The 72,089-nt window shown below is 43.7% G+C and overlaps 2 protein-coding genes across 2 annotated transcripts in view; one reads left to right on the top strand and one right to left on the bottom strand.

Moving 5' to 3' along the window:
- yrdc (yrdC N(6)-threonylcarbamoyltransferase domain containing) overlaps window positions 1-9,738 on the top strand; it is an 11,867-nt gene extending 2,129 nt beyond the window's left edge. Inside the window, exons 2-6 of the mRNA XM_055656068.1 lie at window positions 3,728-3,923; window positions 4,522-4,636; window positions 5,306-5,425; window positions 7,625-7,767; window positions 9,609-9,738. Of these exons, the coding sequence (XP_055512043.1) occupies window positions 3,728-3,923; window positions 4,522-4,636; window positions 5,306-5,425; window positions 7,625-7,767; window positions 9,609-9,663 (629 nt within the window). The 3' untranslated portion in view covers window positions 9,664-9,738. The remainder of the gene's footprint in view (window positions 1-3,727; window positions 3,924-4,521; window positions 4,637-5,305; window positions 5,426-7,624; window positions 7,768-9,608) is intronic.
- A 6,567-nt stretch (window positions 9,739-16,305) lies between these two features.
- LOC129709611 (glycoprotein endo-alpha-1,2-mannosidase-like protein) lies at window positions 16,306-51,044 on the bottom strand. The gene is made up of 4 exons (XM_055656067.1): window positions 50,432-51,044; window positions 32,606-32,715; window positions 19,756-19,832; window positions 16,306-16,957 (listed from the first exon to the last, which is right to left on the bottom strand). Exons 1-4 carry the CDS (start codon window positions 50,892-50,894, stop codon window positions 16,321-16,323), a joined length of 1,287 nt encoding a protein of 428 aa, XP_055512042.1. The 5' UTR covers window positions 50,895-51,044; the 3' UTR covers window positions 16,306-16,320.
- Between the last annotated feature and the right edge of the window lie 21,045 nt (window positions 51,045-72,089).

Genomic DNA, 72,089 nt, shown 5'->3' with positions numbered 1-72,089 from the left:
TATACAAGGCATGCTCACTTGGGTTCAATTAATCAAGCCAATTAATGTACAGTGCTACGTCTTTGGCGTGTGGGAGGAAACCGAAGATCTTGGAGGAAACCCATGCATATCAGGGGGAGAACGCCCAAACTCCATACAGACAGCACCCGTAGTTGGGATCGAACCCGGGTCTCTGGCGCTGCATTTTGCTGTAAGGCAGCAACTCTACCGCTGTGCCACAGTGACTGCTGATATGCGACTGCTCAATAAAGATAAGTGAGCCAGTACCTTCAGCAGCCATACAAGCCCAGGTCATAACAGCCCAATCACTGTGTTTCACAGATGATGTGCATGCTATGGATCTTGGGCAGTTCCTCATCTCCGCCATACTTTGCTCTTGCCATCACTCTGATATGTTAATCTTCAACTCATCTGTCCACAAGACCTTTTCCAGAACTGTGGTTGCTCTTTTAAGTATTTCTTGGCAAATTGGAACCTGGCCATCCTATTTTTGTGGCTAACCAGTGGTTTGCATCTTGCAATGTAGTCTCTGTATATCTGTTCATGAAGTCTTCTGAGGACAATGGTCATTGACAATCCACATCTGACTCCTGAAGAGTGTTCCTGATCTGTAGGACAGGTGTTTGGGGATTTTTCTTTATTATAGAGTGAATTCTTCTGTTAACAGCTGTGGAGGTCTTCCTTGGCCAGCCAGTCCCTTTGCGATTAGTAAGCTCACCAGTGATCTCTTTCTTCTTAATGATGTTCCAAACAGTTGATTTTGGTAAGCCTAAGGTTTGGCTGATGCCTCTAACAGTTTTATTCTTGTTTCTCAGTCTCATAATGGCTTATTTGACTTTCATTGGCACAACTTTGGTTCTCATGTTGATAAACAGCAATAAAAGTTTCCAAAGGTGATGGAAAGACTGGAGGAAAGACTAATAATAATAATAATGAATTTTATTTATGGGCGCCTTTCAAGAGTCTCAAGGACACCTTACAAAATTTAGCAAATAGACTAAAAACATGTAAGCGGAATGAAATAAATAGTAAAGACATCACCAGTACACAAATTAAAGACAGAATTCAATCCAAAGACAAAAATCAAAAACACAATATGAAGAGAGAGCAGCGGCAGCTAAAGCGCGCCAGCGTACACTCTCCCTTCCGGCAGCCATCTTGGACACAGAATAAAATAATCATTTACACACAAAAAAACATCCCCCACAATGGTTACCACAGTGGGGGAAGGCACAATGTCCAGTCCCCAACCCCAGTTCTCCCATAGTCAGGCCTAATTGAGGCCTCCACAGTTGCCTCTATGGAGGCCCGATGTTCCTGGCCGTTCTCGCCGGGTGGTGTTGCTCCGGCGTCGGGAGAGTCCTCACAGCGGCTGGGACGGCTGGAATCGCCGATTCCCTACCGGAGTCCGTGGCATCCGAAGCCGACAGGGCCGCGTCGGTTGGTGCTCCGAGGCTCCCGATGTTAAAGTCGGCGCCGCCGCCCGCGGCTGGCCGCTCCACAGTCCCGCAGCTCGACGGTGTTGATCACGGCGGTCTCAGCATACTGGAGCTCCAGCGCGGCGACCCAGCGCGGCGACCCAGGCAAGGCATCGCCTGCTCCGCTCCACGATAGCGCTCCAGCGCTGTGCCGCCACTGAAGCTGAAGGTGCTGGGCGGTCTCCGCCAGGAAAACGCCGCTCCACTCCCGCTGGTAGGCCGCAAGGACGGGTCGACGGTGCAGCCCGGGGAAAAAGCTGCCTCACCGACCAGGTAGGGACCTAGAAAATAGTTTCCCCCTTCCCCCCACATAAAAAAAGTCAAATTCCCCAACAAACATAGGACAAAATTCACTAAAAACTAATTTAAAAAAAAGTGAATTGAACGGACAGCTGCTGGTTAGCAGCCGTTCCCCAGGATGGCTCCTCCTGTTTTGACTAGGTGCTGAGAGCTCTCTTTTACCTGCATTAAGGCATTTACACATCTGAGAAAGTACAAAAGCCTGTGAAGCCATGTGTCCCAAACATTATGGTGTCCTGAAATGGGGGGGCTATGTATAAACACAGCAGTAATTTCTACATGGTGAAACCAAAATGTATAAAAATACCCTTTAATAAAATCTGACAATGTGCACTTTAACCACATGTGAATTTTTTTCTATTACAAATCTCAAATTGTGGAGTACAGAGGCAAATAAATAAATGATGGGTCTGTCCCAAACATTATGGAGGGCACTGTATATTATCAATTAATATCTGACTATTGGCTGGATTGGCCGTACCAAAGCATTTTTGAAGAGTCAGCATATATTGTTGGGTATGGGACATTTTTTGTTCAGACCAAGAAGAGTTGGCAGGTTCCTTTTTCTTCTTGTGTATGGCATGTACAGCCTAAAGTTGTAGGACAACGTGTTCAATTTGATCTTATTTGATTGTGCACGCCAGGTTGATTCCATTCGTTGGAACAGGGCGGACCACGTGAAGGTTGCAATCTCCCACCCCAAGCAGGAGCACAAATAATTGGAATGTTCTACAGATACAGAGAAATGGTTTTGATGTTCTATCTGCGAGAACTGAACCCCTGGAGCAACAAATGTCACTGTTCAATGAAAAGTATTAATCTGAGAACTTGCTTGTTCAAGTTAAACTTGGGGGATCCAAGTCCATAGCTCCCTGGAAGTATCAACAGTAGGTAGATTGGTAAAGAAGGCCAATGGTATCCTTGCCTTCACTGGCTGAGGCATTGAGTATGTCAGGAAATCATAATGCTCGACTCAAGAATCAAGAATGGTCTCGACCCGAAACGGCATCCATTCTTTCTCTCCAGAGATGCTGCTTGTCCCGCTGAGATACTCCAGCATTTTGTGTCTATTTTCGCTGCTCTATAAGAATTTGATTCGACCGCATTTGGTCTGGTTGCACCATTGCAGAAAGGACATGGAGGCTTTGGAGAGGGCATAGAGGAGGTTTACCAGAATACTGCCGGGATTAAGGGGTATGGGTACAGGCTGAAATTGGACAATTTGGATTGTTTTCTCTGGAACATTGGAGGTTGAGGGGAACCCTGATAGAAGTTTATATAAAATTATGAGAGGCATGGATAGGATAGAGTCAGGGTGGAAATGTCAAAGACTAGAGGGCACAGCTTTAAATTGTGAGGGACAACGTTTAAAGGACATATGCAGTTAAGGGCAGTAAAGTGGTACAGCAGTAGTTGTTGCCTACAGCGCCAGAGACCCGGGATAAATCCTGGCTACGGGTGCTGTCTATGGAGTTTGTATGTGCTCTCTGTGACCCTGTGTTTTCCCCGGGTGCTCTGGTTTCCTCCCACATTCCAAAGACGTGCAAGTTGGTCGGTTAATTGGCTTTTGTAAATTGTCACTACTGTGTAGGATAGTTCTAGTGTATAGGTGATCATTGGTCAGCATGGACACGGTGGGCTGAAGGGCCTGTTTCCATGCTGTATCTCAAACTAAAATAAACTAGCAAGTTTGTTTACAATGAGAGTTGTAGGAATGTGCTACTGGGGTGGTGATGGACACAGATACGATAGTGGTATTTAAGAAGCTTTTAGATTGACACATGGATATGATCATGTGCAGGCAAAGGAGATTAGTTTATCTGTGAATCATGTTTGGCACAACCATGTGGGCCAAAGGGCCTGTTCCTGTGTTGTACTGCCCCCCTATGTTGTACTGTTGTTACGTTCTATGAATTCACTGCTAACACACATTTATTCTCCATACGCAGATTGGAATGAGGTCTTAAGAGAAACTGTAAATGTTCTCCAGAGTGGTTGTGTAGTGGCTGTTCCAACAGACACAATCTATGGAATTGCCTGCCTGGCTCAGAATTCCGAAGCCATCCAAAGAATTTACGAAATTAAAGGCCGGAATACAGACAAACCTTTAGCTATTTCTGTTGGAAATGTTGAAGATATTTATAAGTGAGTGAAAGTACAGAAGAAACCAAACCACAATCTGTCTGATATTTCATTGTTTTGGGGTATGTGTCAAAAAGGTCCTCTTATATCTATGCAATTAACGTCTTGCTTTTAAAAATTTGTTCGGTTGCTGTGGACAAGTTTAGGAAGATCGGGTTCTTGCAGATCAAATCTTTTGTAAATGAACAAGTTGACGATTTAAAGATTAAAATGTTTAACACTCAGTATAGTGTGGGGTTCTAATAACCAAGGAAATGGGGAATGGGCAGAATTTCTGAAGTAAATACGGTACTGCCTGGAATATACAGTGGATATACAGATTGTATAACCATGCCGCATGGAACATAATTCTTTGTTCCCAAGTGTTTTGCTCTACAATCTGTACATTTCCTAGTATATTCCAATTGGAAAAGCTGACGAAAGATGTGGATGCAGTCTTTAATATAAAATATAAAAAGCTGACTTGTGGGCCATGATTTTATTTTCCCTGTTCAAAAAGTTGTTTCCAATAGATGCAACATTGGCCATCCACTATGATTTGAGTGTAAACAAAATATACTCTACTACTTTGTAGATTGAGCACTTTCTTTGGTTTCTACAGGTACTGTAAGGTCACTGTTCCTGACCAGGTATTAAGTGATCTCCTTCCAGGACCTGTAACGTTGGTCTTTAAGCAGTCTGATGGACTGAACAGGGATTTAAATCCTTTCACTGACGTAAGAATGAATTTGTACTTTTTATTGCTTCATCATATGGCTTTATTCTATAGTAGTATGGAACTATGAAGCTTAAACTAACTGGCCTATTAATTTGGAATACGCAAGGAACTACAGATGCTGGAATCCTGAGTATATGCAAAATGCTCGTGTAACTCACTGGATCATGCAGCATCTGTGGAGGGAATCAATGTGTGACGTTTTAGGTCTAGACCTTTCTTCAGCCTGATTGTATAGTAGATGGGGAGAAAGCTGGAAAAGAGAAGATCAGGGTGGGATAAAGCCTGGCATGTGATGGGTGGATACAGGTGAGGCAGGATTTGAATGGTAGATGGGTGGCGTAACTGACAGACTAGAGAGGAAGAGGAGATAAAAGGGAGATACAAGGAACTGCAGATGGTGAAATTTTGAGGGAAAATACACGGTGCTGGAATAACTCCGCGTGCGGGTCAGGCAGCATCTGTGGACAATATGGATAGGTGACATTTTGGGAAGAGACCCCTCTTCAAGTAAAGTGATTTAAAATAAGGAGAGGAGTGAAATGTAAAACCAGAGGATGGATACGGGTGGAAGGGGGCAGCCTGTTAATTTGAATTGGTTGCAATTACAGTCAGTTCTTCACTTTACCTTGTGATGTGAAATATTTGCACTTTTCCATGTTACATTCAGTTGGTGGGTGTGCGCATTCCAGAGCATGCATTCATGCAGAAACTGGCACAACTGTGTGGTGAACCTCTAGCATTGACAAGTGCCAATGTCAGCTCTCGAACCAGCACTTTAACCCCAGAGGTGAGTGTCATTCAGTGCAAGTAAACATCTCTCCTGAGTATACTTTTTCCAATTTTCTAATTTTTCTAATTCTATACTTTTTCTAATTGTTCACTCATTACATAAACTTAAAAAAAAATTCATCTTCTATTCCTAAAAGCAGATTCCCTGTGTTGTCTAAATGACTAGGGAGGAACTACAGATGCTAAACTACAGAAAAAAGCTGGAGTAATTCAGCAGGTCAAGCAGAATCTCTGGAGAAAAGGAATAGGTGATGTTTTGGGTCAAGACTGAAGAAGGGTCTTGACCTGAAATATCACCTATTATCTTTCTCCAGACATGCTGCATGACCTGAGTTACTCCAGCTCTCTCTGTCTATCTTTTGTCCTAATGCCAATGAAATTGAGGTCATGGTGATGGTATTAAGAAAGGCTTTGGGGTTAAATTGGCCTGATTCTATTTTTTAGCAGATTTATTGGAAATTTTAAAGTATTTTTATTTTCCAAGTCTCCAGTGATTACAAACATAAAGCAGCAATAAATGTAGAATAATTAGAGCATGGAATAGTACAACACAAGAACAGGCCCTTTGGCCCACAGTGTGTGTACCAAGCTGAAGTCAACAGGAAACAAAGGGAAAAACTCCAATGATGGGGTTGTACCTTGCACAAAATTTAGTTTATTATCACATGTATTGAGGTGCAGTGAAAAGCTTTTGTTTTGTTGTGTGCTATAGAAACATAGAAATTAGGTGCAGGAGTAGGCCATTCGGCCCTTCGAGCCTGCACCGCCATTAAATATGATCATGGCTGATCATCCAACTCAGTATCCCGTATCTGCATTCTCTCCATACCCCCTGATCCCCTTAGCCACAAGGGCCACATCTAACTCCCTCTTAAATATAGCCAATGAACTGGCCTCAACTACCCTCTGTGGCAGAGAGTTCCAGAGATTCACCACTCTCTGTGTGAAAAAAGTTCTTCTCATCTCGATTTTAAAGGATTTCCCCCTTATCCTTAAGCTGTGACCCCTTGTCCTGGACTTCCCTAACATCAGGAACAATCTTCCTGCATCTAGCCTGTCCAACTGCTTAAGAATTTTGTAAGTTTCTATAAGATCCCCTCTCAATCTCCTAAATTCTAGAGAGTATAAACCAAGTCTATCCAGTCTTTCTTCATAAGACAGTCCTGACATCCCATGAATCAGTCTGGTGAACCGTCTCTGCACTCCCTCTATGGCAATAATGTCCTTCCTCAGATTTGGATCCAGTCAAGGGATAGATTACACATGATTATAATTATGCTGCCCACAGTGTGCAGCTACAGGAAGAAAGGAATAACATTCAGTGCAAGATAAAATCCAGAAAAGTTAGATTAAAGATAGTCTGAGGATCTTCAATGAGGTAGATGGTAGCTCAGACCACTTTCTAGGTGGTGATGGGATGGTTCAATTACCAGATATCAGCTGGGAAGAAGCTGTCCCTGAATCAAAAGAAGATACTTATTGATTTATTATCACATGTACTGAGATGCAGTGAAAAACTTTGTTTTACATGCCACCCAGGTTAATTAACTCCCCCCCCACCATCCAAACATAATCAAAATATAAACCATAGATAAGTACAGCAGGTAGTGCAAGGAGAAATGAAACTGTGCAGAACATACTGTGGTGGATACAGAGAAAGTGCAGATTTTTAAAAGTGCAAAGTCAGCAACAAGGTAGATTGCTGGTGGGGAGGATGTGAGAGGTACATTCAATAATTTGATAGCAGAGAGGAAGAAGCTGTTGATGAATCTGATGGCACGTGGTTTTAAGCTTTTGTATCTGCTGCCCGACGGGATAAGGAATGACCAGGGTGCGAGTGGTCCTTGATTATGCGAAGGAACAAACTGCAGATGCTAGTTTACATCAAAGATAGACACAAAATGTTGGAGTAACCCAGCGGATTGGGCAGCATCTCTAGAGAAAAGGAATTGGTGACATTTCTGTTCGAGATCTTTCTTCAGACTGAGTGTCGAGAAAGGGAAACGAGAGATATCGACAGTAATATTGAGAGATATAGAAAAAATGAATGTCAAAATTTCTAAGCAGGCCTCTGTTGCTAACTGACATTGTAGCAGTACAACTCTTAATTCTCATTAATTACCTCTTCCTCTTGTATCTCGATGAAACTTAAAAATAAATTAAATCTGACCCAATATAACCTCTCTAATGCCTGTAGGAATTTAAGGATATTTGGCCTTCGTTGGGTCTTGTTGTCGATGGTGGGCCTGTTGGAGATATGATGAGCCCTGAATGTCGATTGGGATCTACGGTGGTTAACTTGGCCACACCAGGAAAATACAGTATCATCAGGCCTGGATGGTGAGTATCCATTTCATGCATTGAATGAATTATACAAAACAGGAGGAGGCCCTTTCCTCCACTGTGCCGGCAACAGCTCTTTGATAGAGCCATCCATTTGGTTCCACTCTACATTTTCCAGGTCATTGTATTATGATGTGCATGTTTGTAAAATAAACTTCATCTTTTGTCTAACCAATTGGCTGCTATCGGCGTCCGTTAATTATTGGCAATCTGCATTTTCAGCCATTTGAACATAGAACTACACAGCTCAAAAACAGGTCCTTCAGCCCACAATGTCATTGCCAAACATGATGTCAAGTTAAACTAATCTCTAGTGTACCTATCCAAATGTCCTTTGCTGCTGATTTGTATGAGCACCAGCATGTTTTGACCTTTACTCAGGTGGCAAATGCTCTAACTATAAGCCTGCAAAGTGTTATTGAAGGTTAGTGTTTTCTGTGGGCAATATTGCATTTCAAAATATCCCAAATCCGTTTTGTACCAACACTCTTGCCTAACTCAGGGGATCATGAGTTGAAGTACCACTCTTGACTTTAATGCAAAATGTAAGCTGTCAATCTAATCAGGTAGATAAAAATGCTGGAGAAACTCAGCGGGTGAGGCAGCATCTATGGAGAGAAGGAATGTGATATTTCGGGTCATGCCTTCTTCAGACATGTGCTGATCATGTGCTGACTCGAGACAGTCCTGTAAACCTATGCAGATGGATTGGGCGGATCCAATTGCAACATCGGCTGAATGTAGCAATGTTACAAAATTTTGAGATTTTAAAAATCAAGTCTGCAATTTATCCCATCAGATAAAGCATAACAATAAGTTTAATTTGACACCAAATTCACTTTCATATCTCAAGTATTAAAAAAGTTATGGCCATTTTCATACTCGGAAATTAGCATCTTGTTCCCTATTGATTTTCAATGGACATTACAAAAAAGCTGTGATCTTAGATAGTCAAAAGCCCATTTCTTAAGGAAAGATTAACATTTTTAAATAGCCTAAGTGTCCAAGGATTATTCACAAATAATTCACAATATAACATGATTTTTATATCTAATTTACATTAATTTATAGGCCAAATGGAAGGAATTTAGTGTTCAATTGCTGTAAATAAATGCCCATTTAAATCGGCTTTCTAGTGGGTTAATGTGAACGCGCTGGTTTAGAACGTTGACATCGCGCTGGATTAGTGCCCTCAAATGCCGAGAAAAATACTGCGGGATATAAAAAGCCCAAAATGAACTACTCGCTATAGATAACTTGATATATAGGGTTATATATATGCCCCATTTAATGTAAAAATAAGGTACATACCTTTAATTGTTTGCTTTATAAAACCCTGGGGCTGCGAGAGGTTGCGGAATGAGACAGTAATTTTAAAATTATTATAACTATATTATCGAGGCCTATAAAACTAATAATACCTTTTGCGACCGGGTCTTGCAGCGATTTTTCGTTAATGATTTACTAGGCTGAACATCTGCGATTAGCACAGCCTAGTAAAAATCGCGTTTTAAACCCGCCCCCTCCAAACAGCGCCAAAATCGCGGACCTGGCTGTGGGCAGATTCCCAATGACGATTCAGGTAGGTTTTGTAACATACCTACTGAATGTGTGAAAGTGCAATTGGTTTAACTCCTGCAATTGGTTCAACTCTTCTACTCTTTCTCCAAGTTGTTGTGCTTTTCTTTATTTTCTCATCTCCCCTTTGCTGCTTTTACCTATTATTGATCTTTCTCTGTGGCTGGTGCATCACAGAAAGTTGTTGCTTGTAAAGATCTATCATTGTTTGGGAGTGTACTGATTTAATTGATTCTCTTCTCTTCTACTTCCATGAACAGTGCATTTACTGCCACAGTGGACATCCTCCAGAAGAAGCATGGATTGTCCTTGTAATGCTAAAAGTGACAGAGACTATCAGAAATGGCTTACTTCCCCATGTACAAAATAAAACGCACAATCTTTTCTCTTTATTTGTCCTTGGGTCAAAGTTTGTATTGCAAAGGAACTATGTACCTCCCTTGGAACACACTAATCACCACTATGTCTACCAAATGACATCCCATTAAGCACTTACTCTCTTGTTGGACTTCCACGCCTCGGGTTGAAGAACGAATGCTTATTCCAAGAATAATGCAGGTCTGAGTAGAGTTCAAGAGGCACGTTGTCACTCGCTCAGTAATCTTGGTGTGATGTGATGTCTTTTGCCAAATGGAGTTGATCACAATGGAACACTGTCACAGAATGTGCTCTTTTGTGTTGTCACTTCCTGAGATCTACATCTGCCTTCCATGAGATTAAGCTGTTACTGTTTGTTTGTGCACATGACTGCTTGTCTGATGTTCTGTCTGCAGGCAGTAACACTTCAAGTTTCAAATTTTATAGCTTTAATTTTATAATTTGTCAAGAAAAACTCGAATTGAGTATTGCTTTTCGCGTGGAATCACAAAGAATAATCTTAAATATGCTATAAAAGTCTGCTGAAAATACTCGTTGGGTTGGGCAGCATCTGTGGATGGCAAGTAATAGTTGACTTTTTAGACCAAAACTACATTATGACTATGCATGTGCTCCCTTTGCAGTACAAAGTATAATCGGAGCCAGCCTTGCCAATTTAGAAGGAACACGGTGATGTGTACTCCAAATTTCCAGCAGCTTCTTGTTTTTGAGGTTTTTCCTATTTACATTTGTACATTCAGCCACGTTAGTCATTGCCTTCCTGATGTTGTAGATCTCTCATCCACTGTCGTTTGTTCTTATCAGGTCTGGCTCTTAAAACTTGTCAGTTAGCCCGTACGCACTAGGGTAAACCACTTCTCTTACCTGGCAGTGCTGGTGAATAACTCACTTCTACTTCCGCCAGTTGCCTGACAAATGCTTTCTTTGGTGTATCAGAAGAAAGTAAGTACGTCACAGAAACAAACCTTTCGGCCCATTAAAACTCTTCTCCCGGTTTACATTTCTCAAACATGGAATTTCCATGTTCAATGTAGAATATTGCTATGCCCTCCTAGCAGTAAAATGATCAGGAGAAATCCATCATGAGGAGAGTATGGCCAAGTGAAATAGGAATCGATGTGAAAAATGAGGTGAGTAATGGATTAAAAGTATATAATTAATGCACGAAGTATAAGAAGTAAAATGGATGAGCTTGAGGCTCATAGAGATTGGTAAATATGATATTGTGGGGATTACAGAGTCATGGCTGCAGGAAGATCGGGACTGGGAACTGAATATTCAGGGTCATATGTCCTATAGAAAGGACAGGCAGGTGGGCAGAGGAGGTGGGATAGCTCTGTTGGTGAAGGATGGAATTCAGTCCCTTGCGAGGGGTGACATAGCGACTGACGATGTAGTCTCGCTGTGGATAGTATTGAGGAATTGTAAAGGTAAGAAGACACAAATGGGAGTTATCTACAGGCCCCCAAACAGTAGCCTGGATATAGGGTGCAAGTTGCAGCGGGAGTTAAAATTGACATGTAAAAAAGGTAATGCCATCATGGTTATGGGATATTTCAATATGCAGGTAGATTGGGAAAATCAGGTTGGTTTTGGACCCCTAGAAAGGAAGTTTGTGGAGTGCCTCCAAGATGGATTCTTAGAGCAGCTTTTACTGGAGCCTACCAGAGAGAAGGAAATTCTGGATTTAGTGTTGTCTAATGAACCAGATTTACAAGGGTACTCAAGGTTTAATAAGGGAACCAGATTTAATAAGGGAACCGCTAGGAGGTAGTGACCATAATATGATACGTTTTAATCTGCAATTTGAGAAGGAGAAGGTTAAATCAGAAGTGTCAGTGTTGCAGTTGAACAAAGGGGACTATGAAGGCATGAGAGAGGAGCTGGCCAAGGTCGACTGGAAAAGGATCCTAGCAGGAATGATGGTGGAACAGCAATGGCAGGAATTTCTGGGCATAATCTAGAAGATGCAGGATCATTTCAGTCCAAAGAGGAAGAAAGATTAAAAGGGGAATAAGGCAACTGTGGCTGACAAGAGAAGTTGGGGATGGATTAAAACTAAAAGAAAAGGTGTATAACATAGCAAAAAGTAGCGGGAAGCCAGATGATTGGGAAACTTTCAAAAGACAACAGAAGGTAACAAAAATGGCAATACGGGGTGAAAAGATGAAGTACGAGGGTCGGCTGGCCAAGAATATAAAGAATGATAGTAAAAGCTTCTTTATGTAAGTTAAGAGGGGATCTTATAGAAATGTACAAGATTATAAAAAGAACTGGACAAGCTAGATGCAGGAAAAATGTTCCCAATGTTGGGGGAGTCCAGAACCAGGGGCTACAGTCTAAGAATAAAGGGGAGGCCATTTAAAACTGAGATGAGAAAAAGCTTTTTCACCCAGAGAGTTGTGAATTTGTGGAATTCTCTGCCACAGAAGGCAGTGGAGGCTAATTCACTGGATGCATTTAAATGAGAGTTTGATATAGCTCTTGGGGCTAGCAGAATGAAGGGTTATGTGTAGAAGTCAGGAACGGGTTACTGATTGTGGATGATCAGCCATGAAGGGCCGAATGGCCTCTTCCTGCACCTATTTTCTATGTTTCTATGAGTTGCAAGAGATGTCACACTGCACTCTCTGGTTTAGTTTTTTCTGCTCCAGTTTCTCAAGCAGCCCTTGATAAATCTCCTTGAGATCATAATGCATCTCATGTTCATCCATCTGATTTATAGTTGCAGATAATTGCTACACATAGGTAAGGATTTTGAGTCTTATTGACTCTGCAACATTGGGAGATTTGGAAGGTAACTCAATGTGTTACCAAGACAAATTTGTAGGGTTCTCTTCCTAATATTTTACAAGGTTTTGTACATTAGACCATTACGAATTATCTAAAAACATGAAGCCTTGTGAAAGTTGGCTTCACATGAAAAAGAAAATGAATTAATCTTGTGCAGTAACGTGGAATTGGAGGTTGATAAGAAGGTAGTTTGGAGTGAGGACATTCTGGGGACTCTCATTTTCTGTTTGCTGGTGTTACAGGTTGATTTAGATCTTGAAGGAAATAAAGTAATGGCTCTTCAATTTTGTACTTTATTCACGATAGGAGGTCGATAACCTGGTCTTGTACTTTTGTCCATTCCCTGCATCTGTTGCTTTTCTTCTTTCACATTTCTGTCTATTTCATTTTCATTCTTTCCTCTTGTTTCTCTTGCTTTGCTCTCATATTTCATCTCCCTATTATCCCTTTCTCATATTAGCATCCACACATTGCTCAGCTTTTATATTTATTCAAATGACAGTGCCACTTAATTTTGCTCATATTACCCAGCTCAATTCGCCCATTTTACAAAATATGGCAAGTTTCAGCAGTTCATATTGATCTTTAGTTGCATATGACTCTGAAATCCAATCTTTTTAAACTATAGAAACCTACAGCCATCATTTTGCAATGCTAAATAATCATTCAATGTTGTAGGAAAAAAAGAGATCTACAGTGCATTCAGAATGTATTCAGATCCCTTCACTTTTTTCCACATTTTGTTATGTTACAGCCTTATTTTAAAATTAATTAATCTAAAAACAATCATCAATCCACACACAATACCCCAGAATGAAGAAGCGAAAACAGGTGTTTGGAAATGTTTGCAAAGTAATAAAAATAAAAATAACTGAAATTATCACATTTATATAAGTATTCAGACCCTTTGCTATGACACTCAACATTGAGCCATGAAGATGAAGGAATTGTCCGTAGACCTCCGAGACAGGGTTGTGTCGAGATGCAGATCTGGGGAAGGGTATAAAACAATTTCTGCGCATTGCAGGTCCCGAAGAGCACAGGAGCCTCCGTCATTCTTAAATGGAAGAACTTTGGAACCACCAGGACTCTTCATAGAACTGGCCACCCGGCCAAACTGAGCAAGAGGGAGAGAAGGGCCTTGATCAGGGAGGTGACCAAGAAGCCGATGATCACTCTGACAGAGCTCCAGAGTTCCTCTGTGGAGATGGGAGAACCTTCCAGAAGGACAACTATATCTGCAGCACTCCACCAATCAGGCTCTTATGGTAGAGTGGCCAGACGGAAGCCACTCAGTAAAAGGCACATGACAGCCCTGCTTGGAGTTTGATGATTTAAAAAAAAAAGAATTTAATCCATTTTAGAATAAGGCTGTAACGTAACAAAATGTGGAAAAATGAAGGGGTCTGAATACTTTCTGAATGCACTGTATATATAGAATTCTTCCCAAAGACTGGTATGGTTAATTTATAATTCACAGTGATGGAAGTAATTTACAGACAAAGAAATTTTTTCTTTCCATTGTGAGTTTTCTTCTCTGTAAGTACAGCCATTTCCTTATCAGTTACTGCGCTTTAACTCATGTTTCCTTCAAGTTGTTTGTATTTTCATAATACACACCACTTGCCACTGATGCCCTGGCCTCTGCATGTTAATTAAAAGCGATTCATGTCTACATGAGAAAATAGGAGCACAAAGAAGCCACTCATTCCCTCAAACCTCCCCCACCATTCAATGACTTGCCCAGGCCTCGTCTCCTTTCTGTGCCAGTTCCTCACAGCCCTTAATTCCATAACTTTTTTTGTTATGATTTCTTCTTCTTCCTCCTTCAATATCAGTGATTTAACTTCAGGGTAGAGATTGCTTTTCCAACTACTGGAGTTTACAGAATATGCCTTTAGCAGCCCCATGTTACCGAATGTCCATATGTTTGCCCATGTTGTAACACTGGAGCTGAATGGTTGTGTGGCCAAGCACATTCAAGCACATTGACTAACATACTTCTCATAGGATTCTGGATTGAGTTAGGTTATATCTGGGATATCTTGGAACCACTTATCTGAATTTTTAGCTGGTGGTCAAGTTCTCTTCTATCCCCATTCCATCTATCTCTTTTACAAAACAAAATGCAATGTTCATTTCTCTTGTCCACACAGTGAAAGAGTCTAGGACATGAAGCCGCAGCCGCAGAATAATAAGGCGTACCTTTAGAAAGATGAGGAGGAATTTCTTTAGTCAAAGAGTGATGAATCTGGAATTAATTGCCACAGATGGCTGTGAAGGTCGTCAATGGATATTTTTTAAGGCAGAGATTGACAAATGCTTGATTAGTACGGGTATCAGGGGTTATGGGCAGAAGGCAGGAAAATTGGGTTGACAGGGAAGGATAGATCAGCCATGATTGAATGGTGGAGTAGACCTGATGAGCCAAATGGCCTAATTCTGCTCCTATAACTCATGAACAACTGCTGCAAGTATTTTCTACAAGGAATGGACGTCAAAATTGATTCATTTTATTTGGGGTTATCAGATCAAGGACGGGGCACTCTCCACATATCTGGATTGTAGAACACAAAGTCTTTGGGCCAAGTAGAGACTGAAGTGGTGCACATCCTAACTGGCAACCCTACATTTGTATTATCATTTCGAGCTAAGCAACGTTAGTTTTAATGTGTGTAAAAAATCTGAGGTTTATTTGAAATTCCAGTCAAGCAGACAAAGAAGTGATGTAGGACTTATTTGATACCTTATGTCATACACTTAATACAATCTGCAATAAGGAAACAATGCAACAGTTGGAATGAAGAATGAAATGGTTGGGTGTCATCCTTCATTCATAGAATAATTGCTAACATACTAGTACATTCTAAAATTTGAGCAAATATCACTTGAATAATATAAATGCAAGACCAGGACCACGTCTTCGCTTACAGCAGGACAGTTCAGTAGTCTGGTTGGGTGCCATCCTTTAATCATTCAGTGCTAATACATTTTATTGCTCTTTAATTTTGCAGCAACAAAACAAACAAAAGCATTCAATATACAACTAATTTTTTTGTCACCAAGTCAATAGAAATCTAGATTTCCACGTGGCAACGGCTGTTGACTTTATCTGTTTTGCTGTCCTGCCTTCATCGTATCTGCATAGATACACCCACCCCGTCCATGCTCCTATACGTAAATACCATGAAGGCAGGACAGCAAACCTGATAAAGTCAACAGCCGTTTCCACCCCCATTTTCCTGCCTTCTACCCATAACCCCTGATACCCGTACTAATCAAGAATTTGTTCATCTCTGCCTTAAAAATATCCATTGACGACCGTCACAGCCCATCTGTGGCAATGAATTCCACAGATTTCTCGCCCTCTGACTAAAGAAATTCCTCATCTTTCTAAAGGTGCGACCTATTATTCTGAGGCTAGCGCTTGTCCTAAACTCTCCCACTGTGTGGACTGTGTGGAAACTATGTTTTGTAAAAGAGATAGATGGAATGGGGATAGAAGAGAGAACTTGACCAACAGGTAAAAATTCAGATAAGCGGTTCGAAGATATCTCAGATGTAACTTAACTCAATCTAGAATCTTATGAGAAGTATGTTAGTCAAACAATCTCAAGGAATGTGCTCGATTGTCTTTGGCCACACAAGCATCCACCTCCCGTGTTACAACATGGACAAACATATGGACATTCAGTAACATGGGGCTGCTAAAGGCATATTCTGTAAACTCCAGTAGTGGGAAAATACTTGTTGCCAATTTATTTAAAGAAAAACAAAAGCCAAAGTTCAGTTGTAAATATTTTACATCAGCCATTGTTCTTTCTCTTTGCTAAAGTGTTCGGCCCACTTTTGGGTTAACTCCAAATACAGATTTGGCTCATGTGGCTGGTAGTCCAAGTAGGTATACTGTGCGATCTTCTTGGGCATGGCCTTCTCTATCTGGGTGCCCTCGTGCCATTCATTGAAAGACGTGATGGATATGATCTCTGGCCGCACTGTGAGGGCAGCATGAAGGGCTGTTTCGTAGTACTTCCCACTGACCCTGTTCCTTGTGTTGTGATTATTCCATGGGCGTATCCTGGTGTCTATGTACCCAGGCCCCACACTTGGAATGAACATCAGGTTGTTGCTGTCACAGAAAGTCTTGATAGTCTTCCAATTTTGATGGGATGATCCAAATGAGAAGCCATTGGACGCAAAATAAGTGTATAATCCATCGAATCCCGATTCCAGGATGTCCTGTTTGTGCTTTTCCTCCACCAATAGCCCAATGAATATGCCGTCATACTGCGTATTGCGAATACTGGAAGAACCAGAGGGGGTGAGGAGATTGGCCCAGGCTGCTGGGAGTGTCAGATAGGAGTCATAGATGTAAAACATAGGTAGTAATCTCCCAGTGCTGGTCCTGTAGTTGTAAAAGGCTGAATGGTCTCCATATCTGCAAAAATAAGTTGTTGACAGAAGAATTCTTAGACAACAAGCCGTAACAGATTTGAAAATTGCTGCTCAAAAGAAAACCTTGTGAACCCAGCCTCGGAAAAACAGCCAACCTAATCAAAGACTTATCCCACCCCGTTCATCCCTTCTCCCTTCCTCTGTCGGGCAGAAGATTGAAAGAGTGTACCACCAGATTCAGGAACAGCATCTTCCTCTCTGTAATCAGGCCACTGTATGGTCCTTCCATAAGTTAGGGCGCTATTCAACTCACCTCTACTCCATTAAGGACATTGGTCTTTGTATAACTGGTGTGCCACAACAGTTATGAACTATATGTTGCACTCTGTATCTTCCCCTTCACTCTACCTATTCTACTTGAGTTGCCTTAATCTCTGGAACACCTAGACTACAAAAACTCATATTTTACGTCTCCTATTTATCGACAGTCGCTCTGCCTTCAAAACTATAATCCAATCCAAACTTCTGACCTAGATCCTCGACGTTCTGACCCACAGACCACAATCAGTAAGGTAAGCTGCGTGTGTAGGAAAGAATTGCAGATGCTGGTTTAAATCAAAGTAGACACAAAATGGTGGAGGATAAGCTGCTCACCTAGTCTCCCATAGTTCTCCCTGCACACACACAACTGTGCAGCTGAATTTGGCTCCAACTCCCATCTACGTTTGCAATTACACCACTGAGGGCCAAATCATGAACCATGAAAAGATGAGAGTATAGGAAAGCGGTAGAGAACTTAGTGATGTAGTGTCAAGACAATAACTGACCCTCAATGTCAGCAAGACAAAAGCAAATTATTGACTTCAGTAAGTGTGGTGGAGTACATGCCCCAATCAGCATCTAGGGTGCAGATTGTGGAAATGGTTGAGAACTTCACCTCCCTTGCGTTAATATTACCAGTGATCTGTCGTGGACCAACCACATTGGTGCGACGACCAAGAAGGCACACAAACACCTCCACTTCCTGAGGAGACAGGACATCTCCAGTGACTCTTACAAACACCTACAAATGCACCATAGAAAGCATTCTGTCAGGTTGCATCACAGCTTGATTTGCTGCCCAAAAGTACAAGAAATTGCAGAGTTGTAGATGTAGCCCAGTCCATCACTCAGACCAGACTTCCCACCATTGACTCTATCTACACTTCATGCTGCCTCAGAGAGTCATTCCTTGCAGCTCTCATCCGACAGAAGGTATAGAATCTTGAAAGCACATACCACCAGACAAAGGAACACCTTCTTTTCCTCTGTTATCAGGCTTCAGAACTGTATTTCCATAAACTACAGTCTGATTCACCTCTACCCTACTGTGGGCATGGGACTCTGCCTATGGAACGGATGTGCTACAATGATATTCTTGACTGTATCTTTCCCTTTGCTCTATCTTTTGTGTATTTATGTATGGTATATCTGATCTCTTTAGATAGCATCCAAAACAAAGGTTTTCACTGTACCTTGGTAGATGTGACAATAGAACAACCTCAACCTAAACAATAAGGTTATCCATTTCTGAACTGGTTTTGAATCTTTTAAACAGTAGAGGCATCATGTGAAATTCAAGTAAAATACTGAAATGCACTTTCATAAAATCCCATCTGGATAACAAAGTCTTTGACAGCGAAATTTGTATTTGAGGATTCTCTTGTTAGCTACTGTCTTGTTTATCTTGGAAGAAGTGTGGGGTGGAGATTAGTTTTAGTCATGATCAATGAGTGGAATGTCAGATTCAAGCCAGAATGTCAACTCGCATATTACTTCACATTTTGTATGGTAATTCGCATATCACTGTACATTGGTACATGTGACAATAAAAGACCTTTGAAACGCTGGTTGAAATAATGTTTTCCCTTCTGCCCTGTAATCGCTCCATTCTATCATGTGATTACGATTACGCACACATATGGAATTGTCACATGCCTTATGTTGTTGAAGCTTCCCCAACACTAAACTGCATTGCCCCTTTATAGGACCAATTATACTAAAGAAGGTGTGAAAATGGCCTCAAATGTTTAACATGTTTTTATTCCCGTTCTGTTTTGAGAAATACAGTGGCTTGCAAAAGTATTCATACCCCTTGAACTTTTCCACATTTTGTCACGTTACAACCACAAACGTAAATGTACTTTATTGGGATTTTATGTGATAGACCAACACAAAGTGGTGCATAATTGTGAAGTGGAAGGAAAATGACACATGGTTTTCAAATATTTTTACAAATAAAAAAACTGAAAAGGGATATGAATACTTTTGCAAGCCACTGTATGTCCATTCCCCTTAGAGCACACATTCTCATCACTTTTGGGGGCGCGGTTTTGCAGCTGGTAGAGCAGCTGCCTCACAGCACCAGAGACCCAGGTTTGTTCCTGACCTCGGCCGCAGTCTATGTGGAGTTTGCATGTTCTCCCTGTGACCGCGTGGGTGTTCTCTGGATGCTCCTGTTTCTTCCCACATCCCAAAGACATGTGGGTAACTAGGTCAATTGACCTCTTAAAAAAGTTACCCTGAGTGTGTAGGGATTGCATAAGAAAGTAGGATAACAAAGAACTAGTATGAATGGGTGGCAGATGTTAGCATGGACTAGGTAGGCTGAAGGGCCTGTTTCCATGCTGTAGCTCCAAACTAAACTAAACTTAGACACTAAGTACTGGAGTAACTCTGCAGGTCAGGCAGCATCTCTGGGGGAAAAAGGATGTGATGTTTCAAGTTGGGACCCTTTTTTAAACTTGTCTTAGCATGTATGATGGGAGTTTGGGTGAGGATTTGTTCAATACAAGCACTTACTTGTCCACGATGTATTTGACGTTCTCATACAGCGAGCGCTCGTTGCGTCCTGTATATGGCAAGATATGAAATGCCACCTAGGAAAAATAATGATGCACAGAATTTAAAAAGACAAAAGGCTATTACATTAACAACTACATTATACACAAGAGGTTAACCAGGGAGAAGGTTGGACCGCGCAAGGATAAAGGAGGGGATTTGTGCTTGGAGTCTCGGGATGTGCGTGGAGGACAGTGAAATAAGTGCGGAGAATACTAAAATGCTAGGGCAGCTTGTGATTAGGAAGGAGGAGGTATTGGGGGTCTTGAAAAGCCTTAGGTGGATAAATCCCCAGGACCTCACCCTCTGTGGTTTCTTCACTTTGGTACAATATGAGTGATGGGGTTTACGGAGCTTTCGGAGAGGCACACTGAATGGAGGGATATGCATCATGATGGGCACAGACATTGTGCGCCGAAGGGCCTGTTTCTGTGCTGTACTGTTCTATGTTCTAAGGTCTGTTATGTGTCTAAGTAAGTGTTCGACACGGACTAGAAGGGCCGAGATGGCCTGGTTCCGTGCTGTATTTGTTATAAGGTTATATAAATGATAACCACAACAATATGGTGATAAATGGTTGGGCAGGGTGTTATGAGACATAGTGTTGGTAACAGTAGAGGTACCTTTCACTTACTTGAGATGCTCTGGCATCTCAGAAAAACAATCTAGCTTCATTCTGTTGGTATTAGTTTCACATTTTGGTAATATATCTATCCAAGAGTCTGATGACATAGTGAAAGAGAATATTTTCTGGCTTCTAAACTAATATTTTGATATATAATTCTATCAATAGTCCTTAGTTTGTTTTTTTGAAATCGGACACATAATCAATCCATCAGCCCAAATGCAATCTTCTCCTGTCATCGATTTAAAATGCTGAACTTCATCAACTTGAACTCAATGCTTCTCTGATGGAAATAAGCCGAGCATTTTTCATTTAACTTTGACTTTATTATTTGTCAAGAAGATTTTGACCATGAGCTTAGACGGAGTATTGCGTTTTGAGGTGGATCATAAGGAATAATTTAAATAAGCTCGAAAAAAATCTGCTGGAGGAACTCATCGTGCTGAGCAGCATCTGTAGGTGGAAAGTAATGGTCAACATTTTGGGTCAAAACCCTGTATCAGAACGAAGCATATGTTCCTCTTGCAGCATAAGGTATAATCTGAGCCAGTGTAGCCCTGTCATCGTTTTAAAATGCTGAACTGTATCAGCAATCACTAGGCTCATACTATGGCAGCACAGTGGTGTAGCTGACGGAGTCAATATTCAGTATTTACATTAATGTCATTTTAACTGAGTACTTACATACACAGATGAAACAAAAAATTGTTTCTCAATCAGTTCCCGTCAGTGCAGTTAATAAAAACAGAATAAATACATATAGCTTTAAAAATTAAAATTACCATATCTAAAATAGGCCTAACAATTGAAATAAAAACAGACATTCAGACGGAACATTGGCCTCACAGTGCCAGAGACTCGGGTCACGATCCTGACCCCGGGTGCTGTCTGTGTGGAGTTTGCACATTCTCCCTGTTGCCGTCAAGCTCATGCTCAGGTTTCCTCCCACATCCCAAAGATATATGGATTAATTTCCCTCTGCACATTGCCGCTAGTCTGTCAGGAGTGGACGGAAAAGTGGGATAACATGGAATTTAAAGAATGAGAAATGATTACATAGAGGCAAACAAAGTTCAGAGAAGGATTGACAGGGTTGATGCCGAGCGGTATCCTCCTCCAGCTGCAGAATGGGGAAAACTAGGCTCATCATCTTCAAAAAAGTTTGAGTTGAGGAGGTGTAATAAAAATGAACTGCAGATGCTGGTTTCTACCAAAGATAGAAGAAGTGTCCTGACCCGAAACGTCACCTATCCATTTTCTCCAGAGATGCTGCCTGTCTCTCTGAGTTACTCCAGAATTTTGTGTCTATCTTTGAATTGAAGAATAATTTCTTGAAGTGAAGGTGATACACCTTTGGAAGAGAGCTGTGATGCTCAACTCTTGAATGGATTCAATAGTGAAGGTGATGTTTCTTGGGCAGCAACATGGACAGAGGATGGGGATTGGGAAAGCGCAGTATCAGCCAGAATCTTGTTGAAAGGCGAAGGCTTGTGTTTACTCTGTCAGTACAAATGTGGTTTGGAGATGGTTGTTTTGTGTCCTCCTCATGCGGTAGAATTTTCTTGAAATGATCCCACTTAAACACATTCGTCACCCACATCTTCACCCGTATCTTTAACCACTCAAGGTTACAAATCAATAAAGAACCCTTTCCAAGTTCCCTCTCAGACTCATATATCCCCCATCTTCCAATGCCTAAAACAAAATGCATTTCTAGCTGTGCAGTGTTACCATTTAGAATGCACGTCCAATGTTCAGCTGATTCCTGCGATTACACTGTGGGCAAGGCTTGACGAAGTTGCAATAATGCAAGTTCCTAAAACCACAGAAAGCAGCACATTGCCGACTGCCATGCGACATTACTCTAGAAACTTTCCTTAAAGAGCAGAGAGCCAAAATGAGCCCATTAAGATGGAGTACTGCATATGAATTTGGTCTCCGTGGCTAAAAATATAACAGCAATGTGTTTCTCTCCTGGTTAATGTGAATGGATAACAGATCTATTTGGAATTGTAGAGCCACTACTACCTCCCTCAAGAATATTCAAACATCCTTTCTTAGCTGTCCTTCATATCACTGCCTGGACATTTATGGTTCTCTGGACCTATCTACCCTAGAAGAATCACTACAACCGTTTTAGCTTGATGGTTAGTTGCAATATTGAGCTTGGTTATTATAGGTTTTTATCCTGATTTGGCAGCTAAAGAGCAAAAATAATCTGGAGTACTCACAGTTACAAACGACTCCACTCTATCACCACATTGGCATGCAAGACACATTCTGATTATTCCGTCCTTCATTTAAATCAATGGTAATCTCAAAACTACTCGATTGTCCCAAAATCATGACTGGTGCATGAGTATCCTTCAAGGATTGAAACTGTTACATTTACCCAGTCTTGCTTGGCTGTGACTTCAGAACCCACCAATGTGATTGACCTGAACTCAGTTGAAGAGGATTTTGGGATGGATAATAAATGCTACCATATCATTTCCGTAAACAAACAAGGTGTAGTTTTGCACCTTGAATTGCCCTGTTAATTTGGTATCTCAACATTGATAATCAAAATGTATTGTTAAAAAATGGATACAACTCTTAAAGAACTTAAATGCATAATTACTTGCTCTCCTGCTGACCTTGGCATGCTTGGGTTTATTTTTTTTCCCAACCAACAATAGCCAGACGCTATTGATCAGAATGAGAACATGACAGTATTTAAGTACTTTGGTTTATCTGTATTGATTGCCTTATCCTTGTCATCCTCTAAGTGTGTGGGAAGTTAAGATTTAAAAACTTCAAAGAGATTGGCAAATTACTGCTGTGCGGAACAAAGAACATCGTGCTTTAGCTTTGAGGACCAACGTAGTCTGGATCAAATGAGATGGTGACTATCAGCTCTGCTCCTGAGAGCAACAGGAACTAAATAAATCTACAGCCCATAGATTGACATCATATCAGTTTCAATACAGCGCCGAAACAGGCGCTGCGGCTCAACTCAACTTAACTTTGTTGACTAAAATGCCCCTCTCAGCCAGTCCCATTTGCCTGCATTTGGCCCATATACCTGTAAACCCATTCTTGTATCTTTCAAGTGTCTTTTAAATGTTGTCATAGTAAATACCTCAACTGCCTCCTCTGGCAGCTCATTCCATATTCCCACCACCCTCTGGATGAAAATGTTGTCCCTCAGGTTCCTACAAAAATGTTTCCCTCTCACGGATGTCAGAGGTTATGGGGAGAAGGCTGGAGAATGGGGTTGGGAGGGAGAGATAGATTGAATGGCGTAGACTTGATGGGCCGAATGGCCTAATTCTGCTTATGATTTTAAACCCATGTCCTCTGGTTCTTGATTCCCCTACGCTGTTTAAAAGATTCTGTGTCTTCACCCAATCCGTTCCCCTCTTGATTTTGCCAAGGAGAGATTTTGCACAAAAAGAGATGGAGGCGGAAACCATGGTAGAGATAGTCCTGCTCTTGAGATGGGAGGTGTACATCCAGTGAAATAACCTCGACTGCCTTCTATGGCAGAGAATTCTACAGATTCTCAAGTCTCTGGGTGGAAAAGTTTTGCCTCACTTCAGTCCTAAATGGCCTACCTCTTATTCTTAAACTGTGACCCCTGGTTCTAGACTTCCTCAACATGGGGACCATTTTTCCTGCATCTAGCCTGTGTAATCCCTTAAGAATTTTATATTCCTATAAGAAACCCTCTGATCCTTCTAAATTCCAGTGAATATAAGCCCAGGCGACCTATTCGTTTATCATATGTTTCTTTAAATGATTATTGTAAATTGCTCCCAGTGTATGTAGATGGCAGAAGAGCCAAGGAGGCCCATGAGAGAGAATAGATTGCAGGGGAGTAAGTGGGAGAATGGAATAGATGGGATTGCTCTGTGAGCTAACATAAACTATGAGGCTGAAGAAGTCTGAAGAAGGGTTTCAACCTGAAACGTTGCCTATTTCCTTTGCTCCGTAGATGCTGCCTCACCCGCTGAGTTTTTCCAGCATTTTTGTCTACCATAAATTATGAGGCTATCATGTACTGCAGATGCAAGACTCAAAGTGTCAGAGGAAGTCAGTGGGTCAGGAAGCATCTGTGGAGGGAATGGACAGACTATGTTTCAGATTGGAACCTTTCTTCAGACTGATTGTAGTAAGGAGGCTAAAACTGGACCTATCATTTGCCAGGCTTTGTCCAGCCCCACCTGTCTTATCCAGGGAGCTTCATCCTCCCTCCTGTAATCAGTCTAAAGAAGAGTCTTTAATAGACACTTGGACAGGTATATGGATAGGATAGGTTGAGAGGATTATGGGCTAAACGCGGATAGGTGGGACTGGGGCATCTTGGTTGGTATGGGCAGTTAGAGCGAAGGATCTATTTCCATGCTGTATGCCCCTATGGTTCTAAGAGTCCTGACTTGAAATGTTGCCTGTCCATTCCTCCCACATATGCTGACTGACCTGCCAACCTCCTCCAGTGTTTTGAGTTTTGGCATAAAGTTCTGACATGATTTCTGGTCCGCAATGTGAATTTCATTACGCAGCAGATTCTATAACATTGCATTATTTCTACACTCTGAAATGCTGGTTATAGACAATAGATAGCAGGAGTAGGCCATTCGGCCCTTCGAGCCAGCACCGCCATTCAATGTGATCATTGCTGATCATCCCCAATCAGTACCCCATTCCTGACTTCTCCCCATATCCCCTGACTCCGCTATCTTTAAGAACCCTATCTAGCTCTCTCTTGAAAACCGGCAAAGAAAAAAGGCAAAGAATTCCACAGACTCACAACTCTCTGTGAGAAAAAGTGTAAATGACACTTTTTCATGGGCCCAATTTAGTTAAGTTTAGTTTAGAGACACTGCTGGGAAAGTGGCCCTTCGGCCCACCTAGTCCATGCCACCCAGTGATCACCCCGTACACTAACACGATCCTACACACTAAGGCCAATTTACAATTCTTACCAAAGCCAATTAACCTACAAACCTGCACGTCTTTGGAATGTGGGTGAAAACCGGAGCACCCGGAGAAAACCCACGCGGTCACAGAGAGAACGTCCAAACTCCGTACACACAGCATCTGTTGTCAGGATCGATCCTGCATATGTGGCGCAGTAAGGCAGCAACTCTACCGCTGTGCCACCGTGCTGACCAATTGCATTTTAAATTTCTCATTGCATTCTATAATTTTATTGATTCTACATAACAAAAATGAAAACAAAGAGAATAGGTTACAGGAAAATAACAAAAATGAAAACAAAGAGAATAGGTTACAGGAAAATTGTTGGGGGATTAATAGGTTGCTGTGTGAGCTGGCATAGAATAGATGGCTGAATGGCCCCCAATATTATAATCGGAGGGGAAAAAAGGGACAATTAGGTCCCTCTGTACTTCAGCCGACTCACCCTTTGAACAATATTCGTTCTGTTCCTCTAGATGAATTTTTGCCCACTCACCTAACCTACTTTGTTTACCTTTGTGTGCTCCTCACAGCTTGATTCACCATCTATATTTGTACTGTTAGCAAATCTGGCACTTGCTTGGTTCACTTAGTTTGTAAATAGTTGTGGGCCAGCGCTGATTCCCATGGCACCATAGTGGATACCGACTGCCAATGTGAAAATGCTCATTTACACCATCTCTCTTTCTTTGTCCTGGCTAACATACCTTCCCAATAACATGGGTTTTTATCTTGTGTAGTGACCTTTTACAGAGTATCAACTGCTTTTTGAAAATCCAAATAAGCTATATCTTCTTGTCCGCTCTTTATCTTCCCAGCTCAAAGTTTGTAGGTTAATTTGCCTCGGTAAAATTGCCCCTAATGTGTAGGGAGCAGATGGAAAAGTGGGATAACAGAACTAGTGTGAATGGGTGATCAATGGTCGGCACGGACTCAGTGGGCCGAAGGGCCTGTTTCTTTGCTATATCACTAAACTAAACTAAACTCAGTTAAAAAAATTATGTCAACTCGTAATTATATTAAGATTTTCCAAATGTCCTCCTACCAGTCCTGATAGACATGAGCTAAATGGTCTAAAGATTTTTCTTTCCATTTCTCTTTCATGAATGATTATTTTTGAACTCTGCAATGTCAAATTATTTCAGTACGCAGCAGATTCTATGACATTGCAGAATTTCTACACCCTGGAGTGCTGACTATGTCACAAGTAAAACCCTGTCATGGGTCCAACTGCACTTTTATTTATACCTCACTGCATTCTACAATTTAATTAATTCCATGTTAAAAAGCGATTGAAACAAAGAAAGAATACACAAAGTGCTGGAATAACCGCAGACAGGCAGCATCCCTGTTGAACACGGATAGGTGATGATTCAGGTCGGGATCCTTCTTCGCACTCATCAGGGTCCAGGCCCGAAACGTTACCAATCCATGGTCTACAGAGATGCTGCTTGACATGCTGAATTACTCCAGCATTTGTGCTTTTTTTTTGTTGTAAACCAACGTCTGCACTTCCTTGTTTCTCTGATTAAAACAAACACATTTTCTTAGTCCTTTCAGATATGAGGCCACTTTCACTGTGAGCGTGACGGTATGATTTTCTGTGAATTTGTGTCAGTTTTAAATCACAAAGAATTAGAGCAAAATCCGCATATGGAGAAGAAGGGTATTTTACTTTGGTTCATTTTGCTATTTGTGAATTGTAATTAAGAGGGAGCACATATTCTGGGTTGTTTGGCCAGCACCGTACTAGGGAGTGCTTATGTTCTGACCTTGCTAAGATATTGAAAAAACGTCCTATCTACTATTTCCGATGAATGAAAAAAAAACCCTTGACAGGATTTTAAAAATTTTAAAGGAGATTTTTATTAGCTATGCTGCTCACTTTGTTTTATTATCTCAACAGTGCTGTTTGAATAATAAGAGATTATCTTGTTAGATTGCAATGCATGCACACTAGGCACACTATGTGTCCTACATAACACCATAGGTTGTGAAGTGCTTTGGATGACTGTTGTGAAGGCACCACTTAAATGCAGATATATTGGCTGCCTTAAAGATGATAGTTTCACCCACAGGCCAATCCATCGTAAGAACACCGCACGCAGATGGTCTCAACTCATTGCAAGTTTGCCCACAATGAGGTCTTTCTGAAGAATTGACAAATGACAGCAAACTCAGGGGGCACAGTAGCTCAGCTGGTAGAGCTGCTGCCTCACAGCACCAGAGATCGGGTTCAATCTTGACCTCGGGTGTTATCTGTGTGGAGTTTGCATGTGCTCCCTTTGATTGCATGGGTTTCCCCCAGATCCTCCCACATCCCAAATACTTGTGGATTTGTAGGTTAATTGGTTACTGTAAAATGTAGGGAGTGGATGAGGAAGCAAGAGAATAGAGCACTAGTGTGAATGGATGATCAATGGTTGGTGTGGACTCAGTGGGCCAAAGGGTCTGTTTCCATGCTGCATCTTAAAACTCTCCTTGTGTAAATGCTGTACAAATTCTATCTAGCAGCATAATAAATATGGGCACCATTTAATAAATCAGATATGCATGTTAAACTGGGGGGGGGGGGGGGGGGGGGGGGGGGGGGGGGGAAAGGAGAGGCTAAAAAAGATAAACTATTTCCCACCAAACATGTTCCCAAACACCGAATTCTTATTTATTTGTGTGAGTGTGAGGTTATTGATGCCCTGTAAGTGTGTACTCAGTTTCCACATCCAACAACTGCACTGCAACAGCTGATTAAAATGGAGATTCAAAGTGCATTGCAGGCTTAGTTGAGCAGAGAACACAGCTCATTAAATAAGAACACTGATCCATCAGCCGAAATGAAAGCATCTTTGCTCAACTCATTCCCTGGTTGTCAGGATAATAAACGTCAATGCAGAATCGGCCTGAAAGGAGCAATAGACTCCCGTGTCTAATCACGGCCCAGAAAATTAATTAAAAGTTTTAATCAGCCACAGAGCTATACAGAGCTACAGTTAGCATGCATTAACTTCAGAAAATAAAAGCAAATACCAAAATATATTGTGCAATTAATAATATTTAATAGCCATTAGGCACTGGAATTTTTTGTATATTTCAATTCGCATCAGCATATCAATTGGTTTATGTCTTTTAATGACAAAATAAACTTCTCTTTCCCTTTAAGAAAACAACCTCTTTGACATTGTCCGTGGTCGTCCATTCTAATGTCCCCTTTAACCTCGTTTTATTTTCTTGGTCCAATTATGCTCCAGTGAAACGTCAAACTTTTTATAGTTAAATGTGATGTATAATTTCAGTTGTTGCAAAGATCTAAATGTACCATTTAGAGGGTGGAAAAACCAACTCCTAATTACATTTTTAAAGCTTTATCTAATTACCAAGCGTAGACTCGGCGACCGTTTCGCTGAACACTTATGCTTGGACTGCCAAGGCCTGCAGGATCGCCTGGTTGCTAACCATTTTAACTCTTCCCATTCCCATATTGACTTTTCTGCCCTGGGCCTTCCTGAACCATTGTGTTGGAAGGACCGGCACATGCTTGTTTAAATCGAAGATAGACACAAAAAGCTGAAGAAGGGTCTCGACCCAAAACGTCACCCATTCCTTCTCTCCAGAGATGCTGCCTGTCCCGCCGAGTTACTCCAGCTTTTTGTGTCTATCCTCCTGATCTATCAGATCAGCTTACAACCCAATGATGAACATTCAATTCTCCAATTTTAGATAACTACATAATCCCCCTCCCTTCTTCCCTCATATAATCTCCCCTCTCCTGCGCCTGGAGTTGCACCTATTTCTCCCCTCCCCCTTCACCTACATTCCTCCCTCTAGCTTCACAATTCACAACTCTTCAATCCTTTTGTCTCACATATTCTATCTTTTTATCTCTGGCCTTTGTCCTCCCACCCTTTTTTTTATTTTGGTAGTTCATAAGATCATAACTTCGTAAGTTATTACGTAGTAGATTTAGGCCATTCAGCCCATCAAGTCTACTCCGCCAATCAATGCTTGGCTGATCTATCCAAAAGATCTAAAAGGCACTAGAAGACAATGCCCCGTTGTAATCACACTTCCTATGTGTCTTCATTCTACTATATTTTATAATTGCTGTGAGTTTTATATCCATGCTATATTTTCCTGTATCTATGCAGATCATCTCTCCATTTGAATACTGAGGCATCAGGAGACTACTCGCAACCTTGCTCTCAGATACGAACAGTTTCCTGCCCATTATCCAACATTAGTCACTTTGAATTATCTCCGCTTGCTTTTTGCTTTTTTGATGCATATCTTTTTTTTCTAGAAAAGCGCGTAGACCCTATCTGCAGCAATTCAGACATTGTTAATTTCTTTAAAAAGTGATTATAATGGTCAAATACCTCATCAATTTACCTTCAGACAATTTAACACGAGCTGTTTTTAATTAATGCATGCATTTTGGATGCTCGTTAACTTTAAATTACAAATTCCAAGAATTTTCCACCCACTAATATTAGACTAACAGTTTGCAGTTATCCATTTATCTATTCCTCCCTTCTTAATTAGAGGTGTCAGATTAGCCACCTGCATATGCATATCTTAGAAATATATTATGGCTAGAGCCTCCGATAATTAATCAGTTACAGAATTTGCATGTTTTAGGAATACATTATGGAGAGAGTCTCTTTTCTCAAATGACCTCCCTTCACCAACCTAGAATCCAGGGTGTCTACCCTAGTGACTGGGCCATCTTAAACTCTGCAACACAGCTCTGAACTTAATGGTTGTCCACAAGTGCCTCCCCATACCACACCCCACCCTACACCAAGTAATTGATTGAAGGTACAGCATGGTCTATTTGGTCCACCGTGTCCCACAGAGGAAACCCACGCGGTCACACGGAAGGGCGTGCAAACTCCACATAGGTAGCATCCGAGGTCAGCATCAGACCCGGGTCACTGGATTTGTGAGGCAGCCGCACTATCCGCAGTTCTATATTCTCAATCAACATTTGAAAAGCTGTCCTATAATTAATTTGCCTCTTTATCCTGAGCCATCTGTCCGCAGTAGCAGACAGCTATTATCCTGCAGATAGAGGTAGCAACCAGGTTACAAGAACACTGGTGCAGGGGCATGTATCACAAATTTGATTGAGTTTGTTGAAGAGGTTATCAAGAAGATTGATAGATCAGTAATAGGCCTTGTCTACATGGAATATATGGACGCAGCCCAGACCATCACACAAGCCAACCTCCCATTAACTCCATCTACACATCATGCTGTCTCAGCAAGGCCATTAGAATAATCACAAACGTCTCACCCCGGTCTCTCTCTCTCCTCCTCTCTCCTCCCCTCTCCCATCTCCCATCAGGCAAGAGGTATAGAAGTGTGAAAACGCACACATCCAGATTTAGGAACAGTTTCTTCCCAGCTGTCATCAGGCAACCATCTTATCTACAACTAGAGAGAGGTTATTATCTACCTCATTAGAGACCCTTGAAATATATGTAATCAGAATTTACTGAACTTTATCTTGCACTAAACATTATTCCCTTTATCTTCTATCTGTACACTGTGGATGCCTTGATTGTAATCATATATAGTCTTTCAGCTGACTGAATAGCACGCAACAAAAAGCTTTTCATTGTACCTCGTTACACGTGACAATAAAATAAAATAACTTTAGCAAGGTCTTTGACATGAGTTTTCACATGGTAGGCTGGTCCAGAAGGTTAGATCACATGGGATCCAGGGTGAGCTATCCAATCGGTTAGAAAATGAGCTTGAAGGTAGGAGGCAGAGAATGGTGGTAGTGGACTCGATGCCAGACAGAAGGCCTGTAACAAGTGGCCCAGGGATCGGTGCTGGGTCCACTGTTGTCCGTTATTGATGTTAATGATTTGAATAAGTATGTATATGGTAATGGTGAGTAAGTTTGTGGATTATGTTTTTGAAAGGGGTGATATAGTGGTTATTGAATAAGGTTATGTAAGATTGTTGATCAATGGGTCAAGGAATGGCAGATGGAGTTTAATTCAGATAAATGAAGGGTGATGAATTTTAGAAAGACAAACCAGGGCAGGACTTACACCATAAGTGTTAGGGACATGTGGAGTCTAGCAAAACAGAGATACCTAGAGGTACAGGTATATAGTTCCATTAAAGTAACGACAGAGGTCGGTAGAATAATGAAGGCATATTCGCCTTCATCACTAAGATATTGAGTACAGAATTTGGGATGTCATGTTACAGCTCAACAAGATTTTGGTCAGGCCACATTTGGAACAGTTCTAGTCAGCCTGTTATAGGAAGGATGCCATTACATTGAAAAGATGGCACAAAATATTTACAAGCATGGTTTGAGTTGCAACGAGGGGGGGAGGATGACTGGAGTCTTTTTACCTTCGAACATAAGAGGCTGAGGGGTGATTTTATAGAGGTTTATAAAATCATGACGCATATAGATTCAGTGAGTAAACAGTCTTTTCCCCAGGATATTGGAGTCTAAAACTAGAGGGCATAGGGTGAAGGTGATGTGGAGGAAAAGATATGAAAGGGATTTTTAGGGTATATTTTTCACACAGAGTAAGGTGGCTCTTTGGATGGAGTAGTAGAAACAGCTGACAATGACAACATTTAAAAGGTTTGGAGGGATACGGCCTAGGCGCAGGCACTAATTTGGTTGGGCACATTGCTTGGCATGGATATTTGGGCTGAAGGGCCTGTTTCTGTGCTGCCTGCTGTCACAACCCCTTATATTCACAGGTGATATTAGATGCAGAACAATTATCAACTTTCTTCTGAGTGAAGCTCAACTTTAAACAGTGCAGTCTGTTAAATCGTCCATGAATCGGGCTTGCTGCTGGTTCATTGCATAGGTTGTCTTGTGGACCATAAAACTCACACTCAGTCCCCATTTCTGGTTATTTTTGAATTCCTATGCAGTTCCTTTAATCTCTTGACAAAAAAGTGCCAGTGTATCTCAGCGGGTCAGGCAGCATCTGTGGAGGTAGTGGACAGGCGACGTTTCATGTCAGGACCCTTCTTCAGATCTATTCCTTCCACAAATGATGTCTGACCTGCTGAATTCCTCCAGCACTTACTCAAGATTCCAGCATTTGCAGTTCCTTGTGTCTCCTTTCAATTTCCCTCTTTGTTTCCCCATTCCATCTATTAAATTACAGGAAACTTCTGACAGAGCAAGAGATAGAAGGAAGGAAAGACAAGAGGGAGAGTTAGAACCCAGAGTACTACCTTTAAACTGTATCTTTCTGCAGCATCCAGAATGGCAGGTACTAGATCATCCACTGGATCACTGTAGTCATCTTCTAGTCCAGAAGGGTACCAGGACAACACTAACACCCCTAGAAGTGGATGAGAGTAAACACACTGATGGTCGTACAGAAATTGTTATACCTTATTAAACAATAACTCACAAGCATATAGACACAAGGAACTACAGATGCTGGTTTACAAAAAAAGACAAAAAGTGCTGGAGTAACTCTGCAAGCCAGGCAACATCTCTGGGTGACGTTTTGGGTTTGGGACCTTTCTTCAGATTGATTGCAATGTTGGGGAGAAAGCTGGAAGAAAGGTGGGGTTGGGACAAAGCCTGACAAGTGGTAGGTGGCCAAACATGGTCGCTAGAGCAGAAAAGCCAATGATAGCACATGTGTTGACTCATTTTTCTTTGGTTTAGCCGGGTGGAAATATTTCACTGTATGTAAGAGACACCAAGTCAACCCATTGTAGATTGTTTTGCTGGACCATTGTGACGCCTAAACAGGACAAGTCCCACTCAGCTAAAGTCCCATACAAACCCAGATCCAATGGTCACAACTCATCGAATAGAAGTAGACTGCAGACTGCTAGTTTGAATAGTGATGTGGTGGCGATGGGGCCCAGTGGTCTGAATGATGAGCGTGTGGGGATAGGGATGGGGAGAATCAACAGCTTAAATAGTGGTGGTGGGGGAAGGTGAAGGTGGCACCATATTTGGTTGTGGTTGGGGTCTACTCTTGGTGTTCATGGAGTTGGGAGGACCAGAAGCACATTGAGAAGGATGTGTGCTGTGCCGTTGACTGTGCCGTAGCTCCAGGGTGCACTCGAACCTACAACCTGCAGAGGCAGATGCAAGAGTGATGATCCATTGAGCCACAGCAGTCAACAGTAACCTAGAGTCTGTGGTAGCTCTCTGTCTTCAGAATCAGGACGTTATTGTTTCAAATCACACTCGACAGACAGTTACCACAAAATTCAGCCAACATTTCAGGTACTCAGGGAATGTTGCATTGCTGTCTTTTGGACGAGGTTAAACTTCTTAGATTGTTACATACAATGTCTTGGCATTAAATAAAGAACAGAGGAAACCCCAGCCAAAATCTATCCTTTGAATTGCTTCACTTAAAAGCAGATTTGGAGGTCCTTTCCACATTGCATATGTGGGACATGTCTAAGTGAAGCTCTGTTGCCTATTTACTGTAGTACAATAATAATCATCCTTAAATCACTTAATTATCTATGATGTGTTTCAAGATTTCTACTGAGTACAGTGTTTACAATCTGTTGTGCCTCTTCTACAAGTAAGAATTTAATTGTTCCATATGGCAATAAAACGTTCTTAACATCTCAATATTTCTGAAACTCACCATATAAATAGAAATGTTTCATGATGGCACTGTGACAAGTAACATCCCCAGTAACCTTTGGAGATGTAGTTGATTATCTTACTTGATCACATTGTCCAAAGATGGCAGGGTCCCAGGACAATATAGTTAAAAAACAAAGTACTGGTGGAACTTTGCAGGGCAGGCAGTACCTGTGGGAGGAATAGACGCACGACGTTTTGACTCGGGAGCCTTCTTCAGACTGATCACTCCACAGTTGCTATCTGACCTGTTGAGATTCCTCCAGGACTTTGTTTTTTTTTTGCTCAAGATATCAGCATCTGCAGTTTATTTTCCACAATGTCGTCCAAATTCCACATCATTGCTACTGCATTAGGAATGGCATATTTCCACACACCCCAAGTAGAAACTGCCTTAGAGACACAAGGGTGACTCACACAGTAAGTGAATGGTCATGTCTGGGGCATGAACTGGTAATGGTCACTGTTGGATAACGTGGGGGGGAAAAAGCCAATGCTACACCGTTCAGTTTCCAGACCCATAGCAGTGTCAAAGAGAAGGGCAGCACTCCCACTGTCTTAACATCTATCCGTGAATTAACTTCATTGTTGCCTCATAGTACTAGAGACCAAGTTCGAGCCTGACCTCGGGTGCCGTCTGCTTGGAGTTTGCATATTCTCCCTATGAGCCCATGGGTAAGTAGAAGTTACCTAAAATTGGAGAATTCGACGATCATACTGTTGTGTTGTAAGCTACCCAAGTGGAACATGAGGTGCTGTTCTGCCAGTTTGCATGTGGCCTCACTCTGCCAATGGAGGAGGCTCAGATCGGAAAGGTCGGTATGAGAATAGGAAGTGGAGTTAAAATGGTAAGCACTGTATCTTCTTTTTTGTAATGTGCATCTGCCGTTTCTTGTGTCTCCAATATATTTGCACAGTACTGTCTTAGGATAGTGCAGGTGAATGCTGATGTGTGATTATAGCAACGTTCAGCTCATGCATTAACATTGTCAGCACGACTCACACATTACGCTCCTTAATACAGCTGGGAGCCTCACTGCAGTTTATGGGCCAAAACAAGTTGATCATTGATGTAAAATATGGGCTCCAGCCTCCACCTCTAATTAGTTCTCCTTCTGATCTCAGCAAGCCCTGCTAAGACCTACTTAAGTGTAAAGTTGATGTTCTGTAAATCTTTATGTACAAATCTACCACATGCTGCAAAATGGAATACATAAAAACTGCCCTTTGTCAGGAATGATTCATTTACTTTGTAAATTGTTACCTTAGATACACAATCACAGGACTCTTGACAATGATAATGAGGTGTTTGACCTAATTAGTTTTATTGAAGCAGTAATATATTCACGCAAATTTGCAAATGGCCTGACTGGTGATCAACGAGCAATAAAATCAATACATTTCCAGGAACTTCAGTGCTGGAATATCTGCCCTATATTTTTATACCATTCATACATTCAATGGACTAAATGGCAAGGAACTCGAATGATTTTTCTTTGAAGTCTTGAATGACAGTCCTTGTTTGAGAGGGCAGCAGAAAGCTGGAGAGTTGTTCAAACATAGTGAGAAATGACATTCTAAGAATGTACACATGGCAGGAACCGAGAGTTTAAACATGGTGGGAACCGACGCCCCAGAAACGTAAACACAGCAGAAACTAAAAGCCCTGTCCCACGGTACGAGTTCATTCCAAGAGCTCTCCCGAGTTAAAAATAAAACAAACTCGTGGTAAGCACGGAGAATGAACGTAGCGGGTACGTCGGAGCTCAGGGACGTCTCTTAATGGCTCGTAAAGCTAACGGCAGGTACTCGGGAAGACTCGCTAATGGCAGGTAAGCACGGGAAGACTCGTGAAGATTTTTCAACATGTTGAAAAATGTTCACGAGAGCCCCGAGTACCGACGAGTGGCCATTACCATAAATCTCCGAGTTGTAATCAGGGCAAACTCAGGAGAACTCTTGGAATGAACTCGTACCATGGGACAGGGCAGTCCCTGGGAGCTTAAACACAGAGGGAATCGAGATCCTGTAAGTTTGCACCTTTGCACTTGAGAGTGAATCCGCAGATAGCAACTGGCCTGGATGGATGGAGTCCCTGGGCATGTTCTCAGGACCTGTGTGGATCAGCTGACAGAGGCGTTCACAGACACCTTTAACCTCTCGCTACTCCATTCTGAGGTCCTCAGCTCCTTCAATGAGACCGCTATCATCCCCGACCCAAAGAAAAGTAAAGGGCCTGTCCCACTGTACGAGGTAATTCAAGAGTTCTCTCGCGTTTTCCCCTGATTCGAACTCGGAGAATGTCCGTAGCGGGTCTGTAGGAGTTCGAGGATGTCTCGTAGCGGCTCGTACGAGTAATGGTAGGTACTCGGGAAATCCGATAAACTTGTTTTTTTCAACACTGTGAAAAATGTCCACGAGTAAAAAAATACTCGTGATGAAAAAAATTGTTACTTTTTACTCATACGAGTCGCTACGAGACAGTCACGAACTCCTACGGCCCCGCTACGGACATTCTCCGAGTTCGAATCAGGGGAAAACGCGGGAGAACTCTTGTATTACCTCGTACAGTGGGACAGGCCCTTAAAGTAGCTTTTTGATAGTGACTCCAGGTTTCCTCATACGAGTCCACAGCTGATGTCGACCCTACATTCAATGACAAGAACTCCTACGACTCCTACCCTCTGCTACGGACATTCTCCGAGTTTGTTTTTTTTCGAATCAGGGGAAAACGGGGGGGGGAACTCTTTTGTCGTATTACCTCGTACAGTGGGACAGGCCCTTAAAGTAGCATGCCGCAATGACTACCGTCCAGTGGCTGTGACATCGACCATCAGCGACAAAACATGATAGTGACTCCAGGTTTCCAGACAGACTTGATCCACCCGAGGGTGACGGTACTCACGTGCTTGGTCCGGGGGCTGGGACCTTCGCAACAGCTCCGGTGTCCAAAGTCCTGGGTTCAGCCGCGGGCCGGCGGCTGTCATCTCCCTGACACCCCGGGCCGCAGTGTTTGAACCGGCCCGTTCGCGGGGTTCGGTGAGCTGCGGGACTGTTTGTACCATCGCCCGGGGGGAATGCCTCAGCGCAGAGGGAGCAAGGGGAGACTGCAACCTATTTTTGCCTCCACCACAGTGACTCCTGTGGTGGAAGTTAATTTTGTGTTTATCGTTGTTATTATTGTATCATTGTATGTATGACTGCAGGCACAAAATTTCGTTCAGACCGTAAGGTCTGAATGACAATAAAGGAAATTCAATTCAATTCAATTCAATTCAATTCAATTCAATCCTATCCAAACATCTCCAAACTCCTGGACCTAGGAGTCAGCACCCTCCCTTCACCACTGGATCCTCAATGACCCGTAGACCACAATCAATGAGGATAGATGGCAACACACCTTCCACAATAATTCTCAACACTGGTGCCCCACAAGGATGCATTCTCAGTCCCAACCACACACTCTACGATCTACATTCACAAATGTGTAGCCAAATCGGCTCTAACTCCAACATCAAGTTTTTAGATGCCATCACTGTGGTGGGCCGGATCATGAGATGGAGTACAGGAAGGAGATAGAGAATTTAGTAACATGGTGTCAGGCCAACAACCTCTCCCTCAATGTCAGCAGACAAAGGAGCTAGTTGTCGACTCGTGGAGGAACTGTGTTGAAGTACATGCCCCAATCAGCAACAATGGTGCCAAAGTGGAAATGGTTGAGATCTTCAAGTTCCTTGGCACCCCGTTGGTAAATGTCATCAATAATCTGTCGCGGACCATCTACAGTTAATCAACAGCTAAGATGGCAAACCAACACCTCTACTTCCCCAGGAGACTTAGGAAATATGGCATTTCTCCAATAACTCTTGCAAACTTCTGCTGATGTATTATGGAAAGCATACTGTTGGCCAATTCACAGCTTGGTTTCAGAACAGCTCTGATCTTCAAGAAACTGTGAATGTAGCCCAGTGCATCGAACAGACCAGACTCCCCCACCGTTGACTCCATCCACACCACGCTGCTTTGGGAAAGCAGCCAACACAATCACAAGACCTTTCCCACCCCAGTCATTCCTTCTTCACCCCACGTCCGTCAGGCAGAAGATACAAAAGGTTGAGAGCACATACCACCAGACCCGGGATCAATGTTATCCTCTCTTTTATCAGGCTTCTGAATGGACATTGGACTTTGTCTATGGAAATGATGTGCTACAATACAAAGAACTACAGTCTACACTCTGCATCTTTCCCTTTGCTCTACCCATTGTACTTTAGTTTGGCTTAAGTATTTAAATATAGTATCTGATTACACAGAAAACAAAGCTTTTCACTGTACCTCAGCACACGTGACAAAAATAAACCTGAAAATAAAGTTAAATGTGGCAGGAATTGAGGGTGGGTTGTCAGTGGTGTTGGGGAGGGTTTAAATTAGCTGAGCAGGGGTTAGGAGTATAGGATACGTTATTATCCTATAATAATAGGGACAGATAATGAGCTTGTGGAAATTAAAGGTAGGAGTTCCAATGTGATTTGTGTACAAAATCATGAGAGGAATAGATCGGGTAGACGTACAGGTCTCTTGCCCACAGTCGGGGAATCGAGGACCAGAGGACATATGTTTAAGGTGAGGGGGGAAAGATTTAATAGAAACCTGAGGAGTAACTATTTCACGCAAAGGGCGGTGAGTGTATGGAACGAGCTGCCAGAAGAGGTAGTTGAGGCAGGTACTATCGCAACGTTTAAGAAACATTTAGGCAGGTACATGGATAATACATGGAAAGATGTAGGGGGAACAGCGACTGTCAGAGTGGAACATACATACACACACATCGCTTCCTTCACCAGCCTGATATGCAGGTGGGGGACAGGGCAAGCGGGAGGGAGCACTGTCCGAGTGAAATTCACACGGTGCAAAGCCAATGTGATACAGACACACACCGCGATGAACAGGAAGGTTGGCGCTGTAATTAAGATGGCGAAAGCACAGTGTACGGGAAAGGTCACGTAAGTCCTTTTAAGGAGAGGGGGGGAGGGAGAGGGGGGAGAAGGAGTGGAGACAACTTTTAAGAAACCAGAGATACACGGCTGTGACGTTCGGCGGACATTAACATTACTGGTCGGTTATCCTTGGTTCTGAAAACTACTGCTTACGGTTTATTTTCCCAATGAGCCAATGAAATTCACCGGTCAGCACCGACAAAAACTTACGAGAACCTACGACCTCCTGGCAACCCACCACCACTTCACCTACATGAAAAATTTGCTGCGACCATAATGAGGCCGCGACTAGTTCGCAGAATGCAGGAACTCCTCACGACCATGAAGGCGACCAACCGGCAACCACCCGCGAACATATGGCGACCGCATAATCTCCTGCAGTCGCCTAAGTGGGACACGCCCATTAGTCTTTTCTTTTCCAGAGGAAAGAGCTTCCGTCTCTTCAAACTTTCCTTGATAGCAATGAGTTCCTGGATCTGATATCATTCAGGTAATTCTTTTATATTCAGTGTTCCAACACCATTTCTACAATAGAGATCAGAATCTCTACAATAAAGATCAGAATGCCTCTTTGTTCTACAGATGAGGTGTAAGATTAGACACCAGTGTGCATTTGGCTCCATTAAATTTAATGGTAAAACTTCGGCAAACAGGCCTTGGTGAGAAGTTGCAACAAACCCTATATAAAAATGGTACAGATTGTCGTCATGGTGCATTGAGAGGGGAGACGCCAAAAGTTTATAGTAATGGATGGGTCTTCAGTCACGGAGACGGCTTTGTCTTGAATATTGTTGAACCTTTTGAAAGTCATTAGACTTGGATTCACTAAATGCAGGATAGTCAGTCATGCTCCTGAATTGTGCCTTGTAGGAATTATGTGGGGAGTAAGGACATGAATGCATCAACGCAGAATACCGGGCATTTCTCTGCTCTCAGCCATTGTATGTATGTGGTTCGTTTAGTTTAGCTCAGTTTATTTTCACGTGTACACCGAGGTACAGTGAAAAGCTTTTGTTGCGTGCTAACCAGTCAGCAAAAAGGCTATATAATTGATTACAATGGAGCCATTCACAGTGTACAGATACATGATGAGGGAATATGTAGAAGGATTTTCATTTTCTGAAACGCAATAATGAATAAATTAGAAACCATGGAATCCGTTTTAGAACTGGATCACCATCACTTTCAAAAGAGATTTATTCATAAAAATGTATGAAAAGCATAGATTCGCATCGATTGCCAAGGCAGAGAGGACTATGGACACACTGCTGGTAAAATGAATTTGTAGTCAATTTGAGTTTATTGTCAGTACAGATAGATAATGGCAATTAAAGCTATAACTAAGTGCTGGAAATCTGCAATAAAACAGAAATTGTTGGAAAAAAAGCAGCATCTCTGGAAAGAAAAAACAGTTATCGCCTTGGGCCCTAGATCAGTGTGGAAAGGTGACACTACGACACTATAAAATAATATTCCTGCATAGGTTTAATAGAATCAAACTCTCTGAGCAGAGAGATTTACGGAAACATTTGACCGGTTTGTTTAAAATTACGAACACACTTTCTGGAGAAAATTTAATTGATGCTTACCAAAAAAGAGGAGAAATAAATAATAATTTTATACAGTGAGTTACGATGATCTAGAGGGCACTGCATGAAAAATGGTGGAATCGGATTTCACAGAAGCTTTCCAAAAGAAAAATATTGCAAGTATATCAGGGAAAAAAAGCCAGAACTAGAGGGAATAATTGTTTAACATTAGTTTATTGGAGAACACCTCCTTCTGTAGTGTATACCTCTACGATACGATTACATTTCAACTTGAAGATGAATGTCTCAATAATGTCTGTTTATGTCCATCTATTTCTAGATTGTGTGAGTTTGGCTGCTAAAATTCTTGTTCTTTGCTGTGCCTTGCCACCATTGAGTTAGTACCCTTCACTAAATCTCACTCTGATTTGCTCCATCAATCTTCCTCTGAAAACTTCTACTAATGGCAATCCACCCTGTCCTCGGGTACTACATTAAACCGTGGCAGTCCCATACCCATCACTCTCACTGTCCCGTTAGCTTTTCATTACTGGCTGTACAGACTTCTCTGGGAGACCATTTGACTGTGGAGGATTTGGACTTGAGGATGTGTAAAATGAAATCCCTTCATTGGCAAGGTGCCCGAGATAATCTTTTACAATCAATCTTTTACAATAAATTCCCATTAGGAATTTTGTGTCTGGAGGAAATTGGTTTCATGTAATTTATCACGACTCTGTGAGTGGCATTATGCAGTTGGCTCACCTCTGGGTAAATTGAATGCTAATTAGTCACAAGCGAACTGTCGTCCCCTGCCAAGCAAACAAAATGGTGCCGGGACATTGATACAGCTGATAAGCCTCAACAGATTCAACTGCGCTCTACTGCAATGAACGGCAGAGTGACATATTCTGTGTGGAGAAAGGACCTCTGAAATCCAATGTTATCATTTCTTGGCAATATGAATCCTTCACAGTATCTCTTTGCATTATACTTCATGCCATTCCAAACACGCGCACATCTGTCAATGTTCCATCTACTTTTGTTGATTAGGCTGTGCATTCCTATTAGTTACTGCCGTCATGCTTAGCTTGTGGCCAGCCAGCTCTGTGGTGTATTTTGGGTTGTCCTCCTTTCACTATGCACCCTCAATAGATTTATACTTGAGATTTATACTTCAATCAGGTGGCGCAGTGGTAGAGTTGTTACCTTACAGCGCCGGAGACCTGGGTTCCATCCTGACTGCAGATGTTGTCCATACTGAGTTAATGATTTCCCTGTGACCGGGTGGGTTTCCTCCCACATTCCAAAGACATTCAAGTTTGTAGGATCATTGCCTTCTGTAAATTGTTTTTATTGAGTCGGATAGAACTAGTGAACCAATCGCTGGTCAGCACGGAATCGATGGGCCGAAGAGCCCGTTTCCATGCTGTATCTCTAAACTAGATAAAGGCTATGAAACATGCCAGATAAAGGCAAAACCAAATGCTCTTTCATCCTTCTTTTCTCAGCATAACAAGTCCGCCTCCTTTGGTGCTGAATATGTGCTGTACTTAAATTTCTGCCACATATGATCCCGAGTTTATACTTAGGTAATATTAACCAGATAATATTTCAAAGGTCGATTTCATATGTAACACTGAACCCATTACAGAATGCATTAATTTTTACCAGCTAATATAAAGCTTAACATCTTATGAATCCCTAGATAACCTTAAATACGTGCAGAGTAAAGGCATGTTATGTATCATCTCTTTAGGCAGTGATTTGTTCCATTGCTGGTGCATCATTTGGGAATTTTATTGGCTTTTAGGATGGCAGAACTTTGGAAATGATTTGTGCTTGGGGAGTTATTTTACTTAGCCCTTGTTTTCCTGTTTATCTAGCCTACACCGCATTTTCTAAATCAGTCTTCTATTCTGTGATGTACACAAATTTCTCACTGCCTTGATTGTAAAAATTCTCTTTTTTCTTAACAAATCCCAAGGTGGTCTCACTCTACCTTGCAAGGTCCTTTTGCCTCACCGTCTTTTCAAAATTCTGCTGCTAGATTTTGAGTCTCACCCACCATTGGCAACTATCTAATCTTCCCACCTCTGCAGGAGTAACTCACAGATCAGGCAGCTTCTTTTGAGAACATGGATAGGCAACTTTTTGAATCGGGACCCTTCTTCAGACTGATTCAGGCGTTACTATGGCACACAGACCCGGACAATGCAACACCTACTGCAATGCCCATTGCTGGATAATCCATGTACTACTGCAGACATTGCACTTAACACTCAAATAGCGCGACAATGTGTACACCAGTGGCGAGCCACTATATAGCACAAGGACACGAAAGAAGAAGGCATCATGCTTGGAGGTCCCTCAACACCTCCACACCTCCAAGCTGATCAAAAAGGCACAGCAGCGCCTTTACTTCCTGAGGAGGCTCAAGAAAGCCCACCTGCCCCCCCGGATCCTGACCAACTTTTACCGCTGTACCATAGAGAGTATCCTGACCACCTGCTTCACGGTATGGTACAGCAGCTGCACTGCTACGGACAGGAAGGCACTACAACGGGTGGTGAAAAACGCGCAGCACATCATCGGTGCCCCGCTCCCTGCCATGGATGCCCTCCACCGAAAACGGTGTCTGAGACGGGCTGGTAAGATCATCAAAGACCCCTCACACCCCAACCATGGACTGTTTGCCCTTCTCCCATCAGGGAGGCGGTACAGGAGCCTCAGGTCACGTACTAGTAGGATGAGGAAAAGCTTCTATAACAATACAATCACATTGCTGAACTCGGAGTCCCGCCGATAGATTTCTCCAGTCCCTCCGTCCCCATTGTTTAATTATTCTGTATTTTTTGATTATTCTGTATCTTCTCTCTTTCTATTTTTTTTATTTCTTTATGCACAACCACTACGGACTGACGCAAAACTGCATTGCGTTGTACTCATACTTGTATTTGTGCGATGACATTAAAGTTGAATTGAATTGAATGATCAAAAAGGGTCACCAATCCATGTTCTCCAGAGATGCTTCCTGACCTGCACCTGTTACTCCAGCACCTTGTTTCTTGTTTTGTAAACCAGCATCTGCAGTTCCTTGTGTTACCTCTACATCCTCCTTTCCTCGTTTAAACCTCTCCATAAATCCTTCTTCTGTGATCACCTGCCCTAAGTCGTCTCTACATGTGTTTTGTATTGATGCTAATTATTTTCCTGGGCATTTTTGGGCAAAGATGGGCAAAAGTGTTGGCAAGAATTGGCCGAAGATCCGTTTCTCTGCTGTACGACCATAGAATTATTGTTTCTCGTCTCTTTGGTTACTTTTTTTCTGAAATATAGTTGGGATGGATTTTCCCAGGTCATTCACTAAACCTAGAAGTCTCCTAGCATCTTTCTTGATTAATATCTATGTAGTTAATTATGAGACTCCTTATAGTCTGATACAATAGAGTGATCAATAATGATATTATCAATGATCTCAGGTCAGGAACTTGAAATGGAGTTTTATCTTTACGAAAACAGCTGAAGTATTTCAGTACCATTAAATATAAACATATGCTGGACTTCTTCCTTGAAGTAACATTGCAACATTTAACCATTAATCCATATTTTAATATCATCAATCTGCTCACAAACATTCTGAATCGAACAGTTCCAAACATCATAGCAATGGCAATATCAAAGCCAATGATAAGAAGAGTCTATGGCTCACTAAAGAAGTATATTGACTGCCTAAACATAGACATTGTTTCATTTGGAAACCTGGAAGTTTATCTGACGCTGGGATACAATTCAATTCAATTCAACTTTATTGTCATTGCACAGATACAAGTATGGGTACAACGAAATGCAGTTTAGCGTCTGTTCGTAGTAATAGTGCAATATAGAAATAAAAATACAGAATAAGCAAACAAGCAAACAATGTGGACGGGGAGACTGGAGAAATCTATCGGCTGGGACTCCGAGTTCAGCAATGTGATAGTGTTGTTGAAGAAGCAGTTCCTCATCCTACTGGTACGTGACCTGAGGCTCCTGTACCGCCTCCCTGATGGGAGGAGGGCAAACAGTCCATGGTTAGGGTGGGAGGGGTCCTTGATGATCTTCCCGGCCCATCTCAGACACAGTTTTCGGTGGAGAGCATCCATGGCAGGGAGCGGGGCACCGATGATGTACTGCGCGGTTTTCATCACCCGTTGTAGTGCCTTCCTGTCCGCAGCAGTGCAGCTGCTGTACCATACCGTGAAGCAGGTGGTCAGGATACCCTCTATGGTACAGCGGTAAAAGTTGGTCAGGATCTGGGGGGACAGGTGAGCTTTCTTGAGCCTCCTCAGGAAGTAAAGGCGCTGGTGCGCCTTTTTGATCAGTTTGGTGGTGTTGAGGGACCAGGACAGATCCTGTGAGATGTGTACCCCGAGGAATTTGTAGTTGGAGACGCGCTCCACCTCAGTCCCGTTTATATGGATGGGGGTATGTCTGCCCCCTCTGTTCTTCCTGAAGTCAACAATAATTTCCTTCGTCTTCTTGGAGTTGAGGACGAGGTTATTGTTGGCACACCAGGTGGTCAGGTGCTGGACCTCCTCCCTGTAGGCTGACTCATTGTTGTCACTGATCAGTCCTACCACCGTGGTGTCGTCAGCAAATTTAATGATGGCGTTGGAGCCATTCTTAGGGATGCAGTCATGGGTGAAGAGGGAGTAGAGGAGAGGGCTGAGCACACAGCCCTGAGGCACGCCGGTGTTCAGTGTTATAGTGGAGGAGGTGAGGTTGTTGACCCTAACAGACTGTGGTCTGTTGGTGAGGAAATCCAGTGTCCAATTGCAGAGGGAGGTGGAGATGCCAAGTCCGCTGAGTTTGGTGATCAAGCTAGCGGGGATGACAGTGTTAAAGGCGGAGCTGAAATCATTGTCGTAGGAACATCGACCGCATGTTCATCTCAAATTAGAAGTACTAAATTATCCCTCTGACATCCTTGAGTAACTAGAATTTCACTGTCCAATATCACTCTCCTGTTCACTTCCATCTTATATTTAGCTCTTAGGGCTAAAGAAATCAAAGGATATGTGGAAAAAGCAGGAATGAGGTACTGATTTTAGATGATCAGCCATGATCGTATTGAATGGCGGTGCTGGCTCGAAGGGCTGAATGGCCTACTCTTGCACCTATTTTTCTATGTTACTATGTTTCTATTTTTGAAGCAATTTCCATTGTGCCTCGAGGTTGAATTTTAATTGCAGGTCCCAATTCATCGATGATTTGCGGCAGAGAATCAAAACCCCAACAATATTCATTCCAAAAATGTTTAAAAAACTCCACATTTACTCCTTTTGTGAGTATTTTAAATTAGGTCAGTGCTCGTAGATTCTACTGATTGCCTATTCACCATGGATGTAGAGAGACACTGCCTGACTTGCTGACTAAAACTCCAGCACTTTATGAATTAACCAGCATCTGCAGTTCTTTGTTTCAACCACATAAAAAGATAATCACTTACTCGGGTATAGCGGTCAATTGGCAATAACAGACGCCCCCCCCTGCCCCATGGCCTGTAAAAATGCATGGTTACTGTATGAAGGTAGAGAAGCTCCACTATAGTTCAATTCCTATTTTGCATTATGGATAAGCAGCTGTGAGTCAAAGATGAATTCCATAACAGACAAACTCACTAACTCAGTTGATGCGTCATTCTGCCTAACTTGTCGATCAAATTAATCCAGTTGATCGATTACTGTAGATATTGTTGGGTATTTTTCAACTAACAAATCAATAACCATGCTCTAGTACTTTGTGGATGACTGGCTCTTGCCTTTGGACCTATAGTGTATCTATTCCAACCTTGCACATTTCTCATGCCTTTTTGGTTTTAAGAAGCTGTTATGATTTTGTAATTGGCCCATATTTGACATTTTCCATATTAGTCAGTACTGCCATAACATAGTTCCAGCAACCTAGGTTTGATCCTGGCTGTGGGTGAACTTTGTACATTCTCCCTGTGGCCATATGGTTTTCCGCCTCAACCCCCCTCAGTTGCACTGATCCCCTCACACCTCTCAGGTTCATACTGGTCGGTGGATTACTTACAGCTGTAAATTTCCCCAAGTGTGGGTTGGTAGCTAGATAATCAGGATGGAGTTGATGGACCTGCAGGAGAGGGGTTATGAGAGATTGAGTGTAGGAATGGGACATGGGAATTCTCTGTGAGCTGCCATTGACTCAGTGGGCTGAATGGCCTCCTAGCATATAATGAGGAAATAGGAGAAATGCCCAAGGATTCATTCTCTTTCTCAGTTGATGACTCCTTGGTTTATTTGCTGAGCTCAGACTTTCTTTCTTTGGCAGTTTCACCCTCAGCTAGTTTTCCGGTACTCCACACCGTTATGTACATTTTATCTTGTATCTATTACAAGGTCGTGGGCAGTGGACAGGTGCTAAAGACCTGCACGGGAAGGTAGACGCTCCCTCCCCCATGAGCCTCGGGTAGATGGGGCTCGTCAGCCTGGGAAGGCAGTCCATCTAGGAAAGGGAAAACTCTGATTTAAAACCTCTACTGCCTTCTGTTCATATCCAGTCATGGAAAAGGCTCCTGGAGTAAACCTCAAGAAAATCCGGAGTCGGAGCCCCTAAGGCAGTTCGTCGTTGTCTATAACCTCGCTCTGGCAGCTCCTGCGACGGCTCTGGTGCCAAACTGTAACGGCCCTGCTGTTCCTTTGGATCGATCAGCAACATGGAGAGGGGGGACGTGCTGCATGGGCAACAGCCTGTCCTCCATATGACATCGGCCAGGCTTGCACCCGACCACACATCACCTGCAAACTAGGATGCATCATCCATGGTCAGTCATGACCGAGGGGGGCCCACTATTACAAGGTGGACAGCTTGATTGTAATCCTGCACAGCCTTCTTGTTGACTGGATAGCATGCAACATCAAAACTTTTCACTGTATCTTGCTATGTGTGACAATAATAAACTAAACTGAACATATCGTGATTCCGTTAGTTCCACAGTTTGATTGCAAATCTGCTGCTCAGGCACATACTGATCATTAACTGTTTCACACATTAAAAGATGGTGTCGCTCTCACTCTCTCTCCCACCTCTCGTTTTGCTCAGGAATCTATCACCACCACTGTTGCAGCCAATATTGTATAGTATCTCATCTTAAAATTGAGATTATTGGTGGCAGTGAACTGGATACTTTCACTTTTAATCAGCCAACAGCTTGTGAGATGCATTTTGAAGTTTGCTCTGCAGGTTTGATAGACACTTGTTGGATGTTGCACATAGAAACATAGAAAATAGGTGCAGGAGTAGGCCATTCGGCCCATCGAGCCTGCACCACCATTCAACATGATCATGGCTGATCATCCAACTCAGTATCCCTTACCTGCCTTCTCTCCATACCCCCTGATCCCTTTAGCCACAAGGGCCACATCTAACTCCCTCTTAAATATAGCCAATGAACTGGCCTCAACTACCTTCTGTGGCAGAGAGTTCCAGAGATTCACCACTCTGTGTGAAAAATGTTTTTCTCATCTCGGTTCTAAAGGATTTCCCCTCTATCCTTAAGCTGTGACCCCTTTGTTCTGGACTTCCCCAACATTGGGAACAATCTTCCTGCATCTAGCCTGTCCAACCCCTTAAGAATTTTGTAAGTTTCTATAAGATCCCCCCTCAATCTCCTAAATTCTAGTGAGTACAAGCCGAGTCTATCCAGTCTTTCTTCATATGAAAGTCCTGACATCCCAGGAATCAGTCTGGTGAACCTTCTCTGCACTCCCTCTATGGCAATAATGTCCTTCCTCAGATTTGGAGACCAAAACTATACGCAATACTCCAGGTGTGGTCTCACCAAGACCCTGTACAACTGCAGTAGAACCTCCCTGCTCCTGTACTCAAATCCTTTTGCTATGAATGCTAAATTTCCATTTCAACATCTTTCTTTCCCACTCCTGCATCGGGCACCCTTGTTTTATTTAGTTGCTGTGATTTTTCATTCTAGTTTATCATTTAACAGTGCAGCACAGCAACAGACCCTTCAGCCCACAATGTCCGTGCCAAACATAATGCCAAGCTAAGCTAATCTCCTCTCCCGACAAGTGATCCATATCCCTCCATTCCCTGCATGTCCGACTGCCTATCTGAAAGTTCCTCTTAAATTCTGCCTCATTGCTTTCCGTGCTGCATTGATACGAGTCTCAGGAACCCAGCGTTAAATTGTAAGCGAAGATAGGTATTGATGAAACGCAATTTTACATTGAGTATCACTGCTTTGGCTTGCACCTACCACCTTCCTCACTGCACCAACTTCTCCAATCTTTTTCAGAGCCGGAACCTTTACTGTTGCAGATGCAACATCTAAAGCATTCCACTGGAATCAGTGTATCAAAATTAATATTGGATTATATACACAATTTTGTTTCTCAGCATCAGTGGTGACTTTTTCATCAAGGTCTGAGATGTTTCTGGAGAGATCTTAATCTCCAGTTTAAAATCTTTGCTTTTTCCTCTCACCTTCACACTACCCTCTAATCCTTGACATTTCTACTCTGGGACGAAGGTTCTGACTACTCTGGGAAGAAGGTTCTGACTGTCTACCCTATCTATGCCCCTCATAATTTTATATACTTCTACCACGTCTCACTTCATCCTCCAACGTTTCAGAGATAACAATGCAAGTCTGCTCAACCTTCCTCCATGGATGTTGCCTGACCTGCTGAAGTTACTCCAGCACTTTAGTAACTGTGAAGTTTTGCTCCCCTTATACCCAATACTCTTCAGATCCAGGCAGTATCATGGTAAACCTCTTCTGCATCCTCTCCAAAGACAACACATCCTTCCTGTACTGGAGCTACCAGTATCACACATATCTTGGGACCTTGTCAAGCAAACAAAATGTGAACTGCCTGCATCCCAGTGAGGAAAAATAATTGTTTTGGATCTTAACCATGAACAGGCCCTTCGGCCAACTTGACCACGCTGACCTACATGCCCCAGCTACACTAGCCCCACCTGCCGGCTTTTGGCTCATATCCTTCTATCCATGGTGCCTGTCTAAATTTTTCTTAAACGTTGTAATCGTACTTGCCTCAACTACCACCTTCCATACCCTTACCGCCCTTTAGACTTCAGAAATATTGCGTGGATACAGGCCCTTCGGCCCACCGGGTTTGCTTCGACCTGCAATCACCCCGTACGCTAACACTAGCCCACACACTAGGGACAATTAACATAGTTTTTCCAAAGCCAATTAATCTACAATCCTGTACATCTTTGGAGTGTGGGAAGAAACCAGGGCACCTGGAGAAAACCCACGTGGTCACGGCGAGAATGTACAAACTCCGTACGGACAGCACCCGTGGTCAGGATCGAACCCATGTCTCTGGTGCCACTGTGCCGCCCAACTTTATCCCTTGTGTAAAGAAAGTTGCCCCTTAGGTTCCTATTAAATCTTTCCTTCCTTCATTGTAAAGTCTCACTCTCTATATCGAATAGTAAACCATGGTGTAAAGAAGCTTAATTAGAAAGCCTCTCGCCCACCTTTATGTAATAATAACTTGTAGTCTAACAAGGCTTCATTGCAAAGTACTTGCTCTCCTTTATTAAATAGTAAGTCATGATATTAATGAGGCTTCATTGGAAAGTCTTTCACTCCTTTATTTAACAATAAGCTATGGTCCAAGAAGGCTTCATAGTAAAGCCTCTCGCCCTCCTTTGTTTAATGTTAAGTCAAGTCACTTTTATTTCTATAGCACATTTAAAAAAAACAACTCTCGTTGGCCAAAGTGCTTTACATTGGTGGAGGTACTAACGTTAATGTAATGATTTAATGAGGTTTAATTGTAAAACTTCTTGTTTAACACAAAGACATTGTCTAACGATGCTTCACAGTGAAGCCTCTCTTCCCCCTTACCTACGGCAGCAGCTTGAAGCTGCTTCATGTGTCCCTCTATGAGCTGCGGGTCCCTGGAGCTGTAGGCTCCGAGCTGCGGGTAGAAGCTGGAGCCGATGTCGTCGGGAGGGCTGTGCCTGCCCCTCGGGTATCCCGCGGCCACTTTGGGGTCCCAGTGGGGGACGAGCGGGTGGTCCCAGTGCAGGAAGCTGCCGTCGTGCGGCGGGTTGCCGTACCAGGAGTAGTAGAAGATGTGCAGGTCGCGGTTGGTGGCGGCGCTGCCCCGGCTCAGGGCTGGCGGCTCCATCAGTACCGCTCGCAGCGGCGTGTCCCTGCCGGCCGCCGGCCCCGGCCCCGGCATCAGTGGACCCGGCAACCCGTCCGCCTCGCTGCCCTTCAGGGTCCTCAAACCCACCAGGGTGCCGAGGATGAAGAGGGCGAAGAGCGAGAGGGCGACGCAGCTCCTGCGGCGGACCCTGCCCATGGCTGTGTGTATGTGTCTGTCCCCTCGCCTCGACACACGGGCGGCGGCGGCGGCGGCATCAGTGGCCCGGCCCGGCTCACCCCGACCCGACCGCCGCTCCTCAGCCTCCAGTCCCTTGCATCCAGGCTGTGGACCGAGGCGCCGCCAGTCACGCCCACCCCGAGCAGCGCTCCAACCCAGCCGGACAAGGAGCCACTCTGGACCCGCCCCTCATCCTCCTTGCATCTCTCTCTCTCCCCCTCCATCCTTCCCTGCATCTCTACCCCTCCCTCTCTCTCCCCCCCCCCCCCTTCCTTGCATCCCTCTCCCCTGCCTCCCCATCTCCATCTCTCCCTCCTTCCTTGCATCTCACTCCCTCAATGCATCTCCCTCTCTCCCCTACACCCCAATGTGCCTCTCTCCCCCATCTCTCCCCTCCATCTCTCTCTTTCTCTCTCTTCTTCCCTACATCTCCCCCTCCACCTCTCCTCTCCTCCCTCTCTCTTTCGCTCCATCTCTCCCTGCCTCCATCTCTCCTCATCCCTCACAAATTGCCCCTAGTGTGTAGGGTGTGGATGAGAACGTGGAACAGGGGATGGCACGGGTGTTTTGATTAAAGCAGGTGCGAACACTACTGAGTATGATACTAATTAATTTATAGGCGCTGATAATATGTGAAGAGATTTTGCACAGTTCTTGTTTTGTATATATTTTAAAATTCTGAACAAAGTTTATTTTTGGGAAAAAAACAGAACTGGTGTGAACAGGATATTGATGTTTGGCATGGACTCAATGGGCCGAAGGGCCTGTTTCTATTGGATTTCCATGATGTATCTCTAAAATAAAATAAACTAGTGTACCTATCTGCCTCTGTCTTAAAGATATTTAATCACTCTGCTTCTACCATCCTTTGAGGGTTTCAAAGGTTCACAACTTCTGACAGAAAGGAACATTTGCTTAATCTCTGGACAAACTTGTGATCCATACCTTTTAAATAGTGACCCCCTTGTTCTATATGTTTTTGGAAGAGTGAAAGATGTGGCCCAGATAGGTGGTCAAAAAGACTTTTGGCACTTTGGCCTTTATCAGTCAGAGTATTGAGTATAGAAGTTGGGAGGACATGCTTCAGTTATATAAGATATTGGTGAGGCCACATTTAGAATATTGTGTTCAGTTTTGATCACCATGTTATCGGAAAGATGTTGTCAAGCTGGAAAGGATGTAGAGAAGATATACAAGGATGTTGCCCGGACTCAAGGGCCTGAGCTATAGGGAGAGGTTGAGTAGACTAGAACTTTATTCCTAGGCGTGCAGGAGGATGAGTGGTGAACGTTTAGATGTGTACAAAATCATGAGAGTGATAGATCGGGTAAACACCCAATCTTTTGCCCAGCGTAGGGAAATTGAGAACCAGAGGACATAGATTTAGAAACCTAAGGTGAGGGGGGAAAGATTTAATAGGGAGCAGAGGAGTAACTTTTACACAATTGGTGGTGGGTTTTGTGGAATGAGGTGCTGGAGGAGGTAGTTGAGGCAGGTACTATCACAACGTTTAACAAGGTACATGGCTAGGATAGGTGTAGAGGGATATGGGCGAACACAGCCAGGGTGGACTAATGTAGATGGGGCATGTTGGTCGGTGTGGGTAATTTGGGCCAAAGGGCCTGTTTCCACGCTGTATGACTTTGTCTCCATGAGGCACGACCCTCTCAAAGTGGAGACACTGTGGAACATATGCTTCTGTCTTGTTGCATTTCCCTCTCCTAAATCCTGTCACAGTTGTATTCTACAAAGAGGCCTCAGAAGCAACATTTATTGTAATTGTATAATCTTTTGATTGATGCAATTGAGATTCCCTGATCTTTCCAAAACACAGTTTGGATAATAATGTAGCTCAGTGCAGCTTGTGATTTTAATTAAACAGATTTTAAGAGGGTTTTTACTGTCACCAGAATGTAAAGGTTTTTAAAGAGTTTAGTGTGATAATTTTGAGCTCTTCCCATAAACATTTTAAGGTTTCATTTATGAAAATGTCCATGTGGATTTCGCATGATGGAATATATCAAAGTGTAGTTGAATGGTATTAATCCTTGCATGGCCATCATGTATACTGGGGAGGAACTGTTGGTCCTGGAAATTCTTTGGCAAGTTTGCTGGTGGTTACCCCACCACCAAGGCATCAGGTGCCTTTAGACTTGGAGATACAGGGTGGAAACAGGCCCTTCAGCTCACCGAGTCCGCGCCAACCAGTGATCGTCCCATACACTTAGACTATCCTAAGCACTAGGGACAATTTTAAAACTTTGCAATTTAACAACTTGCCAAAGTCAATTAACCTACAAACCTGTACGTCTCTGGGAGGAATCTATAGTTCCTTCATTTTATGGGCACAGGGAAATGTCCAGACTCCACACAGACAGCACCCGAGGTCAGGATCGAACCCGCGTCTCTAGTGCTGTGAGGCAGTTGTACCATTGTGCCGTCCCACATAAACTAATGAATGAGTCGATGAGAATCTGCCTTAAATTGGGTCATTGCCACGTGTAATTCGCATTTAATCAAATTTCCCGAGAGGCTTGATTAATTCTGGAATTGGTTGTAGTTTCATTTCACTTGAAAAATAATGAATTTTCCATTACATATATATAAGATTAGGCCATGTGTTTGATTTCCATCTGAATAACCAACAGAATTTCCTGTCCTCCTCATAATGCCCTTATATTTTATTTTTTGTTATTCGGTATTTTGTTCTGGATGGGATAATCCAATTTAAGAGTTAGTCTTTTTATTAAGCCGCTGTGTTAAGTGTTGAGGCAAATTGCCTTTGATATATTATTAGTTATTAATAATAACCCTGCAGCATTTTAGTTGAGCTAACCGAAAGTGTTTATGTTTAATAGCTTGCTTTTTGCTGCAAGTGGGCAATGGAGGCAAGTGGGACTTGCATCAAGGTGAGAAATGGATTCATCTGATAGCCATTAGTTGCATCCTATTGATACCCCGACAGAGCCAATGAGTCCAAAATGTCTTACTCTCTTTAATTCCTCATACCATGCTGCTTTAAATGATTTGTTAAGAAGCACATTTCATTTGTCGGCACTGGGCCGGTACTCGCTGGAGTTTAGAAGGATGAGTGGGTACCTCATAGAAACTTACCGAGTAGTGAAAGGCCTGGATAGTGTGGATGTGGAGAGAATGTTTCCACTAGTGGGAGAGTCTAGGACCAGAGACCATAGCCTCAGAATAAAAAGACGTACCTTTTGAAAGGAGATGAGGAGGAATTTCTTTAGTCAGAGTGTGGTGAATCTGTGGAATTAATTGCCACAGACAGTTGTGGAGGCCAAATCAATGGATATTTTTAAGGCGGAGATTGACAGATTCTTGGTTAGTAAGGGTGTCGGAGGATATGGGGCAAAAGCAGGAGAATGGGGTTGAGAGGGAAATATAGCTCATCCATGATTGAATGGCGGAGTAGACTTGATGGGCCTTTTCTGCTCCTAGAACTTAAGAAATTATTTAGTTTGCACCTTTATATACCAAAGTTAGGAAAAGCACCCCATTCTCCTGCTTTCTCCCCATAACCATTGACACCCGTACTAATTAAGAATCTGCCAAACTCCGCCTTAAAAATACCCAATGTCTTGGCCTCCACAGCCGTCTATGGCAATAAATTCCACAGATTCACCACCCTCTGACTAAAGAAATTCATTCTCATCTCTGTTCTAATGGTTCCAAAGAACTGCTGCCTGATTTATCCAGAAAGTTAAATTGAGATGCTGTTTTCAGCACAAAGACGGAACATTCAACAGAGAAACAGGCATTTGCAAGGAGCGATGACTCTACCTCAAGAACACGACACGATAGTGTGCCTATGGGAGATATTCCAGTAAAATCAACAAAGATAACCGGCAGTTTCTATTTGCGTGGTTAGTATGCAAATCTGATGCTAATTTATGTAAAGCTTATGGAGCAGAACCAATTTTCAATGTGTATTTGTTTTTCATTATTTCTCTAAAAGGTTTCTCGGTAAATTCTCTTGCAAGAAGCAGCTTGGGTTTAAAGGTCAGCCCAGAAATCCGAGGTTAAATCTCAAATTCGTGGTTGCTTGCCAACGTTTAGATAGATCCACGTTGAAACGACACAGTCTGCATTTTCAATTCACACGAGTTTGTTCGGCACAATGCAACCATCGATCATCTACTCCCTTTAAGGGATACACAGGAGGCAGTTCCCCTTCGGGGTTCCTGTCTGCAAAATAATATTGTTGCATTGTGTGAACAGATAGCCCATGGTATGTTTGGCAGCACAAAACAAGGCAACGCATTGGAAGCACTGCTCTTTCCCTGTGACTTAGCACGTGATGATCCGTGATTGATGCGAGGGGAAATGTGAAAAGACTTCAACGACTGGGCTGTTCTCAGGATCCGAGCTCTTTTGTCAATGAAAGGCTGCATTTAGTCTGCAGTGATGTTAAAATTTTACTGGGGGTGTAAAAAACCTTGATAATAGTCATAGTCATACAGCACTGAAATGGGCCCTTTGGCCTAACTCTGCCATACTGACCAAGATGCCCCATCTAGTCCCATTTGGTCCATATCCCTCTAATCCTCTCCTATACATGTACCTGTCCAGCTGTCTTAAAAGTTGTTATTATACATGCGTCAACTACCTCCTGTGGCAGCTTCTTCTTATACATTCTACCCTGAGTGAAAGAGTTGCCCCTCAGGTTCCTATTAAATTCGTTTAGTTTAGTTTAGAGATACAGCATGGAATCAGGCCCTTCGGCCCACCGAGTCCACACCAACCAATGATCACCCGTATACCTGCTCTATCCCACACACTAGGGACAACAAACAGAAACCAATTAACCTACAAACCTGCACGTCTTTGGAATGTGGGAGGAAACTGAAGCACCTGGAGAAAAACCACGCGGTCACGGGATGAATGTACAAACTCCGTACAGACAGCACAGGTCAGGATCGAACCGGGGTCTTGTGGCGTTGTAAGCAGCAACTCTACTGCTGTGCCATTGTGCCGCCCAAATCCTTTCCCTCTCACCTTAAACTTGAGCAACCCTCAGCCTCCTGCGCTCCAAGGAATAAAGTCCTAGCCTGCCCAACCTCCCCATGTAGCTCAGGCCCTTGAGTCCTGGCAACATCCTCGTAAATCTTCTCTGTAAAATATGTACAGATGAGGCAGTGTCAGTGACATAACCTCAGTGTCATTGCCACACAGTATTTACAGGGTTTTCTTCAACTCAACAGTTAAGTATTTAATTGCCATCTGCACCAGCAATGGAAAAATGAAATTCTTACTCGCTGCAGCTTTACAGGCACATTAATTAAGGCACAGAATTGTTGGAGGATTAACCGGTTGGAGGTGGCGAAAATGTTGGAGGATTACCCGTTGGTCAAAAGCAAATTTGAGGAAGAGCACCAAATATTTTGCTTGGGCAGCTTACAAGCCAGCGGTATGATAATTGATTTCTCTTACTTCAAGTAACTCTTGCGTTCCTTCTCTGTCTGTCCCTTCCTCACCCTGGTCATCCCAGTAGTTTCTCGGACATCCTGCTTAGTTCCACTTTTGGTGCCCCTTCATAATCACCTCTTCCGCAGCCAACAATGGACCCTGATTTGTTCTTTTCATACCTTTCATCCCTTTGTTCTTTGTACCTCCTCATGCTGTACCTCCTGTTTCCCTCTCCCCAGACTCTCAGTCTGAAGAAGGGTCTCAGTCTCTTGTGTCAGCATCTCATATTCCACTTAGGTAGCCTTTACCCCAATGATATGCAGATTGAATGTTCCATTCTCAGGTAACCCACTCCCCCTGTGTTCCATTCACAACCCTGGTGAACCAGCCAGGTCCTCTCTTCCCTAGTTCACCTGTCTTGTCTCACACCTATCCTCTGGAGTTTCTATCCCCTTGGACTACCATCCCCAACCTTTCCCCTATCTGGTTCCTTTTGAACATCATCCCTGGCTGGACCTTATCTACTTCTACTTAACCTTCCAGTTTCTGTCTATCTTGCCTCTCCCCTCTCTACCTGGTTCCATCTGCCATTGTGTTTCTTTTTTAACGTTTCCATCTATTATTCACCAGCCCCCCCTCCCTCTTCCCCCCCTTCCTACCTATCTCCCACTTTATCTGGTTCCACCTTTCACCTAACTGCCCTCTCACCCCACCCTCTCACCTCTCTATCCTAGCCATCATCCCTTCACACTCTATCCTGATGCAAGGTCACGACCTGAAATGTTGATTATCCCTTTGCCTTCAGAGTTGACCTTCTGAGTTCCTCCAGCAGTTTGTGTTCCGTTCCAGATTCCAGTATTGATATTGGTTTATTATTGTCATGTGTACCACGATACATATGGTGAAAAACATTGTTTTCATGCTGTGTAGTAAAATCATAGCATACACGAGTACAATCAAGTCATGCACAACAGGTAATGCAAAAAGAAAAATAACCTGAATGCAGAATATTATGTTACAAATGGTGTAGCGAGTGGAGCTGCTGCCTGACAGCGCCAGAGACCCGGGTTCGATAGACTTCGGGTGGAGTTTGCATGTTCCCCCTGGGACCATGTGGATTTCCTCCGGGTGCTCCGGTTACCTCCCACATCCCAAGAAGACGTGTGGGTTTAATTGGCCGCTGTAAAATTGTCCTTCATGTGTCGGGAATGGATGCAAACTGGGATAACATGGAACCAGTGTGAACGACAGATCGATGATTGGCGTGGACTACGTGGGCTGAAGGGCCAGTTGCCACTCTGTATCTTTAAAACTAAACTAAACTACAACTAACCCTTGTTTTTACAGATAGACAAAAATGCTGGAGAAACTCAGCGGGTGAGGCAGCATCTATGGAGCGAAGGAAATGGGTGACATTACAGGTCAAGACCCTTTCTTCAGACTAGTTTTTACAGGCTCATTTAATATGATTTTCGGTGATAGTGGACGGACCTGCCAAACTTCACCCTCGATCGCTTCCTCAGCTGTGCCTACCATCACCACTGCCGGCATTGCTGTATTTCTGTATAGAAACCATGGAGCTTTGTAGCTTTGGCCAGGTAACACTGTGCTTCAATGTTTCAGCTGACCAAAGGCACCTCTATCAGTGCAGTTCTTGCTCAGCTTAAATGTTATTTTTAGGTCTCTACATATTGAACACTCTACATATGCAGACAATCAACAATAATGGACGCCATCTCCTCTCCTTATGATCCATTAGAACGAAGGTTTACTGTACAGGGAAAGTGCAGGTGATAAAAAGTGCAAGAGCTGCAATGTGGTTGGTTGGTGGATCAGGATTACACACTTAGCTTATGAGAGGACACATCAGTAGTTGAGTTGAGTTTAGTTTAATGTCACGTGTACCGAGGTACAGTGAAAAACTTTTGTTGCGTGCTAACCAGTCAGCGGAAAGACTATACATGATTGAGCCAATCACAGTGTACAGATACATGTCAGTCTGATCACCTCTCATTGTTCCTGCTCCCTAAGTGCTCCCCACTCATCAGACGGGTTAAACCCACTGTGAGGACAGTTAAAGTCTGGTCAGAGGAAGCGGACTACACACTTCAGCAGTGTTTTGGAAACACTGACTGGAAGGCGTTTGCAGCCCAGGCCACCCTTGACTCCCACACGGACATTGATTCCTACACATCCTCTGTTCTGGACTTTATAAACTCCACCATCAATAGTGTCACCTCCCTCAAACAGGTGACCATATTCCCGAATCAGAAGCCATGGATGAACAGTGAGGTCAGGCTACTGCTGAAAGCACGGGACACCGCTTTCAGGTCAGGCGCTGCTCGAGCCTACAGTTCATCCAGGGCTAACCTGAAGAGGGGCATCAAGAAGGCCAAGCACTGCCATAAGCTCAGGATTGAGGAGCACTTCAACAACAACTCCGACCCCCGACGCATGTGGCAAGGCATCCAGGCCATCACGGACTACAGACCCTCCAACATCACCCCCACATCCAGCGACGCCTCCTTCCTTGAGGAGCTTAATCACTTCTATGGCCGCTTCGACAGGGACAATCTAGAGACAGCCATCAAGGCTGTGCTCCCTGCCGATCACCAACCCCTCACACTCACCCCCTACGACGTGTACGTGGCACTGAGTAGGACTAATGTACTTAAGGCTGCTGGCCCTGACGGCATCCCCGGGCGCGTGCTCAGTGCCTGTGCTGCGCAGCTGACAGACGTCTGGACTGACATCTTCAACCTGTCACTTGCCCAAGCAGTTGTCCCCACTTGCCTTAAAGCCACCTCCATCGTGCCGGTGCCAAAACACTCCACTGCGGCAAGCCTCAACGACTTCCGCCCAGTTGCACTTACCCCCATCATCACCAAGTACTTCGAGAGGCTGGTCCTGGCACACCTCAAAGGCTGCCTACCCCCCACATATGGATCCCTATCAGTTTGCCTACCGCAAGAACAGGAGTACGGAGGATGCCATCTCAACGGCACTTCACTCCGCCCTCTCCCACCTCGACAACAGAGACACTTATGTAAGAATGCTGTTCATCGATTACAGCTCAGCGTTCAACACCATTATACCCTCTAAACTGATCACCAAACTCGGTAACCTGGGCATCGACCCCTCACTCTGCAACTGGATACTGGACTTTCTAACCAACAGACCCCAGTCTGTTAGGTTAGACAAGCACACCTCTTCAACCCTCACCCTGAACACCGGCGTTCCACAGGGCTGTGTGCTGAGCCCCCTCCTCTACTCCCTCATCACCTACGACTGCACACCTGTACATGGTACTAACACCATCATCAAGTATGCAGATGATACAACGGTGATTGGCCTCATCAGCAATAATGATGAGTCGGCCTACAGGGAGGAGGTCCAGCACTTAGCAGCATGGTGCGCTGACAACAACCTGGTCCTTAACTCCAAGAAAGCCAAGGAGCTCATTGTAGACTTCAGGAAGTCTAGGGGCGGCATGCACACCCCCATCCACATCAACGGGACGGAGGTGGAACGTGTTTCCAGCTTCAGGTTACTGGGGGTCAACATCTCCGATGACCTCTCTTGGACCCACAATACCTCAACTCTGGTCAAGAAGGCTCATCAGCATCTCTTCTTCCTGAGGAGACTGAAGAAGGTCCATCTGTCTCCTCAGATCCTGGTGAACTTCTACCGCTGCACCATCGAGAGCATCCTTACCAACTGTATCACAGTTTGGTATGGCAACTGCTCTGTCTCCGACCGGAAAGCACTGCAGAGGGTGGTGAAAATTGCCCAACGCATCACCGGTTCCTTGTTCTCTTCCATTGAGTCTGTCCAAAGCAAGCGTTGTCTGCGGAGGGCGCTCAGCATCGCCAAGGACTGCTCTCACCCCAACCATGGACTGTTTACCCTCCTACTATCCGAGAGGCGCTACAGGTCTCTCCGTTGCTGGACCAGTAGGTCCAGGAACAGCTTTTTCCCTGCGGCTGTCAATGTACCTCGGTGACTGCCAACAATGTACCTCGGTGACAGCCAATCACCCACCCCCCCCCACTTACACTCCTCCCACAGGAAAATACACTATGTCTGTATACATTTAAATAGATTTATTTATGGAAATCATATTCTATGTCGCTCTTCCAGGGAGATGCTAACTGCATTTCGTTGTCTCTGTACTGTACACTGACAATGACAATTAAAGTTGAATCTGAATCTGAATCTAAAGGGAAGGCCGTGAATAATGTTTAGTGCAAGATAAAGTCCAGTGAAGTCCCATTCAAGATAGTCCGAGGGAGCTGCCAAATCTGGTGGTAGGTGCCTTATAGCTTTGGTATCTTCTCCCGACATGGAGTATCCCATGTCAGCACGTGTGTACTACATTGTTTAGCCCTCTGTAAATGACAGATCTGCCGCCTTCACTCTCTATACTGCTGCTGTGGTTCTGCTGTGTCCACAACCTGCTTGTGTGCTGCCGTAGTCCCTGTGGTCATTACGCTACCTGTCCCCCACAGGGAAGCATTCTGTCATCTGCGCCCTGTCTCCCACTGATACCTCATTATCTTGAAGCCGTCATCACCCGTGCACCCGGCAGCCTGCAATTATGCACGCACCCAGTGTGAGCTGCAGCAAAATAAATCATTTCAATTAATTCATTTTACTGCATTGAATGATAAACACGCTTGGTGTTTTAGTCTTCTGTGCACTGTTGATGTTGGTATAGCTTACGGAAGATAATTGCAAATTATATTTCATACTTCAAATTAGCGATTTGCCAATATCTATCAATGCTGTTAAGATGCTCAATATCTTTTTGCTGTACTGCTGTCAATTGAATGATAATAATAGTGAGCAGTGAGGCACTTGTTCTTTGAAGCTAGTGTAAATTCAGACTTGCAATGATAGGAGTTAAACCCACTCTACCATTCAGTTTGATCATGGCCATTCATTATCTCAACCAGATCTAAAGTTTCACAATTAGGAACCATGTCCTAACATTGAGGATTTAATGATTTGAGGATTATGCTTCCTCAGATCGATGAACAGTGCAGCACAGGAGCGGGCCCTTCAGCCAGCAATGTCTGTGCCGAACATGAAGGCAAGTTAAGCTACCCTCCTCTGCCTGCATGTTATCCGTATCCCTCCATTCCCAGCATATCCATGTGCCTATGTAATAGCCTCTTAAATGGCACTATTGTATCTATCTTCACCACCACCCCTGGCTACGTATTCCAGCCCTACGCCACGCTCTGTGTATAAAACAAAAACTACCCTTGCACATCTCCTTTAAACTTTGCATTGCTCACCTTAACGTTATTCCCTCTGGTCCTTGACATTCAAACTCCAGGACAAAGGTTCTGACAGTCTACACTAAAGCAGTTGGCTGATAGCAGCAGGTCATTCTGTGGAATTCATCGCCACAGACGGCTGTGGAGGCCAAATTATTGGGTATTTATAAAGCAGATATCGACAAGTTCTTGATTAGTAAGGGTGTCAAAGGTTATGGGAGACGGCAAGAGAATGAGAGCAGGCAAATATTTCAACCATGATTGAATGTTAGAGCAGTTTCAATGGGCTGAATGGCCAAATTCTGCTCCAATGTCTTGTGGTCTTATGGACTTGATTGTATTTATGTATGTTATACTGCATTTTATCTGTTTGGATAGCATGCAAAATAAAGTTGCAGCGGTAAAGTTGCTGCCTTAAGCCCCCTGTCCAAGCTAGACGATTTTTTCCGGCGACTACAGGCCACTAGGCTGTTGCCACATGGCCGCGGGGTGATGCCTATATGGTCGTGAGTTGACTCCTCAAGTCGCCTAAAGAGTCGTAATGTTTTTCTAGTCGCCGCTGAATTTTGTTCGATTTTAAGAGTTATTCACATTTTAAACTTTAATAAATCCCTTTTCCACATGCCGTGCCCGCTAGCTGTGCCTTCAGTTGGGGGGAGGGGGGGGGAAAGCATCCTACAGCGGGGAAGGGGGACGGCTTTAGAGGGAGGGAGGCTTTCGGGGGCCAGGGGGGAGCGTCCTACAGCAGTAGGCCACTGTAGGCCGCGGCAGCGCTCCCCCCCCCCCCACCCCCCCCCCCCCCCCCCCAGGCCCTGGCTGTCGCCCCCCCACTCCACTGGCTGCAGGGAGCTCCCCTCTCCCCCACTGGCTCCCCCGACACCCCCCACCTGAATCCGTCCCCCTCCCCGGCTGCAGAAAGCAACAAGAGAAGCAACAAGAAAGAATGGACTGAATAAATCTCATCTTTAAATTGTTGTTATATTTTTAAGATTCCACTTTAAGCTTTAATAAATCCCTTTTCCACTTTGCCCGTGCTGCGCTTGCGCAGTAATACTGTGTGTTCTATGTCACAATGGGCAGGAATGGGCAGGAATGGCTGCGCGGCTGGTGAGCCGCTAAGAGTGGATGGGGGGGGGGGGGGGGGGGGGGGGGGGGGGGGGGGAGGGGGTGAGTGCATGGGGGGGGGGGGGGGGGGGGGGGGGAGGGCAAGGGGCGGAGAGGGGGGGGGGGGGAGGTGAGAGGGGGATCAGGGGGGTCAGGGAAAACCGTCAGCCGCGCCTGCGCAGTTAGGGGGTTATGGGTGATTGGTGGAATATTGCATTGGGGGGGACGGGTTGTGTTGGGGGAACGGGTGAGTGGTGGAATATTACATTGGGGAATGAGTTGAGTTGGGGGACCAGGCCTCCCGTGTGACTGGGACCCAACGGGTCTCACTTAGTGTAGTGCACTATAAAATCACCTGGGTTTCTGCTGAGACCCTATACCTTGGCAAAGTGCATGAAATTGCATTGTGGTGGCAGAAAATTACCATTTCAGCTCTCACATAAAGCATCGGTGTTGACTACTCCAGCCATCCCAACACAATCAATCTGAAGTAGGGTCCCGACTCAAAGCGTCACCTATCCATGTTCTCCAAAGATGCTGCCTGATCCGCTGAGTTACTCCAGAACTTTGTGTATTTTTTAGAATTAAAGTAGTGACGCCTTAAAGCATTGCAACACCTCAGCATTGTCTAATGCTCCTCTGTTACATACATCACCATAGCATCATGATTTACCAGTCTAACACCTGACGCTTTGGTGCTGTGCATTGGCACGTATTTCATAGGTGAAAATTGATGATTATCCAGAGAGACCGTCCTTACAAAAATAGCAGTGCTAAACTTCCCACTTACCTTTCTCTGATAATTTTCTCTCTGCCAGCAGCCATAGTCTATTCACCAGGGTAGCAAAGTCTAAATGTGCAAGGAAGAACTGCAAATGCTGGTTTAAACCGAAGATAGACACAAAAAGCTGGAGTAACTCAGTGGGACAGGCAGCATCTCTGGATAGAACGAATGGGTGACGTTTCGGGTCGAGACCCTTCTTCAAACTAGTCTGGCCTGAAGAAGGATCTCGACCCGAAACGTCACCCATTCCTTCTCTCCAGAGATGCTGCCTGTCCCGCTGAGTTACTCCAGCTTTTTGTGTATATCTTAGGAAAGTCTAAAACTAGATGGCATTGGTTCAAAGGGGAAGGAGAAAGATTTTGAAGAGACCCAAGGGGCAATATTTTCACACCGAGGGTGGTGCGTATATGGAACAAGCTGCCAGGGGAAGTGGTAGAGATGGGTATAAATACAACATTTAAAAGATACTTGGACAAGTACATTGATAAGGAGAACTTTGGAAGGATATGGTCGAGGCGTAGGCAACTTGAATGAGTTGAGCCATAGAGCTGTTTCTATGCAGCATCTTTCAATCAATCAATCAATCAAAGTGTCTGCAGTCTCTTGTGTCGCAAAGTGAAGGAGATGTTTTAAAGATCAGAGTTAAGTGATATTGTTTGCCTTCAGGAACCGTGTTCAGATGAATGTACCCTGGGCAGCAGAGGCTTTAAGGAACTGAGATTAATGTACAAAAGAGTGGTGGAGGATTTAGGAACTGGAGACGATAATTTACTAGGAACGATGGTAAGTAATGTGGCTGGGGCAGTAGAGGGCTCAGGAGCTGGAATTAGAAACATATCAGGCAGTAGAGGATTCATAGTTGCTGACAAAATGATGTCATGTCTGACTGCCTTACCCCCATCAGAGGGCAATGTTCGGTGTGACAAGTTCGACAAAAGCTTGGCCATTTAGTGTGCTGCCGGGGTTGATGACTGGATGAGAGAAGGCAGTATTCTACTGATGAGCCGAGTGAATCACAATTGTTGTCGGATACAAAACATGTTGTCTGCTCCGTTAATTAATGGCGATTCCATTGCGACTCTGCCCACTTCCTTGTTTTGTTCGCAGACCCATTGAAACCAAAAGATTAATGTCTCTTTAAAGACCAGTGTTATGCAACTGTTCAAGCATAGCGTAGGTTGCCTGAGCAACAGGAAAACAGAGACATTTCAGTGGAATAGAATGTCTTGAAGGTTGTGTGTGTGTGTGTGTGTGTGTGTGTGTTTGTGTGTGTTTGTGTGTATGTGTGTTCTCATTTATTTCACAATCACTTAATTCCACAAGGGGGCTATTCAAGCAGCGTTTGTTTAAGACTAACATAATGTTCACATTCATATCTGATCTGTGTCATTCATAAAACAGTGCCACGACCTGTTGGCAGATTGGTGCTGAGTCTGCAGTCACGTTTAGATGAGACAAACTATGAGTCAGAGACAGCAACACTAAATGTACATAGAGTGATACAGTGTGGAAACAGGCCCAGTGGTCAAACTTGCCCAAACCCACCAGCATGTTCCATCTGCACTAATCCCATCTGCCTGCGTTTGGCCCATATCCCTCCAAACATTTCCTATCCATGTACCTGTCTAAATGTTTCTTCAACATTACGACAGTATCTGCAGCGTTCCATTTGTATCAGGTGCTTCATGAGGGGGAAACATCCCAAATATTTTCTAATTGCCATCTTATTGGAAATACTGCATGGAAACAGGGCCAACGCCCTTTGGGCCAACGTCCACACGGACCATCAATCACCTGTTCACACTTGTTCTATGTTATCCCACTTTCTCATCCACTCACCACCCGCTAGGGGCAATTTACAGAGACCGATTAATCTACAAACTCGCATATCTTTGGGATGTGGGAGCACTCGGAGGAATCATAGGGAGTGCATACAAACTACTCCAAGGTCAGGATCGAACAGAGAGGTCTGTGGCGCTGTGAGGGAGCAGCTCTACCTGCTGCACCACAGTACCTCTCTGCCACGCTATCCTAAGCAATTTATGCTCAACATCGACCCACAATCAGCATGATATGTGTGTAGCCAGAAAGGATACTTCTTAATTATATTGGTTCAGGAATAGATAGCAGCCAGGGTATCAGGAAACTGTATTGAGAGGCTTTATTTCTTTCAGGCATACAAAGTCTGTACCTCAGCCTGGGCTGAACTCTCTGTGAGGCTGTCGTGTGCCAACATAATTCACTATAACTTGGCTAACGTACTGAAGACCTCACCTTCCAACTAGGTCAAGAGTACCTACCATCGAGACCTCACTTTACAGCACGGAAAACAGGCTAGGTCAAGAGACCGAACAATCCTTACCCACTGCCTGCACTATACCATACCCTCCATTCCCTTCTCATCCATATGCAATTTATTTTTAAATGATACCAATGAACCTGCCTCCACCACTTCCACTGGAAGCTCATTCCAAACCGCTACCACTCTCTGCGTAAAGAAGTTCCCCCTCATATTACCGGAAACTTCTGTCTTTAATTCTGACAGTGGTTTTGCCCCTATTTGGTCAAAGTGCTTGTACAACAACTCTGTCTAAGCATCATTTTAAAGACCTCTATCAGGTCACCCCTTAACCTTGCGCTCCAGAGAATAAAGACAGTGCTACCAGCTTGACAGATCATTTTGAAACATCTCTGGAGAGGAAAAAGTCTGCGGAATGGGGCTTCTTGACTAATTGCGGTAGTTAAGAGACACAGCATGGAAACACTGAGTCCACGACAACCATCAATCACGTGGTCACACTAGTTGTATGTTATCTCACTTTCCCATCCACTCCATACACGAGGGGCAATTTACAGAGGCCACTTAACCTACAAACCCACACGTCTTTGGGATGTGGGAGGAAACTTGAGCACCCAGAGGAAATCCATGTGGTCACAGGGAGAACGTGCAAACTCCACACAGACAGCAGCCGAGGTTAGGATCAAACCTGGGTCTCTGGTGCTGTGAGGCAGTAGCTCTATTAGCTGCAACACTGTGCCACCCTAGGGGTGGAGAAAGCGGGAAAGGGGCAGTGGGGGTGGCACTAACCTTTACCTATGGACGGTGCTGAACAAAGTGGGAATGGGGTGCGAGACACATAGACTTCTGGACAACCACTGAGGTGAAACATTTTATAAAGATCATTACAGTAGCAAGCAATGGTCGTGACTCCATCAGGTATAGAATCAGTCTGGGTGGAGGTGGGAAATAGAAGTTATAGATGTGAGAAGTGTGCAGGCCCCCCTAACGGTAGCTGGAGCATCTGACCTCCCGTGCATTCTTGGCTGTGGATTGCAAAGCATAGGTGAGGTGGGCATGCACCGGTGGTTCTCTGGGTGAATGTTCAGCATGTTTCAGGTCTGGCTTTGCAGCGACTGCTGATTGATTTCAGTGCTCCATCTGCTGCCGACCAGACAGACTACATCAAGTCGAATACATCCACTCATAACTCACTCAGACACCCACACACACAAGCACATAGCATCTCATCCTCATCCCCAATCACAAACCACCTTTTAGAATCTCTTTGTACATGCGCGCACATAGACATAGATACACACACACACACACACACACTCGCCATTGATACTCACACACACATAGATACAGAGACATACTTGCCATTGATACTTGCACACACGCAAGGCGTAGATACTGACACACATATACACCATTGATACTGAACATGCATACACTCACTTATACGTACACTCATGCAGGCGGCATCGATACCAAAATACACATACAGAGACATACTCACATGCATGACCTAGACACTGAAATACCATACAAACAGAGACGCACACGCTGCATAGGTACTCACATACACACACACTCCTGCACATGACATATACACCAATACACACATGGAAAACACACACACACACACACACACACACACACACACACACACACACACACACACACACACACACACACACACACACACACACACACACACACACACACACACACACACACACACACACACACACACACACACGGTTGAGGCTGATTTTGCTTCCAATCCAGTTTTTTGGGGTCTGGGCTGATTGAAGAGGTCAACATGGGAACTCTACCCCACTAGAGGGGAGGGGGGCAGGCGAATGGGTAATTTGTAGTGTTGTATTCCTGTCCACTTACGCATTCTCGGTGCTTCCACTGGTTCTCAGTGCCCGCTGCCACTCCCAGCTTCTGAGTGGTTATGGGCCAGAGATCTCAGGGTCAGTGCAGATACTGCGTTTCCTGAAGGAAGCTGTGAACACATCCTTGAATCGTTTCCTCCGTCCGTCTGTCTTTCTCCTCCCTTGATAGAGTTCAGATTAGAATGTCGGTTTCAGGCGTCAATTGTTGAACATGGGAGTAAAGTGTCCCGGCCGATGTAATGGTGATGGGTGTAGTGAGCGTGCATCTGGGGCGTTGCCCTTTGGAGAGGCCGCTGATGCTGATTTTCTTATCCTTTCAGGGAACATGGAGGATTTTGACAAAATCATGTTGGTGGAATTTTTTCATGGATGCTCCCTCTAGCGGGAGAGTCCAGGACCAGAGGGCACAGCCTCAGAATAAAAGGACGTACCTTTAGAATGGAGATGAGGAGAAATTTCTTTAGTCAGAAGGCGGCGAATCTGGTGAATTCATTGCCACAGACGGCTGTGGATGCCAAGTCTTTGGGTATTTTTAAAGTGGAGATTGATAGATAGCAAGGATGTAAAAGATGACGGGGAAAAGGCAGGAGAATAGGGTTGGGAGGGAAAATGTTACTTTAGTTTTAATTTAGTTTAACATAGTTCAGTGCAGTTTGTTGTCCCATGTACTACCAAGGGACAGTGAAAAGCTTTTGTTGCGAGCTGACCAGTCAGCGGAAAGACTATACATGATTACAATCAAGCCATCCATAGTGTACAGATAAATGTTGAAGAGAATAACATTTAGCGCAAGATAAATTCCAGTAAAGACCATTTAAAGATAGTCTGAATAGATCCATCATGAACAAATAAATGTTGGTGCAGTCTCGATGAGCTGAATGGCCTTATTCTGCTCCTATGTCTTTTGGTCTTATGGCCTTTCCCAGTGGCTTGAGGAGCCTATTCAAGATTGATTGGACCTCAAGATCATATAACTGGGCTGGGATCAGTGATGCCTGGTTAACTCCAAGTTTTATTCCTGATCCGAGGTCTTCAGATGAACAAAGGCTACGCTGGTACTTAGAGTGTTGGTGAATTTCATCATTGATGTCTGCCTTCATCAAGAGGCGGTTCGCATGACACGGGAATTGGTAGAGTCTTTCAATGAACCTTGACTCTCGAGGGCAATGGGGGCAGATTGGTGGAGGAGCTTGGTCATACAGATTGAGTTTAGCTTCCTGTCAAGTGCTTCAATGACTGAATTGATTATGTCTTTACGCTTGGGTCGATGGCACAGTAGATTGCAATGTTTTCATCCGTTGTGAAGATTAACTTTTTTGTAGAAGGGGTGCAACTCTGGAACACGAGAGACAGGGAAAGTGTTTGGACAATAATGCAGCCTGACTGAGCTGAGAATGACTTCACTGAGAATTGTTCTGTTGAAGACCTATGAGTAACACGGCTTGCACGCCGTTGTGGAGCAGTATAGGATGGAGTTGGATGTGGGCAGTTGAATTTGAGAAGGGTAGTCCACAGTTGCACTCAAGCGATGGAGTCAAGAGCTTAGGTAGGCAAAAATGCTGGAGAAACACAGCAGGTGAGGCAGCATCTATGGAGCGAAGGAATAGGTGACGTTTCGGGTCGAGACCCTTCTTCAAAAGCTTAAGTAAGATTAAAGGAATAGCCCCACATTGTTCAAGATGAAGGAAATCTTGCCACTGGTCTGGTCAACATTTATCCCTCAACAAATATCATTAAAGAAGGGTCTGAAGGAGGGTCCCGATCCACAACGTCACCTACCCATGTTCTCCAGAGATGTTGCCTGGCCCGCTGAGTTACTCCAGCATTTTGTGTCTATTTTTCGTAAACTTGCTTCTAGAGTTCCTTGTCTCTCCACGATTAAAGATCACCTGGTTCTCAGCTGCTTCTAGGCCAAATATTGGTTATTGTGCTTTGAACAGTTCTTATTTCTTTGGATCTACCACACTGCGTAAGATAAATGAGTGGTTGCAAATAGTGCCAATCACTTCCTCCCTCAAACTCCCCCATGGAAGATGTCGTGGACCTGACAATTGTGTTACTTCTGCAACTTCTGTTCATTTATTTAGGTGTGTGTATATATATATACACTAGACTAAGTGGGACCCGTTGGGTCCCAGCATCACACGGGAGGGCTGGTCACCAACGCAATATTCCACCTCTCCACCAATTCCAATACTGCTCGCCAGTGGGTGGGGGGGCTGTCTGTTGCGCTAGTATGGGTGTTGCGGGCTGAAGGTACTGGTTTCCAGAGGGCTAGTATAGACATTGCGGGCTGCATGGATGCTTGGGCGGGCATCCAACTGTTGCAACGATTTTAAAAGTCAAGCCAAGGCAAACAATTGGGCTGCAGCCACCCGACAACCAAAATTCATTTTGTGAACACAAACTTGTTAAACAGGGCTGCAGCCACTTTACAGCCACATCGAGGGGACTCACCGTGGAGTAGACGTGCGTTCAGTGTTATTCGCAGCTCAGACAGCCGTGACCTTCTCGCTTCCTGGTCTGGCAGAGACTGAATGAGACACGACACTTCCTGGTTTTATAGTCCCTCCCCCTGTCGCCAGCAGGGGCAGCAGAGAGAATGGGAAATTCTGTAATAACATTATGGCTGATCATCTAAAATTAGTACCTCGTTCCTGTTTTTTCCCCATATCCCCTGATTCCTTTAGCGCTGAGCTAAATCTAACTCACTACCTTCTGTCTTTTCATCTCTGGCCTTTGTCCAACCATCTTGTGATCAACCCCCCTCACCTATCTCCATCTAAAACTTGCCTGGCTTTGTCCTACCCCCACCTCTCTTCCAGTTGTCTCCCCCCACCACCCACTACAATCAGTCCGAAGAACGGTTCCAACCTAAAATGTCACCTATCCGTGATTTCCAGAGATCTGCCTGATCTGCTGAGTTACACCAGCACTTTGTGACTTTTGAAAGAATATAGTGTGTTTTGTTTATGATATTATCCATTGTGTCCTGTGTTTACAGACCTGTTGTGCTGCTGCAAGGAAGAATCTCATTGTTCTGTCTCAGTACACATGACAATTAAAAACATTAGTGTTAACTCTAGAGTTTTACACGGAAAGTGGTAAGTGCTGCTGGCTTAAGGGCCTGTTCCACTTGGCCGTCATTTACACGACAGGCCAGTAGTGACTGATGCGCGCATCATCATGCATCCGCTCAGCCGTCTGAAGCGCATGACGTCATTTGAATACTCAGTTTATGATATTATGATATTTATGGTGATTTTCTAAAATGTTCCAATTTCTTGAGTGGTGCTAGCAATTGGAAAAACTGCAGATGTAATGCCCCTATTCAAAACAAGAGGTGAATGAAAAGTAGTAAGCTGCAGACCAAATTAATCTGTGGGATCAAGGAACTTCAGATGCTGGTTTAAATTGAAGATAGACCCAAAATGCAGGAGTAACTCAGCGGGACCGGCAGCATCTCTGGAGAGAAGGAATGGATGATGTTTTAGTCTGAAGGTGGGTCTCGACCCGAAACGTCACCCTGTCCCACTTGGCAGCCATTTACACGACAGGCCGGTGTCACGCGAAGATTTCGTGCAGCATGAAATCCTGGCGCGCTGCACGATACCGCGCGCAACTCCACACCGCTCCATACGCCCGTCCCGCGCTACCCACACACTACCCACACGCTACCAGGTCGCGTAAATGGCGTGCAATGACGGCCAAGTGGGACAGGCTCTTTAGGGCGAAGAGTGAAATAGGGAAGCTAAATAAAATCAAGAGGTCGTTTCACATGGTCTCCATGGCTTAGATAAACATTACCCAGCTCCTGGTTTCAGTATCAGCTGATTAGAATGAAGACCTGAGGTTGATGTGGTGCTGATGCCACCCAGTGGAAGAATTCTGCAAATACAACACTTAATTCATCAATTCCAACAACAGCAGAGAGTTTCTCACTGGCAATATTTATTTTCTGGCTTAATTTCTATTTTAAACATGATCCTATTCTTCCACTCTTTGTTCCCTTCACATTATCTCTATTTATTTTCCTTAGAGTAGACATCTCTGTTTCACATTGTTACAACTGAAATATATAATACAAAGGAACATAAGTTAATTCAGTGGAATATAAAGTACAATATTTGTTAGACACAAAGGCTGGAGTAACTTTGGGTCAGGCAGCATCCCTGGAGAAAATGGGACCCTTCTTCAGACATTAACCTACAAATAACACCCCCACCATTATCTTCCCCCCTCTCCTCCCTGTGACCCACCTGGATGTGCTTCATTTATCTTTTTCCCCTTCCTCCCGTCTCCTTCCACCTATATGCCTTTCCTCGGGCTTCACATTTCACACCTTCTGCCTTTTCATATCTGGTCTTTGTCCAACCATCTTCCATCTTCATC

This window comes from Leucoraja erinacea, chromosome 26, assembly GCF_028641065.1.
Source record: "Leucoraja erinacea ecotype New England chromosome 26, Leri_hhj_1, whole genome shotgun sequence".
Lineage (NCBI taxonomy): Eukaryota > Metazoa > Chordata > Chondrichthyes > Rajiformes > Rajidae > Leucoraja > Leucoraja erinaceus.
Note: the sequence above shows the minus strand (reverse complement) of the source record. Positions and strands in the feature narration are given on the sequence as shown.

Excerpts from the sequence above, each read along its gene's own strand:
- LOC129709611 (XM_055656067.1), bottom strand. The coding sequence starts at position 50,894 with ATGGGCAGGGTCCGCCGCAGGAGCTGCGTCGCCCTCTCGCTCTTCGCC. Across the intron at positions 32,716-50,431 it reads GCTTCAAGCTGCTGCCGTAG|GGGTGTTAGTGTTGTCCTGG; the intron begins GTAAGGGGGAAG and ends ATCCACTTCTAG. Across the intron at positions 19,833-32,605 it reads CAGAAAGATACAGTTTAAAG|GTGGCATTTCATATCTTGCC; the intron begins GTAGTACTCTGG and ends TATTTTTCCTAG.